This window comes from Symsagittifera roscoffensis, chromosome 8 (genome assembly GCF_963678635.1).
Source record: "Symsagittifera roscoffensis chromosome 8, txSymRosc1.1, whole genome shotgun sequence".
Taxonomy (NCBI): Eukaryota; Metazoa; Xenacoelomorpha; order Acoela; family Convolutidae; genus Symsagittifera; species Symsagittifera roscoffensis.
In genome coordinates this window covers 3,628,923-3,701,011 of record NC_087069.1, presented here as the reverse complement: position 1 = coordinate 3,701,011, position 72,089 = coordinate 3,628,923, and the positions used below count along the sequence as shown (strand labels likewise).

At 35.1% G+C, this 72,089-nt stretch overlaps 1 protein-coding gene across 1 annotated transcript; it reads left to right on the top strand.

The window, feature by feature from the left end:
* Positions 1-34,626: 34,626 nt before the first annotated feature.
* Positions 34,627-59,060, top strand: LOC134852904 (uncharacterized). The gene is made up of 4 exons (XM_063868761.1): positions 34,627-34,852; positions 35,221-35,497; positions 56,475-56,829; positions 57,610-59,060. The coding sequence occupies exons 3-4, from the start codon at positions 56,664-56,666 to the stop codon at positions 58,806-58,808; spliced, it is 1,365 nt and encodes a 454-aa protein (XP_063724831.1). The 5' UTR covers positions 34,627-34,852; positions 35,221-35,497; positions 56,475-56,663; the 3' UTR covers positions 58,809-59,060.
* The last annotated feature ends 13,029 nt before the right edge of the window (positions 59,061-72,089 follow it).

The following is a 72,089-nucleotide window of genomic DNA, read 5'->3' as shown; positions in this document are numbered from 1 at the left end:
AACTCAATCAAATAAACTGTGGATCATCAGATTCAGAAAGCGACACAGAAAACACTCTCTCCATCAATATGATAAAAGTCGAAAATGACTATGAATCTGTTATATATGAACAACCTTTTTCATCACACATATATGAAAATCAATCAGAATTTCTTCACAATTATTATACTAAACCCATACATTCCACACCAACGACGCAAGAAACTAATAGAATTAACACTACAAATCAACCCACTGATAATGATAAAACAAAATGCTTGAACACAAATCACATTTATCAAAATATACAAAAAGAACAACCCAAAGAAAAAATTTGGACAATACCATTTCTCTTAGAAAGTCCAAGAAACAAAGAATTTCAACCACCAGATCTTGAAATTGATTTTTTAATTGATTCAGGAGCAGAATCAAATATAATAAACATCCCCACATGGAATGAAATAAAAACTTTACACCCAAAACTAACACCTCTTGAAACCTCCAGTAAGTTAGCAACAGCACAGGGATCAACATTAATAAACTACGGAAAAATCCAATTATTTCTTCTCCCCACAAGAACAATAGAGCAAAACAAAATTTTAAATAAGCCATTTAAACAAATATTCCATATCACTGATTTAAACATAATATCATTGGAATACCATTTATCTCTAAATATATACCAACAATCAACATCTTGAATAGTAAAATATTAATCAAAGATAAATATACAAAAACAAAAGACACATCCCTAACATTTTTTCAAAGATTAAATAAACAACCACCATTCTTTTCAAAATTTTACCCAATATATAATCAACAAAAAAACACTTGAAACCACTATCAGGAAACATCTATAATTTTTCAATCAAACAAGTTCACGAATATGATAAAGAACAAAACAAACAAAAATTTTATATGTCAGATTTTGAATTCAAACCTATTCATAAATTTTTCAAAATCACAATCTCATCAATAAAATATTTGAAAAACTCGAATTCAGATATTATTTCCTTACATGTATACAACAATACACCTTACCAAGTAACATTACCTTTAGGACTTTTAAGCTATTGCGAAACCAACGCTACAATATCACCAATACACAAAAAGCCTATCGCGTAAATAATATCGCTATGCTAGATACCTCAACTCACTCATAGATGAATCAAAGTGTAATTGGCCCATTGAACCCACTGATAATGATAAAACAAAATGCTTGAACACAAATCACATTTATCAAAATATACAAAAAGAACAACCCAAAGAAAAAATTTGGACAATACCATTTCTCTTAGAAAGTCCAAGAAACAAAGAATTTCAACCACCAGATCTTGAAATTGATTTTTTAATTGATTCAGGAGCAGAATCAAATATAATAAACATCCCCACATGGAATGAAATAAAAACTTTACACCCAAAACTAACACCTCTTGAAACCTCCAGTAAGTTAGCAACAGCACAGGGATCAACATTAATAAACTACGGAAAAATCCAATTATTTCTTCTCCCCACAAGAACAATAGAGCAAAATAAAATTTTAAATAAGCCATTTAAACAAATATTCCATATCACTGATTTAAACATAATATCATTGGAATACCATTTATCTCGAAATATATACCAACAATCAACATCTTGAATAGTAAAATATTAATCAAAGATAAATATACAAAATCAAAAGACACATCCCTAACATTTTTTCAAAGATTAAATCAACAACCACCATTCTTTTCAAAATTTTACCCAATATATAATCAACAAAGAAAACACTTGAAACCACTATCAGGAAACATCTATAATTTTTCAATCAAACAAGTTCACCAATATGATAAAGAACAAAACAAACAAAAATTTTATATGTCAGATTTTGAATTCAAACCTATTCATAAATTTTTCAAAATCACAATCTCATCAATAAAATATTTGAAAAACTCGAATTCAGATATTATTTCCTTACATGTATACAACAATACACCTTACCAAGTAACCTTACCTTTAGGACTTTTAAGCTATTGCGAAACCAACGCTACAATATCACCAATACACAAAAAGCCTTTCGCGTAAATAATATCGCTATGCTAGATACCTCAACTCACTCATAGATGAATCAAAGTGTAATTGGCCCATTGAACCAATACAAGTTATTTTAACAAAAATAAACGGAAAATACTTTACAACCGCCGATATGAATAGTGCATATAATCAAATGCCATTAGATGAACAATCAAGACGTTTAACACAATTTGTTATTGGAAACCAACAATATGAATTCAACCGCTTATTCTATGGAATATCCATAGGACCAGCAGCATTTTCAGCCTTAATGAGCAAAATCTTTAGACCACTAATACTCAAGAAAAACGCAATCACCTATTTAGACGATGTTTTTATGCAATCACAAACAAAAGAAGAAATGTTCAATGTTTTAGAAAAATATCACCAAATACTTCAGAACGAAAATCTGAAGGCCGCCCCCGATAAATCAAACTTCTTTTTGACAAGAGTTAAATTCTTAGGACATAATATAGAAAGAAAAACAATCACTCCATTGAAATCACGCATTGACGCTATTCAAAAACTCCAACCACCAACAAATAAAAAGAAAATCCAAGAATTTCTTGGAATGTTAAACTTTTTAAGCAAATATGTTTATAAAATGCAATTATATCTACGTCCTATCTATAATATCCTTAGACAACAAAATAATTTTGAATGGAATACAGAACATCAAGCACGATTTGAAGAAATAAAGAAACTTTTAACTGAACAAATTTCAAACACAATTCCAGATCCCGATCAACCATTTTATGCAATGTGCGATGCTTCGAACTTTGGCATCGGTGCAGCATTATTACAATCACACAACGGTACAAATAAAATGAACCTCATATCAGCAATTTCTCGATTATTCACTCAAGCAGAGCTACGACTCTCAACTTTAATGAGAGACTGTACAGCCATAATATATACACTAACAGAATACGAATTTCTGATACTTGGATCAAAACATCCCACAGTTCTATTCACAGACCATAAACCAATCATCTTTCTTTTTACACAAAAGTCTAATCCAAACCACCGAGTTTATAGATTTCAACTAGTTTTAATGAAATTCCCAAACTTACATATAGTTTGGACCGCAGGAAAAAATCTTGCATTACCAGACACCTTAAGTCGAAATACGCCACCTGAATTACTTACACGAAAAACAACAGTTGAAATACCCAAAAATATAAAATTCTACCTTGCAGAAAATGAAACATCACCCCGATTGGAATGCAAATATGCAGTAAAAACTGACGTTGAACAATCACAAATAAATAGTTTACAACATTTCCCACTTTATTTAGATTGTCAAAATAATCACTATGAAGTTGATCTACTTGGAACATCAACTTTTAAACCAATCCCATATTCACAATGGATAACAAATAACACCCAACAAAAAAGAATCAAACAACACCCGCCTAAAAAAGACCATTTTCCACTAATTGAAAAAGAAAATTTAACTGATAAAATAAACTTATCAGGACCACAAACAAACGATTCAAATTACACAATAAATCAAGTTTTTGACCTCCATGACCCACTTGATACAATACCCTTATCTAAATTCGAAATTGAAAACATTTTTCTCCCTCCAACAGAAACAATTACAATTTCAACACTGAAACAATATCAAAATCTTGACCCGATAATTAGACAACTAAAATCATGGCACAAATATAAAACTAACCTATCAAGGCAGATTCAACCATTCTAGGAAACAAAACACTCCTCCGATACTTTCGCAAATTTAATAACACAACAATTAACGAAAATACAGACCTTTTAGAATATAACTTAAATGAATCTACAGTTCCCTGTCTCCTTTTAAGTATGATTCTCATAGCTTTTAATATTTCACATACACAAAATATTAAAGGACACTCTGGATCAGAAAAAACATATTCAAATTTCATACAAAACTTTTATTTCCCAAATGCACCAATTTGGATAAAAGTACTATGCAATGACTGTATAGTATGTCAACTAAATAAACCTTACCCAAATCAAAAACAAATAGCACAAAAACAGGATTTTAAAGGACAAAGTTTGTACTTTAATCATCGTATCTCATTTGATACTAAAGGACCAATTTCACCCTCATCAGAAGGAAACTCCTACATTATGGTAATTGTTGACGCATTTACACATTATGTAGCACTTAACCCAGTACCACATTGTAACGCTTATTATGCGTACACAACGCTTTATGAACACTGGATAGCAAAATTTGGACTACCAGAAATTTTAGTTACAGACAACGGTACAGAATTCATAAATAATGAAATCATCACACTATGTCATTTATATAACATTAAACACAAACCACGTACATCTCACGCACCTTGGACAAACGGCTTAGTCGAAGGTATGAACCGTTCATTACAAGAATATCTTAGATGTATCATCAACGGAAATAATACAAGATATACCGAATGGTCAGCAGATGTAAAATTATTTCCCTTAGCATATAATTCACAAATCACGACAACTCTAGGAATGTCACCATATGAAATGGTTTTTAACCAAAAGCCACGCAAACCAATAATGTTTACAGCAAATTCTCATAAAAACGCACAAGGTTATTGCCAACCAAATAAAGACTCAATTTGTTATAACCTACCTTTACATACACACGATGAAGATCATTTTCATCACCCACAAATTCTTAAATTAGCATCCGGTACACACACCGAATGGATTTTAAACAGAGATAAAAAACATAATGATATTTATCAAAAAATAACAAAAAAGTTATTACAAAGGCAAAACATTAATGAACAAATAAATTCACGTTTTACACCAGCCTCCGATTTAAAAATTGGAACATTTGTTTTAATACCTAATTTCACTACTCACAAAGGAATTTCTAAAAAATTACAACCCCTTCGTAAAGGACCATACCAAATAATTTCAAAACCCACTGATGTCACATATAAGATTACCGACTCAGACAAAAAAGAAATCGTTCAGCACCGAAACAACCTATTACCTTATTATCCAAAAGAATACGCACTCCGCGAATTAACTCAATTATATTCTTTTACAGGTTTAAAAGTTATTCAAAATGACCCACATCCGGAAAACACAACAGAGGAACAAAATGATATTCCCATCGGAAATAAAAATACAAAATCAACCACCACCAAAAACAATACAAAAAACCTAGACCAAAAAACACCTCAAAAAGAAAGAAAAAATAGAAAAATGACCGAACAAATAATACCCCAAGAGCAAATCGACAAATCAGAACATGGAAAATCAACACGACTTAGAAATCAACCACGTAAAAATTATAAAATATTCATCCCCCAATCTAAAATATTAAAGAAAGTGGAATTTCAAAAGCAATTATAGCTCTATAATTTACAGTCTTGAAACCTCTGAAACATTTTCAATTTTCATTTTTCAAAATAACATGCTGACAAACACGCAATGATTCTAGTTCAAATTTAGACCAATAGGATTCATCCAATCCGTCACCTTCTCTAACTTAAACTCAGATCAATTAGACGAATCATATAAAACTCCAGGCATATCTCTAACTATAACTTTACGACCTCCAGGTCAAAAATAAGCAAACCACTCCAACTTGACAACTAAAATAAATATCACCATAATCCCATATATCTCCCTTATCTAATAACCCAAAGATCAACAATATTTCCCCAACTCAGACCACAAATACCCCCCAAACTAATCTGTTAACTTAGCCTAAATAAACAAAACGAACATTTTAATTAGCCTAAAGTACAAAAATCTCACCATACCTCGGATCATTTGACAAACAAAAATAAAGAAAAAGACGACCCCCCGATCACCATAAAAATTGCCCCCAACAATTTTTTACAAAACTCAACCCACTTGTCAAAAAACTAATAAATAATCCGACCACACTTGAAAATCGCCCCAAACAACAAAAAATATTCGATCAAGAAGTCATTTCTTAAATGCTCTTCTATCAAACAGTCACTAATATTATCACAAACCTCAAACTATTTTTTACGATACTTGAAACTTTTATAATATTTCTTTTTCATATCCTTGAATCTTTTCTAATAATCTTAATCATTTTTTGTAACATTTTTTTAATTTTCTACACTATATTCGAACTATTTCTCCAACTTTCAAAAACCCTTGATTATATCCACAGGTACGATTCATACAACTTGTCTAAATGATACGAACTATTTCCAGTAGAACTGATATTTTTTTATTGTTTGTAATTTTCATAACAATTTTATCATCCCTCATTTTGACCATATACAAATGTATAAAGAAAGCAATCCTCACATTTGCCCTAGCAACAATCCTTCTAATTCTTTTTTTGGAAGAATATTATAATAAACATAAACCTTTTCACTAAAATAATAAATCAAAAACCTATCAAAAATTGCTACCCAACAGTCACAAAGTCAGTCTTCACCGACATCATCCCAAGATAACCCAACAACACCTTCAACTACTCAAAACCCTCAAACATCTACACAAATTTCCTTTCAAGATAACCCATACACTTTTGAAGAACGACACGCTCGTTTATCTGAACCACTAGAACCAGTTCAACGACAAGCATCCCTAAATGAACCAACATATAACCTATACCCAACACTACCACAAGAACTAAGTAGAATACGAAATCTTAGTCAGAACCAAAACACAACAGAAATAAATAGACAAATTATACATCCCCGACGAAATAGAAATTTTCAAACTCCCCGAGTTCACTTTGAAATACCTCAATCACCATCACAAAGCACGCCAGAAAATCCCACTGGTATCTTACCAGAAACCCCTACACTTCTTTCACAACGAAGTACTTCAAGCCTACCCTCAGATTACTTAGGTTCAACACCAACATCTGAACAAATACGTGAGAATCCCTTTAACCCCCCAAACCAAACATCACGACTACCATATTGGACAACACATTCATTCACACAAGGTGAACCAAATTTAATCAATGACCCCATAGACATTTCTACAGATACAACATCTTCATCACTACCAGAAACATTATCACTACCATCAACACCAACAATTAGTCAAGTTTCCCCGACGCCTTTTAACTTAAATTTTCCAAATAACCTCGACGCAAGATATCGAGAACAATCATCAACAAATATCCCTTTAAGACTAGATTGGAATACATTTACAGCACCTCCACCATTATTTGGTCAACATCTAGAAAGTAATCGCCTTCATAACTGGGCACTTAATAGATTACAATATCGACAAGATATTCACGACGATATCCGTGATCACAATATCCAAATACTCCAACAAAACAGTTTACAATTAAAGTTTGAAATCACAGTTAAGTTGAACAACATTACTCAACATCCCTACCCATTAAACCCACCAAACATAACAGCTCAATCACTACCACCACCATTTATAACCACTGAAGTAATATATAAATACGACAGATATACCAAAAAGACAATTGGTTACATTACATTTTATAACCCATACTCAGGATTATCATACACATGTATATTCTAAAAATATTAATTTTTCTCCAACTCCTTTTTCTAGTAACCTCAAATCAAAACATAAACCCTTCTCCCCGTACAGGACCCCAAGATTTATTAGTAACACATTACGATTGTGAAGAAAACGAACAAAAAACACTCCACAAGTATGCAATAAATCAAGTATCACAATGCGAAACAGAACCCCAAGCAATAGAAACTACAAATGTAATAGCAACACTTTATTCAAAAGCCCGAGCAACAACAGTTACAGGATATAAATTCACAGCAACATTTTCCGAAAAGAAAGTACATTGTTCACAAGTCTCGAACGGAAATAAAAACCGACTTGACCATGAATCATTTTACCAGAGTAATATCGAACGACTTTTACATCTCAATCCCGAAGATTGTAAAAATGAGTTACTTAGACTAAATATAACACGAAATAAAAACTCAGAATGAAAGTTAGTATACTTTCAAGTTTTTTCAGACACTGTACATCAATCACAACTTGAAAGATACCAAGGACATATAAAACTAGATGACAAATATCCATATAACGGCGCACACGGACGATTAACCTATGACATACACGATAAACATTGGATACCACACATTGGTATAAATAACCCATCAAACTGCAAAGCAGACACAAAAAATAAAGGATACCAAGAAATAATGTTTTTCGATTGGAAAATACAACTCGAAAAAATACAACTCACACGAGATTTATCAGACAACACAATGATCTTTCAAGGAATCAGATTACCTTGTAAAAATGATCAAGGTTATTGCGACCCTACAACACGAACACAAGCAACAATTGTTTGGTTCCCTGAAGACACATGTACAACATTTCAAGTAGCAAAAATACACGCTCGAATGATAAAATTTCACGAAAAATCAATACCATATGAAAAAGTAAATCCATTACGAAAAATAAGTTCTGATTTTCGAAACATTCAAAATATAGAAAATAAATTAACACGTTTTCAAGTATATCAAGAAACAGAACTTGCATGTAAATATAAAAACCCACTTTACAAAACACAATACTCTGAAATACTAGTTGAATACGAAAATGGATTCGACATGACCACTGGAAAGATAAAAGTCGACCCATACGCCACAAGTAAACCCCTAAATGAAGGAACATCATATATACCAGTTAATTTTCAAAGGAATAAAGGTCAACCTGGTGGACATCTAAAACCCCAAGACGCTCAAAGCACACGTTTACAAGAACTATCACTAATGAATAGTACATATTTCGGTAATATCCACTATGATATTCACTTACATATGAAACTAGATTATACGATTAGCCGAATTTTTCAAGAAATGTCACTCTCCGAATTAGAAACACTACACCAACTATGCGAATTAGAAAGAACACAAATATTACAATCACTTGCACTAGCAGTATTAAAAATACCCTACGCAGGATATTTACTATCAGGAAATAGATCAAATTTTTCAGATTACGAAGGAAACATATTATGGTTTTATACTTGCACTAAAAAAGTATCACCACTATACGTTTTTGAAGATAAACGATGCTATAAAAGAATCCCTATCTTTTATAAGAATAAAGTACATTTCGTTGACACCCCTTCACGAAGAACCTATTTCTGGGATACCGCAGTCCCATGTGGATCAGAAAATAGCCACAATGTAGTACAACTAAACCCTGATGAAGACAAATATTACCTTCTCACCCCATACCCCACATTAATGCAATCACACAAAAAAATTTTCACCAGAAAGCATTCGCGCTATTGCTCGAAACCCAAATATAGACTTACAATCGATAGGAATATATTCAAAATCAGATATTCAACATCACATTAGAACACAACAATTCCAAGAATTATTAACACAAATGGACATTATACAAAGACAATCAATTGACCAAAACTTACGCAAACTTGCAGAAACCGCAGGATTTGCCGACATCTATACACAAGACTATAGCGGATATTTTAAAGACATTAAAGATTATATATATCTAAACGGTGAAAAATACCGTCCCCAAGATATATCACCCATCAACATTTTTAGCTTTGTAACACTCAAAAATGAAATTCTTGATTTTCTAGGATGGCCCTATTACATCTTAGAAAAATTGACTATTTTATACGCAATGCTTAACTTTATACTTTTCTCACTTTTAAAAGGAATCTACAACACATGTGCTATACACACACAAGTAAATAGACAAGCAAGCGTAGCACGCATACTCTTTGCAGGATTTTTTGGAATCTTTTCTACATCTATAAACAAAATCCTTTTAGACGCACAAATAAAAGAATACAACACAAAAATAGCAACACGGCAGAACACATACGACGAAGAACATAACAACGTAGACACAACGCCAACAGCACCACAGTTACCACCCCTACCACATAACCATCCACTATCCCTAGTCCCGCGAAATTTTCGAAATTTAGCAATAACACATAATCCAAATTTTCGACCAACCATATCACAAAGTCCCATCCAACATATAATGACACACCAGTCACAAGATGATAATACTTATGAACAAATTATTGAACAACCCCATACCACCGCTTTTCAGTCTCAAAATAATAATTTTTTTAGCCCACGATGAGCCGACAACTTGGATCCCTACACCGATCAAATTCCCACCCAACCAACCTCACCACTCCAATCCCAATAATACCACTTTTTGCTTTTCCGCCACCCGATTTCCCATCTAGTAATGTAACATCAGGCATGAATTCCGATACTAATTCACACATCTCAATTTTATACTCCACCTCACAACTTAATAACCCGAATATTGAAACCCCCGATGAATTCGCCGACTCTGAACCATCTCCGTCCAACAATTTTCACACCAATTCTTCAAATTTTTCCCAACCCCCTTTTCAACCCATACTACCAAATAACCCTGACCCAATCAATTCTACACCCTCTTATGCTTCCCAAGTCACCCCAACCTACTCCTCACTTCATTCAGACCAATCCTCTCATTCTCCAGACACCCCCCGAATCTCCCCAGAACTAGATAATTTTATTACCCTACAACAACAACCCTACCACCTTAACACCCCCACCATAAACCAAATCTCATCCACAATAGATTCATCCAACCCCCCTACCCCTACACCCTCTTCAATTTATACTGAATCATTAGCACCATCATCCACATCTACTGAATCTTCACTCAACACTAATAGAGCTTACCGCACTTTTATAAGAAAGTTCCCCAACCATCCTTTCCCAGCAAAACCAGGAACAGCCCGTGAATATATCAACCATCCAAAACACACTAACACAAAAGAATTTTTAGCTATCACCTTACCCTCATTTCCACAATACACCTTAAACACCCCTCATGACACTAACGAAACACGCAGCTTTGTAGACGAATATGTTTTAATGCCCACTCTTTCTTGGACCTCATATTATCATTTTACTAATCCCCTTTGCTTACCTTTATCTAGCACTCACATCGATATAGAACGAAATAAGGACATGCTATATCGACTCACTACACCACTAACAACTAGACAATTTACTTACGTTGGATACAAAAAATCGCTAAAAACACACACTGCACCTAGAGCTAATGAATATACACTAGAATATTACGATCATAACATCATCAGAGCTAACCAAGATCAATTCTTAGACGACGATCGCTTCGCTAACCCACAAATCACCGAGAAATTTTTCATTAAAACATCATATGTATTTACACTAAATATCTTCGATCGCAAGTTTGACCACATTATTTCAGAAGCACTAACAGACACGCAAGCCTACGAAAGCTTTAAAGAACGCTTCCAAATATTTTCACTAACCTTTCATTTCCTTGCACCACATGAAAGAGATTTGCACTGCTCACACGATATTATGTTGCGCACTAAACAAACTCACACATATACCTATTATCGTTTCATCCAAAATCACTTTGACCTACACACTCCCTCCAGACAACCACACCATCGTTTTCAATTCATCAATTCCAAATACACTTCACCATTCTTTCTTAACTTCACATATTGCATTAAAGATACTAACCTTCATGGTATTCTTCGAAATTATGATCCCATAACCCAAATGTATATCTTTTGCCCCATCACCAAGACCTTCAACGCCAAAGAATCCCGACCCTTCCTTATCCCACACGAGTTTGTACAACCTATAGAAATCCCCATTTTAGAATTCATCCACAACACTAAATTCAATCACAAATTATATAATCTAATCCAAAACACACCTTATGAGTTTGCAGTTGGCACTGAAGAACTAACCACAATTAAAGCACTTCAATTGCTTTGGCCACTGCTTCAAACTAAAAATATCATCCGCATCTTAGCTAAACTACTAACAACTTCCGATCTCATCCACGACATCTTCCCCCACGGTTTTTTCCCCGACGACTAACAGGTAAGTATGAATTATACATATTACTAACTAATTAAAATATTAGAAACTCACCATTCTTCATCCATGTTTTCTTTAGAATTTTAGCCTTCATCCGACAATCATCTAGACAATTCACAAAAGAAAAATAAAAAATCGAAAACTTCTTCAAACAATTTAAAATTCTATTAATCTTTTGCACCAACAAATTAAATAAATTTAATACCAATGCAGTAAATTAATTTATAAAATTTTTTCCCACAAGCAGTAAATCTAATTATGATGAAAATTTGTAACTTAATTTTTCCAATAACTAGCAGTAAATTTCAAAATTCTATGTAGTAAATTGATAAAACGAAAATGCAGTACTAACCTTTTGATATTTCCATTCATTCGCACAGAAATTCTATCCACACTCGCACAGCTCGCCCACGAAGAATTGTTTAAAATAATGAATTTCAGTTTCAAGCTTTCACACTCAACAACTCTAACACAAGATAACACGTTTCAAACTTTCCTTTAACCCGGTTGGAAAGGAATCATACACTAAACAACACTAACCAACGCAGCTTACTAAATACTACAAATCATAGAATAACAGCATGACTAAGAAAAGGAAACCAACGGTACCCAAACCGGATTAACCCAGTTTAAAACTGGATAATTTATTCTTTTGAAGACTATTATAAAGTCTAAGAAAGAAATCATAAAACACAAAAAAGTCGAAAGACAAACCCATACTACAAACAATTTGATTTTTGAAAAAAGGACACAACCAACAAGACATAAGAAAAACCACAACAAACCCAACATAAAACGTTGTCACATAACAGGACCCCTCACAAAAACCGCATGCAATCATACTCCCACTCCTGGCCTAACCCACCAGGAAGGACGTCCTGAGCATGCTCTATAGCCGGCCTAACCCACCGCGCTACATCCACGCTTTGTGACACACACCACTATTTTTAATAAGAGCTACTCAAGGGTGAGTAACTCATCAAAATAACCGAACTAAAACAAAAAGCTTTTGTGGAAACAACTAACTAAAATCATAATTAAAAAATATTAAACTAATAAAATTTTTATAAAATGTAAATTACATTATGCAATACTTAGATCAGAATACAACACCAAGGACGAACATCCAAAGACAAAACGACCTCACTACACTCGAGAAAGAATGGCCAACTACAATCGATATGCCGCTCACAATCACAACTCAAAGGATTTAGAGTACGACTTGACTTCGCAGAAAAGGACTTCATTGAACTAGACCAATGACCACCTCGATGTTCAAGTATACGTACAGATCCGAGTAACCAGGCATCCCCTCCACGCACAATCTCCACGCCATTCCCAAACAAGATCAGACACAAAAGAAGTTCTCCACGAGGAACAGAAAAACCTGACATAGCCAACCATTCTGAAATCAGATTTGAGTTTGTTGCGGAGACACAGTTGTTGTCACAAGAAGACACAACGTTTGATGTCCCTAATTCCAGCTTCCTGGAACTTCTCTAACAAGAGAAAACGGAAGAGAAATATGATGTTCGCCAAATACTAACGTCCATCATCCATCCTTCGAATTGCAGAAGAACTATTCTAAAAAAACTCTGTAAAACCCGGATGGGTGGAACCTGATCTAAACTACATTTTATGATTGGATAAATTAGATATTTTACCAATGTAAAGTATTTAATATTAACCAATCATGATCCATCTAACTAACAATCCACTTATTTGTAAGTGCTGAAATTACTTGTAATTTCAGCACCAGAGAGATTTGAATTTAACTTAGAAATTAGTTGAACTCTCCCGAGTACTTCAGCAGCCGCAATAAACCAGTATACCCTAGATCTATTGAGCCTAGCAGAGACTAGTTAAACAACCTGAGACTAGATAGTATAAGAGTAAGATTAGGATCGGTATTAGACTAAGAAGTTGCACGAATCTATCCGGCCGAAAATAAGATAGCGTGACGAGCAGACGGTGTACCCTATCCGAAATTACTCTATGAGTTATACACTTCGGTCCTAACTCAGAACGGAAGAAATTGAAATTAAGGGCGCAGAAAAAATCGATGTTTGGGCGAGAAAATATGAATGATTTCGTTATTCGCTTTCCCTGCGCAATTAGTATTAGGACGCATAAGTCAACCTCTTTTTCTGTGATTGGAAAACAAATAACCATGATAGAGCTGTCCGTCCCGACCAGTTAACTCAAAATAAGACCAGTTTTACTAAGAGGTTTTTTGGTGTTATTTCTAAGGAAATCCTTTAGATGTAAAGCGATGTTGTTCAAGAAATTTATTGTTATTCTAGTTCCAAACTCTATTTTTTTTCTCTGCTAAGGCATATCTGTAGCAATATGCCGACTGATTCATACAGTTGCGAAATAGTTGGGGCGTCAATTGCATTGGTATAAAATATATTAGGTGTTCAGTATTAGCATAATATTACACATCAAGGTTACAGGTAGCGTAGTGTCACATTTCACGCCGTGGCAAAAAGTATTTAGTAGAAGTTATTATAATAACAGAAACAGTTTTTGTACTCAGTTTTAAGTTTGATAGCAAATTTTTTTATGCTACATGTCTCGTTTTCTATAGTTTTCTTCCAACTTTTAAACCCCCACCTTGAGTGCCATGAATTTTCCTAGTCAAGCAATGCGTAGAAATTTTTTAAAGAAAAGATGTCGTTCTAGGAGTCAAAAAAATATTTCCAATTCACCTTTTCAATTGAGCTGCAGTTAGGGCAGACTTCGCCAAGTTTTCATTGACCGAATTGATCCGAATTTCATAAAAACTATCCCTGATAATCTTGAACTTATTCCTTGCTAATCTTCCGAAGCGCGCTTAGAACGTTGAAATATGTTTTGTTTTTTGTTCATTCCATTGCAAAACCATAATATAACTGTGCTGAGATAAAGCATATTTGATTTGCTGTTCTTATTTATAGTTTTAATTGATTCATTGCTTAACTTAAAACCTCAGTTGTCTGTCACTGGACATAGTTTTTTTCGATGTTGTATTCAGCACAAGTGTGTTTCATTGTCACCTCTTAGAATCAGAAACGGGTTCTTTTTGACTCTGAAAATCCACGTACATCCTCCTTTGTTCTCAAGAATTTAACTGTTGCCCTACTGCTGGTTGATTTAATTACTTTCACTAAGGTAACGTTAAGAGTTTGAAATTATTGAAAGTATTTTGTGAAATTATGGGTTTCCATGGGCCAGGCGCAGTCTAATTGGACTCCTGTTCTGGCTGCGGACTTCCTGATGTTTTTTAAACAAAAAAATTTCACCATTTCGTGTGCAGCTGCGGTACTCTTCTGCGAGGTTCACAGTTTCTTTTTACATGTGTGGTCATCACAAGTACTTTGATACTCGAGTATTTCTTCTTGGCCAAGAAGTCCCATGTGTGTTTTTAATGACCGATGATAGTAACTGCACTGGAACAGCCAAGCGATTGTCTATCAAGACGCAATAGTCCATTACTGCCAATCAGTTCAACAGCATGGTGGTTTATGGTTGTCTTGTCTAAAACCCCCTGTTTATTCCCTCTTTCTACAACGCATCAGCGGCGCTCCAACAAGGTGTTCCCGCATATCAGTTCCGTCATCAAGATCTTATCCAAAAATCTTGTTGAACTTGACAAACCTTCTTCCTCTTCATTTTCTTCCGTGATCAGGTTCTCGATTATTTTGATTTTTCCTGATTCCGAATTTCAGCTGGTTCGCTTCCTTTTTTCCGAGAAGCTGCAAAAAAAACAATAGTATTTTGTCTGCTACTTTGTAGTATTTGCTGGACAAGGCTCAATTTACTCGAGGCTGTTCTTGTCTGGACTCGTTTTCTGAATTGTCTCGATATTTCTGGCTCCGCGTTACTTTTTATCTTTCATGTCCTCCTCCTATAGGATAATGGTCAATTCATTTTTTACTGGTTCCATTTCATGTCAGGAGTGTTTCCCAGTTTTTTTTCTTTCTTCCGTTCTTCTGAAAAATTTTCGCTCCAACTGCTGAACATTTTTTGAAACATGTTCATCACCGCTCGTTCCTTGCCCCATCCGTTTATAGCAACAGATTCATTCAATATATAAAAACGACAGATACACAAAAAAGACTATAGGCTTTATAACTTATTATAACACTTTTTCAGAACTGTCGTACACGTGTATCTTTTAATAATTTTATCAATCAAATCACTTTCACCTTGAACCAATAAATCATAAAAATCGTTCTCCCCGAACAGGATTAGAAGATCTCCTTGTTACACATTGTGATTGGGAAGATCACCACATAAAATGACACTTCATAAATATTCAAATAACCAGGTCACACAAGGTGAACTTGAACCACAAGACCATGAATCAACGACTGCTATCGCTACACTTTACTCCAAAGCCCGAGCTTTAACTCTAACAGGTTATCAGTTCACAGGAAAAAATCTCTGAAAAGAAAGTACAATGTTCACAAATTTCACATGGAAACAATAATAGACTCAATCAGGAACCCCTCTACCAAACTAATTTAGAAAGATTAGAAAATCTTGACCCAAAAAATTTATAAAACGAACTAAATTGCTTAAAAGTAGTTACAAATAAAGACGAATATCAAAAATTAGTAATTTTTCAAACTTTTCCAGACTCAACACACCAAGCAGAACTTGAACAACAGCAAAGTCATATCCAACTAGAGCCACAATGTAGCACAGTTCAACCCTAATTATTATCTTTTCACTCCATATCCTACTTTAAAGCCACCTTCAAGGAGACTTTCTACCGAATGCATCCTTGAAATCGCTCGAAACCCTAAAAATCACAATCGATCGGAGTCTAGTCAAACTCAGATATACAACAACACATTTGAACATAAAAATTTCAAATACTTCTCAAAAAATGGATACAATCCAAAGACGGTCAATTGATCAAAAACCTCCGCAAACTCGCTCAAACAGCAGGATTTTATGTATCTATCGACAAGATTACAGTGGACGTTTTAAAGACAATAGATAATATATTTATCTGAGTGAGAAAACTACCGCCCACAAAATATATAAACAAATAATATTTTTAGTTTTTGAAATATCAAAAATGAACTTTTAGCATTTCTAGGATGGCCCTATTAAATCTTAGAAAAATTGAATTAATTTTACGCTATGCTTAACTTAACAGGATTTCTCTTCTCGCTGCTTAAGGGAATCTAAAACTCATGCGCAAAACACACACAAGTCAATAGACAACCTAGCATAGCAAAAACTTTATGTGCATAGTTTTTGAGATTTTTTCCACCTCCATTAACAAAAATTTTCTGGTTGCACAAATTAGCAATTACAATTAAAAAATATCTACAAAACCAAACGGAAACGATGCTGTACGAGACAATACGAATACTACAACTACATCACTATCACATTTTTACAGTTTACACAATAACCACCCTCTATCAATAAACCCACAAAATTATAAAAATACACATTCTACCGCCGAACGAATGTTACATGATGTTTACCTACAACGTAACTCTATATCTGATAGTGCACTTCAACAACCCACCATCGATGATACATACAAAAAAATGTAAAATAAATGCACACTTTAAATTTTTGTTCTCCAAACAATCATCTGTTCAGCCCAAGATGAGCCGCCAAGTTGGATCCCCCAAACGTTCCCTTTGCTACCCATCTAATCTGCCACGTAAGGATTCTCTCATTACCTCTTCTACCCTACCCAGTTTTTCTACTAACTCACCACACATGGGCTCTGACTACTCAACCCAAACTGTTTATAATACTAACTCTGATTTCAATAAATCCACTGTAGATACACCCGATGAATTCTTAGATTCCAAGTCCAGTCCACCAATTTTACCAAACATCTTTTCAGCCTATAACAACCCCAGCCCCTGTTTAAAATTCTACCTCCGCATCCTCGCACATTGACGTTACCCCTATACTCTCTCTTTTTCAAGTAATGCAACCGATGTACCTAGTCCCATCACAGATGATCAAATTGATCATGAACTAGACGATTTTAATACTCACCAGTAACAAGTTCATAATTTTTTTACTTTTCAAGATCATAAACTCACTTTGCCTCAACATGCGAATCAACCATCCCCTCTGTCCATGTCACCCCAACTTGTGCGCAAAAAAATTTATGAAACGCAAACATCGCCATAGTATAGCACATTTTCTAATTAACGGCCCTTCATCATCCCGACTCCTAGACCATCGTGCACGCCACACTACTTCATCCGCAATTTTACTAGAAAAGCTTCCCTTCATCCCTCAGTACACCTATTACAACGGAGAAAATCAAGCCCAACCAGCGCAATATGTTGATAAATATTCTCTACTACCAACCTTTCCATAGATATCATATAAAAATTTCAATAATCCACTAAAAAACACCCAAAAAAACAGACGACGACGAGCTTCGCGGTTCAATTATTGATCAATTAAACAACGCACTCCACCTAAGTCATTTCACAAACATAGGCTTAAATCAAACACTTAACCAAGTCGTTGCACAAAAACTAACCGATAATCTATTAATCAATATGATTATACAGTCGTCCGATATATGGAAGACTCACCATATGACAATGACCTTAATGTGAATGCGCAATTAACCGAAAAATTTTTCACAAAATCTGAATACAAATTTGACCTCGATAGCACTAAAAACTAATTTGATTACATCATCGATCAAGCACTAACGAATAAAAGAGCTTACGAACAATTTTACAGTAAATTTAATCATTGTACACTACCAATTAGTATTCTAACACCAAAAGAACGAGATATTTACTGTTCACATGAAGTTACGTTTAAAACTAACCTTACACACATTTCAACTTACTATAGGTTTTTCTAATGACACTATCTTCACAGTTCACTATCCCTTAATCTCCATTCCGCTTCTTGTTTATTATTTTTAAATATACATCACCCTGATTTTTAATTTTCACATAATGCATCAAATCCCTAACCTTCACGGCATTTTCCGTACGTATGGTACTGTGAGACAAATCTACAACTTTGCTCCTCACGAACAACTTTCCGCTTGAAGTCTCCCGCCCCAATATCATCCCGCTTGAGTTTTTCCAACTCGTCGAAATTGCATTTGTAGAGAGTATTCAATTTTTAAAGTAAATCTAATCTGTACAGCCTCATCAAAAACTCTGAACACGAAATTTTTGCAGTCACCGAAGAAGTCAATATCATCCGCCCGCTTGAATTGCTTTGTCCACTCTTACGCACTAAAAACATAATCTGCATGCTTGGCAAGCTTTTGGTAACCTCACACGCCATCAAAACTAACTTCCCCCATGGAATTTTTCCGGAACAGGACCCTTTGTAAGTATCAATTTAATATATCCTTCTTACTAATAATTGAAACACTCACCATTTTTACACGTGTTTTTCACCTTTTTTTTAAAAATTTTACCAATCATTCTTCTAAAATCATAAAATTTAAATTTTAAAAAATCTTGAATTTTTTTTATCTAACTATGTGTCATAAGTTATAGCAGCGAAGTAGTCTCAATAATTAACAATAAAATGATAATAATGTTCTAAATTCACAATACGAACTAGTAAAATGATAATAAAAAAAAAATTTGTGTTGCTATTTTTTTATGTGTGCTCCCATGTCACTCGCCCTCATTTTACGCACTCTTTTCAACCATAAAGAGTAACTTGCCGAAATGTTTTGTAAATCATGAGTTTTTAATTTCACAGACTAAAGGATCACAAAATTAAGTTGCTTTCACGCGTTTTCAAAACTTTCCCTTTATCCGGTCGGAAGGAATTAAGATAACCAACGCAGCTTACTAACGCCACAAAACCAACAGCATGAATAAGAACGTCCCACGATAACCAAATTGGATTAAACTCAGATCAAAACTGGATAAATTACTCTTTTGAAACTCACTTTAAAACTTTTTTAAAACCGCTTGAAAACGAAAAACAACTAAAACAAACTACACAAACCACAACAATCTGTTTTCGAAAAAGAGACACAATCATAGAGTAAAAGATAAAAATACCTGACTACGAAGAAAAAATTGATCACGAGAAGAGATTCTGCTCAACGAGGCGGTAAAAAATACTCACACAGCCAACCAGGAAAGGACATCTTGAGAATGCTCTATAGCCGGCTCCATCCATCGCGCTTAAACACGCTTCAAATTTTTGACACACTCCTCATTTTTGACGTCAGTAGCTCTAGTGGGAGCAACTCTTTAAAATAACCGAAACTAATAAAAACACTTTTGCGAAAACAATTATTAACAATCACAACTAAAACTGATTTCACTATTAAGGTGCAGATATAAACATATAGGATAAAACAATTTCCTAGAGCAAAAGGAAGGAGCAGCAAAGAGAGATGAAACCCGCTGATATTCCTGTTGCCTCTGGAAAGGCAAATCTATTGGTTTGTTGCCGTATTCACAACCCTCACAGGACCTAAAGTATGGAACCAACATCGCAGCGACGGTAACCATTGAACAAGAACAACGGCTGACTCGATGTTGAACTCATTACGAATCCAGGTCACTTGGCGCTTCACTCAAAGAACTCAAACCCTATCTCACTATTCGATGAAGAGTTGAGATTGCACGTCGTCTCTCTCTACTCAATGAAATCGACACGTCACTGTATAATCCTGCAACCTTGACACGATCCCTCAACTCGACCATGTTATACGAAACCCACTTCTGAAATACAAGCTACTGTACTCCTTGTCTCTCTATGAAGACAATTACTCCACAACACGAGCAACTGTTTCTTTCTCTTCCTTCACGCAACCACTGCTCCGAAAGAATCTGCTCTAATTAAACAAGAAACCTCTCCGTCCATCCTTAACAAGATTCAACTTAAAACTTTAAAACTCTCTAAGCCGCGGATGGGTGGAACCATTTAATAACAAGTTTTTATTTTATCATATTATACTCTGGATAAAATATTTCTGCAAAATACTAATAACTAACCAAATATGATCCATAACTAACACTTACAAAAATTTGTAAAGCTAAAACTTTTTTTTAGGTTCAGCCAGAACAGAAATTAACTTTATTTAAATTAATTAAAATTAACTTATCAAAACCAGCTGCTCTTCCTCAGAATAGTTCTTGATATCAAGCATCGCGAATACCAGTATACACTAGATCCATTGAGACGAGGAGATATACGAGTAAGATTAAGATTGGTATTAGAACAAGAAGTTGCACGAATCTATCCGGTCGAAAATAAGATAACGTGACGAACAGACGGCGTACGCTATCCGAAATTACTCTAGGAGAAAGCCATCCCGGAAATAAACTCATATTGGCAAACTTTTCGGTCTGGGTTTCGTTTTTTTACTGCACTTCGAAGTTTTGAAACCAAAACTGAGTTCAAGGCGGGTGTGTCTTCCTCTTTCATTGTTCAGTATTTTTCATCACGTAGAAAAAACAACCTAGAGCTGGGTATGGATTCAAAAATTTTATCAGTTCCGTATTTCTGACCATATATGACTGCTTTACACTTGTAGAGATTCATAAGTCAAAATAAATATAATGTATACTTACCGAATTGATGATTTAATCTTGCGATATGAGTTATACAGCTGGCAAAAGAAATTGAAGATAATTGTGCGAGAAATACTGAACCATTTTCTGGATTTTTAAAGCTTAAAAATGAAGCTTAAGTCTTGAATAGCTAAACAAATTAAAGAATTACGAATGTTTCCTTAGTGTCATTAAAGATTCCTACGAAGCTTAGGGGCTGTGGTTATGATCAAGGGGAAAGGTCCGTTACGATATACGGCTCGCAACAGCAAACTGAAGGGTTGAGCTCTGTGATCTTACCCTCAAATCAACAAAGTCACAGTAATTGTCCAAGTGATCAGCTTCTTATATTCACTTCCTACCAATCATCAACAACAAGTTGGTAGTTTGGGTTTGGAGAACCAATTAGGCCATCGTTTTTCACTTAGTAACTGAAATACTTATGGAACCCAGGTCATCAAAAGCTTTAGATGCCAAGCTGCTAAATTGGCCATTGAATTCCGATCTCAGGTTGTCATCTTTATACTGAACCTTGATTGTCGGTTTTACTGGAGTCTCCATTCGACTGATAGTCTTCGGAAAATGTTTGCATTTTTTTACTCAAGAAGATTCTGGGCAAACAAAAACATTTGTATCACAGAAGTGGATCTAAGTTGGGTATATTACATTAGGTAGTAGGTTCAGTTTCAATAGCTGCCCGGGTTGACCAAAAGTGCTTATCATACAATTCTCATAAACGGGAAATTTCTTTTTATACAATTTCGTACAAATCCATACGTACAGAACATTGTATGAAAACTCTGTAATAAACATTTTGCCATAAATGGAAATTGTATGATAGGTGTTTTCTCCATACACCAAAAAAATGTTTTTTGTTTCTAAATTTATTTCCTGAAAAATTTTGGGTTGTGTTTGCAACCGAACACAAGTGACAAAGACCTTGGTTACTCAAAGCACCAAAGGTTGGACGCCTTACATTTATATTTACATTTACCAATATTATTGTATCCAGGACTACATTATGCACACAGAAAATTAAATTTTGCATGCAAAAAAAAATTTCGGAAATTGTTTGTTTGCGTACAAATTTCGATTTGAGGTTGAAAAAAAAAAAAGATTTGGCGGCAATTTTTCAAAAATACCTTTGTGTCGTCATCAAGAAATGCCATTCATACAGTTTTCATATATGGAAATTGTTTGGAAAGCATTTTTTTCAAAAAAAAATATTTTACATCACCCGGGTTGACCAAAACTTCTAATCATACAATTTCCATTTATGAAAAACTTCTTGTCATACAATTCCATACAATGCCATACGTACAGAACATTGTATGAAATCTCTATGATAAACATTTTTCCATATATGAAAATTGTATGATAGGCGATTTTCCATAAACCAGAAAATTTTGATTTTTTCTTTCTAAATTTAGTTTCTGAAGAAAAACTTTCGGTTGTGTTTGCAACCGAACACAAGTGACAAAGACCTTGGTTACTCAAAACACCAAAGGTTGGACGGTCTTGCATTTACAATGCATAGCAAACGACCTGAAACTGGCTGTTTTTCACAATTCATATAACAAAAGTAACGAACTTTTATTTTTTGGCAAAATATTTTAATGATGATTTTTTTAAATTTTTGAATTTTCAAGTTATCAGACATTGATCAAGGCTTACATTGACACCCCATACAAAAGAAATAGGAATTTTCAGCGTTTTTGAAAAAAAAATTTAAGTGAAAAGAAAATAAAAGCCAATTTTATCGTATCCAGGACTACGTTATGCACACAAAATAATAAATTTTGCATGCAAACAAAAATTTGAAAAATGTTTGTTTGCGTACGAAATTCGATTTGCAATACGAACTAGTAAAATGATAAACAAAAAAATTTATGTTGCTATTTTTTTATGTGTGCTCCCAATTCACTCGCCCTCATTTTACGCACTCTTTTCAACCATAAAGAGTAACTCGCCGAAATGTTTTGTAAATCATGAATTTTTAATTTCACAGACTAAATGATCACAAAATTAAGTTGCTTTCACGCGTTTTCAAAACTTTCCCTTTATCCGGTTGGAAGGAATTAGGATAACCAACGCAGCTTACTAACGCCACAAAACTAACAGCATGAATAAGAACGTCCCACGGTACCCAAACTGGATTAAACCCAGATCAAAACTGGATAAATTATTCTATTGAAACTCACTTTAAAACTTTTTTAAAACCGCTTGAAAACGAAAAACAACTAAAACAAACTACACAAACCACGACAATCTGTTTTCGAAAAATAGACACAATCATAGAGTAAAAGATAAAAATACCTTACTAAGAAGAAAAAATTGATCACGAGAAGAGATTCTGCTCAACGAGGCGGTAAAAAATACTCACACAGCCAACCAGGAAAGGACATCTTGAGAATGCTCTATAGCCGGCTCCATCCATCGCGCTTAAGCACGCTTCAAATTTTTGACACACTCCACATTTTTGACGTCAGTAGCTCTAGGGGGAGCAACTCTTTAAAATAACCGAAACTAATAAAAACACTTTTGCGAAAACAATTATTAACAATCACAACTAAAACTGATTTCACTATTAAGGTGCAGATATAAACATATAGGATAAAACGATTTCCTAGAGCAAAAGGAAGGAGCAGCAAAGAGAGATGAAACCCGCTGATATTCCTGTAGCCTCTGGAAAGGCAAATCTATTGGTTTGTTGCCGTATTCACAACCCTCACAGGACCTAAAGTATGGAACCAACATCGCAGCGACGGTAACCATTGAACAAGAACAACGGCTGACTCGATGTTGAACTCATTACGAATCCAGGTCACTTGGCGCTTCACTCAAAGAACTCAAACCCTATCTCACTATTCGATGAAGAGTTGAGATTGCACGTCGTCTCTCTCTACTCAATGAAATCGACACGTCACTGTATAATCCTGCAACCTTGACACGATCCCTCAACTCGACCATGTTATACGAAACCCACTTCTGAAATACAAGCTACTGTACTCCTTGTCTCTCTATGAAGACAATTACTCCACAACACGAGCAACTGTTTCTTTCTCTTCCTTCACGCAACCACTGCTCCGAAAGAATCTGCTCTAATTAAACCAGAAACCTCTCCGTCCATCCTTAACAAGATTCAACTTAAAACTTTAAAACTCTCTAAGCCGCGGATGGGTGGAACCATTTAATAACAAGTTTTTATTTTATCATATTATACTCTGGATAAAATATTTCTGCAAAATACTAATAACTAACCAAATATGATCCATAACTAACACTTACAAAAATTTGTAAAGCTAAAACTTTTTTTAGGTTCAGCCAGAACAGAAATTAACTTTATTTAAATTAATTAAAATTAACTTATCAAAAACAGCTGCTCTTCCTCAGAATTTTTAATTAATTAAAACAAGTTTTTAAATAACAAGTTTTTAAATAAATAAAATTAACTTATCAAAACCAGCTGCTCTTCCTCAGAATAGTTCTTGATATCAAGCATCGCGAATACCAGTATACACTAGATCCATTGAGACGAGGAGATATACGAGTAAGATTAAGATTGGTATTAGACCAAGAAGTTGCACGAATCTATCCGGTCGAAAATAAGATAGCGTGACGAACAGACGGTGTACGCTATCCGAAATTACTCTAGGAGAAAGCCATCCCGGACATAAACTCATATTGGCAAACTTTTTGGTCTGGGTTTCGTTTTTTTACTGCACTTCGAAGTTTTGAAACCAAAACTGAGTTCAAGGCGGGTGTGTCTTCCTCTTTCATTGTTCAGTATTTTTCATCACGTAGAAAAAACAACCTAGAGCTGGGTATGGATTCAAAAACTTTATCAGTTCCGTATTTCTGACCATATATGACTGCTTTACACTTGTACAGATTCATAAGTCAAGGCGGGTGTGTCTTCCTCTTTCATTGTTCAGTATTTTTCATCACGTAAAAAAAACAACCTAGAGCTGGGTATGGATTCAAAAATTTTATCAGTTCCGTATTTCTGACCATATATGACTGCTTTACACTTGTACAGATTCATAAGTCAAAATAAAAATAATGTATAGTTACCGAATTGATGATTTAATCTTGCGATATGAGTTATTCAGCTGGCAAAAGAAATTGAAGATAATTGTGCGAGAAATACTGAACCATTTTCTGGATTTTTAAAGCTTAAAAATGAAGCTTAAGTCTTGAATAGCTAAACAAATTAAAGGATTACGAATGTTTCCTTAGTGTCATTAAAGATTCATACGAAGCTTAGGGGGCTGTGGTTAAGATCAAGGGGAAAGGTCCGTTACGATATACGGCTCGCAACAGCAAACTGAAGGGTTGAGCTCTGTGATCTTACCCTCAAATCAACAAAGTCACAGTAATTGTCCAAGTGATCAGCTTCTTATATTCACCTCCTAACAATCATCAACAACAGGTTGGTAGCTTGGGTTTGGAGAACCAATTAGGCCATCGTTTTTCACTTAGTAACTGAAATATTTGTGGAACCCAGATCATCAAAAGCTTTAGATGCCAAGCTGCTAAATTGGCCATTGAATTCCGATCTCAGGTTGTCATCTTTATACTGAACCTTGATTGTCGGTTTTGCTGGGGTCTCCATTCGACTGATAGTCTTCGGAAAATTTTTGCACATTTTTACTCAAGAAGATTCCGGGCAAACAAAAACATTTGCATCACAGAAGTGGATCTAAGTTGGGTGTGTGGTACCGCAACTGCTACTGCAATTGCAGTAACCATGCAGTAATCACATAGTGGCCTTGAACGTGCTATTCATATTGTTATCTGTAAATTATAGTACATTATTATAAATAACCAAGGTCAACTCTACACGACCTTTATTGCAAAGATAGAGAGTCATTCTCTCTCCGATCTGTGAATCCGTACACAGTCAACAATCGGAAACTAACAACAGAAAAACAATATGGTTCAATGGTTAAATTAATCCTTTGAAACCAATTCAGTTTTCATTACAAAACTTTAGAGGTTTAGTTAGTTACCACATGGCGGGATCCGGTTTTACAGCCCAAGATAATAGGACTGATCTGGGAATCCCCGTATTCTGGGCATTCACAAATTCAGACCCACCCTGGAGTTTTGAAACATGGCTCGATCAGTTCCTATTAGCTGTTACGGTTAAAGAGAATGTGGATCCAGAAATAATGTTACAAGAACCTAAACCGGTATTAGAAGAACCTCTACCAACTCCTGAGCCACCAGTGCAAAACTAGGATGCGCCTGCAGTAGGAGAAAGAGAAGCACGAGACAGATTGGCTCGAGATAGAGTGGTTCAAGAAAATGAAGAACGGATGCGGAGAGGACCTAGAGTGGGACACAATGTTTTCTATCATGAAGTTGAAAAACGGCTGACATCGAGATTATTCCTCGCTTTGGAGCGGAAGGGAAGAAAAAATTCATTCAAAAGAATCCTCACACAGAAATATCTAAACTGGGGTTTCGCGATATAATTCGTTTAGCCAAGGTCTCATTTGAGAAGACGAAATGTATTACCTATGAGAGATACAAACTGTTCACACGGTCCCATGAATCAAATGAAACGCTGGAATCTTTTCATGCGGCACTGACTGCACAAGCAGCAAAGGCCGAATTGGGAGTGTTGGAAGAAGAATTGGTAAGAGACTTATTTATCTCCAGAATGAAAAATGTTGTCCTTCAAGACACATTTACTTTCGAAACGTTTTCTCCCGAAGAAGTTCTAAAGCGTGCGATAAAGTTTGAACATAGCAAACAAACCACCCAAGCATTTCAAAAATCTTCATCAAGCGTAAACAACTCTGGATTATTTCCAAATACACAGATGAAGATCAAACAAGAACCGATTATGGCAATAGGAAACAAAGGGTATAACTCTAAACGTCAAAATCAAAATAGAAGAAAACAGTACGAAAATACTCAGAAAGCTAAAGGAGACCACAAACAATGCACGAGATGCGGTAGAGCGTTTGGGGAAAAATCATTTGAAAAATTGCCCGGCAATGGGTAAAACATGTAAAAACTGTAACAAACCCAACCACTTCGCTAAAATGTGTAAGTCTCAGCAGGTTAACGAGATCGCACATGAAGATTCGAGTGCAGAGGAGGAGTGCAATTTCATACAAACGTTTGATTCATGTGACGAGTTTGAAATATTGACCGTAGAGGAGGATTTCACCTCCATTTCAAACATAGAAAAATACATCAACAAACGGGTGTTAGAGAACAATGATGAAAAGAGTCAGAAGGAAAAGTTGACGGAAAAACCGGACAATGTAGAAAAAATCTAAATTCGCCGGAATTCAAAATCTCATCAAATTAAAGCACTGAAAGCTCTAGTTAAAATTGATAGTTATATTTTGAATATGACTATAGATATTGGTAGCCCAGTATCACTTCTGAATTGGGCGACTACGAAACAAATTTTGGAAGGACCTTCAAATTCTAAATTTATTCCAGCAGAAAAGTTGAACCTGTCCGCGCAGTTTGTGGATTATAATAAACGACCTATTTTGATATTAGGAGCGTTAAGAGCTAATCTGCGCTCTGCGGGCTGGGAGGTGTTGGGAGCAATGCTACTTGTTACTGAAAGACGTATGCGATGCATACTAGGTCTAGACCTTCAAAGCAAACTGGGAATTCAGACCACCCAAAAATCAGCTCCAACACGAAGATCCAGATTTGATGTACTAATGTGCGAACAGTTGGAAAGTTGGAAGAATCTCTTCTATAGTAAGTTCAAAGATCTATTTGATAGACAAGGGGAATCAAAAAATCACACGGTGAGTGCAAAATTCAAATATCCTTTGTGCCCGATTCAAAAGAAAGGTAGGAGAATTCCTATACACATCCAGGATAAAGTACAAACAGAACTAGACAAACTGCTAAAAGAGGGACACATTGAAAAATTAGATAAATGTACGAGCGATTGCTTTATTGCCCCAATTGTTATCACAGTCAAAAAAGATAACTCTATCAAATTAGCCCTGGACGCCAAACCCATTAATAGGCAGCTGTACAAAAATAAATATCAGATGCCCAATGTGGACGAACTGATCGATGGGGTTAGCCAGATTATCACATCAGCATCAGAAGGCTCTCTTTATTTCACTGTGTTGGACTTAAAATATGCCTACAGTCAAATAAGACTAACTGCGGAAACAGCAAAACTATGCAATTTTAATATTGTAGGAGGTAATGCAACGGGAACTTACAGATTTCTGACAGGTTTTTACGGGCTGGCAGACATGCCGGCTGAGTTCCAAAAAGCGAGCGACAGAACACTCAACTACTCGAAAAATACATTTTGCTTCTTGGATGATATTCTAATTGTTTCTAAGGGGGAAGCTAAAGATCATGAGAAATTGGTTCGCAACGTACTGCAAAAGTTGGATGATCAAAATCTCGCACTAAAAATTTCGAAATGTGAATTTTTTCAGCCTGCAGTGAACTGGTTAGGACATAATTTGTCGATACACGGTATAATACCAAAAATTACGAAAACCGAAGCTAATGCAAATCTCAAACCCCCCAAGTCTTTAAAACAACTCAGATCGTTCATGGGTAGCATCAATCATTTGTCGAAATTCATCCCCAATGCAGCTAGTTTAACTGAAAAACTTAGACCACTACTGAAAGAAGAAAACGAAAAAAAGAAAATGAAAAATGTTCGTTTACCGGTGAAAAAATTTGAGTGGAACGACCAACACTCAGTAGCTTTTGAGGATATCAAAAAGGCAGTTGCTAATATCGCTTTATTAAATTATTACGATCCATTAAAGCAAACTAGAATAAAGTGCGATGCAAGTCATAGCGGTCTAGGGGCTACTCTGAAACAATGATCTCATCAAAACGAGTGGATACCGATTGCATTTGCATCCCGGTATCTAAATTCCCAAGAACAAAAATATTCGACCAATGAACTCGAACTGTTAGCAGTCGTTTGGGCGGTAGATCGTTTCAAACACTACTTACTGGGGAAAGAATTTGTGATAGCAACTGATCATAAGGCGTTAACATCTGCCTTGGGGGAACATAGATCTAATAAAACGTATCAATCTCGACTAACCAGGTGGGTTCACCGATTACTACCTTATCAATTTACAATTACTCATATTCCAGGAAGGGATATGGTATTGTTGATTATTTGTCAAGGGAACCTAATGGGGAACCGTGGCCGGAATCGGAACTGGATGAGAGATTTGTAGTAACGTCTATTGAAAGTTTCCATAAAGCACTCGACTGTTTAAGCAGTCGGTTTAGTGAAATAAATCAAAATAGTGCTATCAACATTCTAGAACGTTCTAGAATAACAAGAGAAACTAACTACTGTAAGAACAGCTCATCACGCGGTTGCTATGACAGCCAATTTTTTCAAAACTGGACAAAGCTCGACCGGAACGAAAACGGTCAAAACTCAAGTTTTCAAACAGATCAGAACCAGAAAAACACGAAAAACACATTGGACAAATTAGCTCGTGAGAAACAGTTGGTCGATAAATCAAAATTTAATACAATTTCTATCAAACAAAAAGATATCTCGAATTCAAAACAATCAGCAGATTTCACAAAGGCGGCGTTGGAAGACAAAATGGAGAAAAGCAATTCAGGAAAATTAAAGAAAACGTCAAACAGACAGAATGAGAATCGGAAGGAGGACGAACTAACAGAACAAGTGACGGAAACCACCTTCTCCCGAACAAGATTGGTGAAGAGAGGTGCTGCGTGCAGTAGGCAAGAGTCAGACGATTCCGAGTCAGATGTACCCCAGGTTGAGTGGAGGACAGTAAGAAAACCAGTCAAGTCTAAAGAATGCAAGGAAATCACATCCGGAAACACAGCAGGAAATAGTGAAACAACTCTGATGTCATTTTGGGATCTCATGGGGGCAGAAAAGCCAAACAACCCAAAAAGCTTACTAGAATTAGAAGCACGGACAGTCCTGGACGATCTCAACAGAAGTGATCATTCATTGGAATTCAATACCCAGAGAGGAAATCCCCAAATCATCGAAGTGGACCTTACAGCTGAAAGCCATCCGGGAACTCCAGAAGTCAGCATCGTTAAGAAAGACAAAACAGGTCACGATTCCAGAAGAAGCAGATCGCATCAAAGAGATACGAGTACAGAAATCTGCTTGGACAACCTCACTAAGCTGTTTGATCGAAGCCTCTTAGCGGAACTGATATCAGAGGACGTTTGGATGGATAGATTGCGGCGGGTGATTGAGAGGAATGACCGATACAGCTTCGAGTTGATGGGCCCGTATACTAACCCTCTCTGGCATCAACTTTCAGTCGTGGACGACTGTATACTGGTTGACAACCGACTGGCTGTTCCGGAACAATTGCGCTTGGCGGTGCTGAAGCGGATCCACTGCGGTCACCCAGGCCAGGAAGCGATGCTGGATGTGTCGAAATACCTGTGGTGGCCGCACATGCATAAGGATATCGTCAATCTTGCAGAGGAATGCAGAAGCTGCACCCGCTACGGTAAAAATGCAAAATACATCATACCAAAAAATGCTACAAAGCCCCTTCCACTGCTGACGCAGCCAGGTCAAGAAGTTCAGTTAGACTACGCGGGTCCACTTGAAGATTACCAAGGAAAAAAAATTTATCTGTTGGTAGCAATAGATAGGTATTCAAAGTTTCCGTCAGTGAAAATCACTAAATCAACAGGGGGAAAGTCATCAATAAAATTTCTTCGCTCATATATTGATATACATGGGATACCCGAATCAGTTAGAACAGATCAGTTTTCCGGATTTAAGGGCAAATCAATGAGAAAACTTTGTTCCGATAATAACATTGAACAAAAATTTTGTCCAGTGGGAGACCATCGCGGATGCGGTTTAGTGGAACGCACTATACAAACTATCAAAAGAAGGTTGGGAGTAATGTTACTTGATGAAAACGTAACATCAATAAAATAATGCCTTAGTACGATACTTCGTGACCTCCGCTGGAGTAAGCAGAAAACAATTAAAATGTCGCCATTTGAGGCTCACTTTGAGAGATTGCCAAAAACAGAATTTAAAATTCTCAGTGATAGGTTTTTACGAAACTCTGATCGTTTAGATAAGGAACACCTGGAACGTTCAGCTCTGACGGCCTCCCAACTTAAAAAGCGAATCGACCAGTCTCGCGATAATCTAAAAATTGTTCGAAAAGGACAAAATAGCCGCGACGTGAGTCCACTATTCAAGCAACAAGAAGACATGGCAAAGGATCGGGCAAGAGCGCGGGCCCTGAAAGAGCTTCTAGAAGCCAATGCCAGATGGAATCAAACACGCCGCGATACATCTGCTAATGACCTAAGGCGTACGGTGGACGAGACGAGTACCATTAACCCCGAATTGCGCAAGGAGATGCTGTATTCGTGGAAACGTGGGTTTATTGAAGACAAGCCAGAAACCATCTTCAATCAACGCCAGTCGTCACCAATTCTGATTAGAAAGGACGAGGGGAGGAAAAGTGGTAAAGCCCTTATGAAGCCATTGAAAGGAAGAGTCGTGACCGAAACGCCCTCCACTGTCAAGACAGCAGCAGGGTCCATCTACCGCAAGAGTGACGTCGCTAAAGTTAAGGTTGCTGTTCCAGATAAAGAGAAAAGCAACAACAGGCGTTCTCCAACAGGAGAAGAGCCTAAGAATAAGCAGCAGAGGCAATCGAAGCGACAGGCCAACGAACAGGACGAGGCCGAAATTAGTCAGTCGGACGAGGAATTACTGCTAGAGCAGCAAAGCATAGATCCATCTAATGCAAAGCTGAAATTTCAGGACAGCCCGTCGGTGGTCACGTCAAAGGACATTCTGCAAGGCGGTGGACTAAATCTAGCAGTCCGACGAGCAAAGCCAAACCTGGCTGGCCCGTTCGTCTCAAAACCCAAGGCAAAGGTGGGCACAAACCCAAAAGATGCTCAACAAAGCACTTTTCAACCTAAAAATGCTGCGTCGGCACCAGAAGTGCAGGAACCTCAAGCGGAAGATCAGGCGTGCTCGTCCAACACAAGAGACGTACCAAATTCAACATCCAATACACACGGCAATACGAGAAACAAGAAAGAAATCTCGCGAAATACATCTCCCGAAACAATCCTCGACACATTCAATAGTAAAGATTTATCGGCAAATGACTGGAATCGGTTAGCTGACCAAGTACTCGAACGCGGAGTACAACGCACGGCGGCAGAGATTTTACAGTCTAAAGAGGACGTGGACGTCGAAGATGAATCTATGAATCCTCCGGGGTTCTCGGATGAATCCGAAGTTGAGGACACTTCGGTTCGTAAAAGCGGAAGAGCCAAGAAGGGGCCAACAAGATACGGAAATCCGATTAAGCATTCGGTGAAGGCAATCGAAGATCAAAACGATCTTTTAAACCTAAATCGAGCCGCGCTTGAAGCGTACCGAATTAAGTTAGCAAACTTCAGACCCGGGGCGTCGAATTCGGTGGAAACCAAATTTGATCTGCTTGAGAAGCACCTTTTCCGAAGAAAGTTTGGCAGCGAGGCTCTCAACATAAACCGATCATGGAACGCAGAGTGGCGAGTCCCACTAAATTTCGAAGAAGAACACGAGGAAAGAGAGGGAAAGTGATTATAAATAAATGCGAAAAAGAATAAAACTCCTTAAACTGAGTATTAAAACTCCTATTCATTATTATTATTAAAATTTGATAACATATTATAAAATTTTTCTCGGCCGAGGGGGTATGTGGTACCGCAACTGCTACTGCAATTGCAGTAACCATGCAGTAATCACATAGTGGCCTTGAACGTGCTATTCATATTGTTATCTGTAAATTATAGTATATTATTATAAATAACCAAGGTCAACTCTACACGACCTTTATTGCAAAGATAGAGAGTCATTCTCTCTCCGATCTGTGAATCCGTACACAGTCAACAATCGGAAACTAACAAAAGAAAAACAATATGGTTCAACGGTTAAATTAATCCTTTGAAACCAATTCAGTTTTCATTACAAAACCTTAGAGGTTTAGTTAGTTACCACAGGGTGATATATTACAACATGTGGTAGGTTCAGTTTCAAAAGCTGCCCGGGTTGACCAAAAGTGCTTATCATACAATTCTCATAAATAGGAAATTTTTTTTCATACAATTTCGTACAATTCCATACGTACAGAACATTGTACGGATACTCTCTATATATATAATATTAAAAAATTAAAGTGAAAATAATCGTGAAAAAAAAAAGTTTTTGAAAAAATGTCATCGAAATTACTTCTGACTTTTTGTTTTTCATTCTTTTTCGTGAATAAATGATGTCAATAATGTCTATTTCACTAGCTTTCTACATTTCTACACGTTAATAAAATTTTTCTATCATATTGCGTACTAACAACGACTTAAATTTGAAAAAAAAAGTAAAAGCTTTTTTGTAGTTGTCATGAAGATGGTCGGAACATTATGTGCTACTTGCACAGCAGCCGGCTATCCTTGTTTTAGTCTGGCCATGGTTTTGAAATGTATGTTGACATCTTTTTAATTCTTCCATTTCGAAATTTTTACCTCTGCTAAAAACTTACAATGAAAACAATCAGAAAGCTAACAAAACTAATGCTAATTTTATCGAAGCATAATCTTTTTGGGCGCTTTGTTCATTGTTTTGTTTTCAGTCGCATACTTAGCGTTAAAATTGGCAATGATAGTGCAGCTCCTCTTACCTCTTTAGTAATCTACAACTGCTGTCGAATTAATCAAATTTTCATCATCATTTGACCTTCGGGAAAAATAGGAAACGAGTTAGCCGCTTATAGTTTTTGAGCTTAATCATCGTATTAATTTTCTGCACTCTAAAAGAGCATCATGATGCTTTTAGTAGAGTGCAGAAATGGGATCTGTTTATCGGCACACTTCCTCCCCCCTAAAGTTTAGTATAAATTGGTACCAAAGGCGCTTTTAAGAAAAAATTAGTATCGATTAGTCAAAAAAGATGTAAATTAGTACCAAAAAGTGATCCTTTGGGTATTCATGGGGTCAAAATTTCAAAGAGAATTCCACCCTGCCCAAAAAATAGGTAGTTTTTCAATGTTTTTTTTTTCATAACTTAGATTCAATTGGTATTTATTTAAACGTCAGACATGTTGAGACGTCATTTTTGAGCTAAAAAATACCAAAAGAATAAACAAAGCGCATTCTACTCACTCGCTTTATATTTATACCAAAAAAATTGTTCTGTGTTTTCCAATTTGAAGCCATATGCGCAGTATATTGTGTGGTGTATTCACAATTGAGAGCATTACGTATAAAAACTCAGTGGCATTAAAATATGTACATTTGAACATATCTAAATTATTGTGTAAAAAAACATGTTTAAACGGCGGCTTAACGCAGATTCAACCTCAAAGATCCAGGCCGGCAGTAAGTTATTAACTTTTTTTATGATACTATCTGATTAAGCCCAAAAATACTCTTCTGACCCAAAAATTTCCTCAAAAATTTCTTTTTATCTGAAACAAAATAATTTTTGTCAGAAACTGAAGTGACTTGTAGATTTAATATTCTAGATATGTGTAGTTATCCAAAGCAAAAAACGTTCAATCGTTTTTTACGCTTTTTTGAATCTCTGAACTACCCGCTTTTTGGTACGAATCTCCTCCCTTTAAAAAATGACTTAAATGTTTAGTCGTATCAAATTTTTTGTTGCCAGTAACAATTTACCCCCCCCCCCCTCTCCCCTTCTCCCGTGCGAAAATTGTTAAATAGATCCAATTTTTCACTTGTTTCAGAGATACAGCGCCTTCTATGTACAATTTTTGTGATCAGCTCCAATTTGCAACTTTCGAGTGCCCAAGACTGCAACAACCCCACCCAAGTGTCTAACCCCTCACCCTCAGACATCTGCAGTGGGCGACGACAGGGAGTCAGTATCCCTACTGTTGTCCCGACTACAAGTGTTGTTCGCTGCAGGAGATCCAGAGTCTGGCACAGGATGAATGTCCGGCAGGGGGTTGTCCGGGTAGATTTGAGTGCTGCGATGGGTTCAAATGTTGCTCCCCTGCGGAGGTAAAAAAAATAACGTTGAATTTTTGGCTCTTTTCCAGTTCCCCCCTTTGATTTTTTCTGAAATAAAATATATGGAAAACAAATTAAAATGATTTTTCACAATATAAAATGCATTAAAAAGTGTTAGCTTGAACAAAAGTGAACAAATTTTTACAACATTTTTTACATGCATAATGCCGTGTGAGCAATTTTTAAACAGCTCTTTTTGTAATTTTCCGAGGGGGTGGGAAACTGGAAAAGAGCCAACTTTTTTTATTGCCTCCGACAAGTTTTAATCCAAAACTGCGTGTTTTGTCCTTTTTTGAGTATAAAAAATCTAACCATAGTGCTATCATGAATTTTGTTTGACTGCAATGTGCTGATGAAAAACTTAAAATGTTTTTCGAATGAAAGGATAACTTAATCTGTGGGGCGATGTTGCTGAGCAAATAGTAAATTAAGAATAAGTTTGAACTCAACGTTCGGCCAATAATCGAAACCCCCCCCCCCCAACCAACACCCTTTTTGTTTATTTAGTAAAATTTAACAATTTAGTTCATAAAACGGCCTTGGCTAGCCTAGAGTGACAGGTTTTCGAAATAAATAAAGCCGTGTTTTGCCAAAAGATTGAAGGAATTCACACGCATAAAATCGGTGCTGTTTAAAATTGTCAAATTACTTCAAAAAGTTTTTGCCATTTATTGCCTTTTTGAGCCGATTCAAACCCGCACCGGAGTTCATGAATAATAATCGATTATAACGGAAAAATGTTGTCTTATAATCCATTATTGTGGCAAATTTAGACCACGTAATCGATTATATTGTCATTATAATCGATTTTTTTTCGTAAAAACACAATCCATTAAAATCCATTATAATGGATAATAATCCATTTAAAATCCATTATAATGGATTATAATCCATTCAAAATCCATTATTATTGATTATAACGGATTATGATCTATTCACTTTTTGTAAAATCACTTGCAAAACTTGCAACATTTCTGCGTTACTCACGGCCTACTTGTAACCCCCCCCCCCCCCACTTTGCCCCCCATCAGTTCGCATTTGCCCAAACCCCCTCCCCAAGTAAACGGGGGGGGGGGTTAAACTAAGATGAGGGGGATAAATGAAGAGGGGTAAACTGTGGGCGGGGCTGGTAAACTGGGGGGGGAGTAAAGTGGGGGGGGGGGGGGGGTGTACCTCAGAAACCTCCGTCCCCCAAAGTCTACCAAAAAATAACCCCCCATAAACGGGGCGAACGCGAATGACGGTTGTCGTAAACTGGCAGGGGGTAAACGGAAGGTGTAAACAGAGAGAAAAACGGGGTAGGGGGTGTAAACATGGAGGAAAACGGGGGGTGTAAACGGAGGAAAACGGGGGGGGGGGGGTGTGTAAACAGGGAAGGGGTAAACGGGGTATATAAGACCAAATTATAAAGATTGAAAACTGGAAGGCAACATTTTATGAAGCCTAAAAACCTAACACGTAGCAACTGCACTAAAAAGGAAATGCGATAACTATAATTATTATCGAAATTTATTGAGAGAGACCACGAAAATTCAACATAATCGATTATTATTCATGGAACTTCGGTGCGGGAAAGGCCCGAGAGTTCGTCGATTGGTTGCATAAGTTTATACCCAAAATACAATTTTGGACGACAGCTTCTATCCAGCACAGGCGTCAAATCGTACAGGGAGACAATTTGTAACCAGCGACAATTCGTAACAAAGGCATTGGCAAGTAGAATACGCTTGCCCTGCTGCGCTTACATCCGGCGCGAGAGGAATACTGCGCGTGAATTAGTGTTCCCTGCTCAACTTATTGTTACGAGTTGTTGCCTGTTACGAACTGTCGCCTGTTACGAATTATCGCCTGTTACGAATTGGAACCTGATCTAAACTATATTTTATGATTGGATAAATTAAATGTTTTACCAATGTAAAGTATTTAATATTAACCAATCATGATCCATCTAACTAACAACCCACTTATTTGTAAGTGCTGAAGTTACTTGTAATTTCAGCACCAGAGAGATTTGAATTTAACTTAGAAATTAGTTGGACTCTCCCGAGCACTTCAGCAGCCGCAATAAACCAGTATACCCTAGATCTATTGAGCCTAGCAGAGACTAGTTAAACAACCTGAGACTAGATAGTATAAGAGTAAGATTAGGATCGGTATTAGACTAAGAAGTTGCACGAATCTATCCGGCCGAAAATAAGATAGCGTGACGAGCAGACGGTGTACCCTATCCGAAATTACTCTATGAGTTATACCTCCAGTTCTAACTCATCTGGTGCGACCATAAGTCTCGAACAAGACCTTACTAGATTAGAATTAACCAAAAATAGATTAGAAATTAGACAAAAACATTTACAAAATGTTATACGACAATAATTTAATTGAAATGTCTCTCCGACTCAATAGATCAGAGCCAATATTCCGAACCATAATAGAACTACCCGGAATTGGAAGAAGACCTCGAACCAAAGACGACATACGACAAAGTAGAAACTTGCCGTATAGTTATATGATAGTTCGGCAAAAGCCAGAACAAACTTTTATATTTCGAATACTACTTGCAATGAATTTAGATTTCCATTTGCAAACATAAAACCTTGAAGTTACTCTTCAAAATCATTTCAGGCGCTAAACAAAATTAATATTATACAATAACGATTGATAAAAAGATCTAAGATCGTTTCCCTAAAACTCTGCAGTATTATACAAAACATGTTTGAAAAATATTTATTGGAAAATAAAAATAAAAATTAGTAGCATGACAATAAATGGTTAGTAATCATAAATCATCCTGTTGTTCCAGCTTCATCATCTAAAACATAACAGCAATCATCAACTCACTAACATCATAAAACACTAAATCTTTCCTTTACACACATTTAAAAATTTATCAAAACTTAAATTCACTTAATTTTAAAACCGGATCATCAAGGCTTATCCTTGGATCTTAAATCATTTTCTACTTAATTAAAATCTCAAATTTGATCATCAAGGCTTATCCTTGGATCAAACAGAACAACTTTGTTCTACCCCACCCACTTAATTAGTGTCTAACGACCTCAAACGTCGATTCACTACCCAACCCTTTCTAAAGACCCAAGACTAATAGAAATTTTTAAACAAAACTAATCATTCAAATTAGGATAAACAGTGAAGAACTTCGGTTATTCATCCTTCACTTGACCCCCCCTCTTACCAGACCCAGGATAAATCTTAGACTTAGTAAGTTTAAAATAGTATCTAACGAACTACTCGCGTTCTAATTATACCTGAACCTTGTGGATCGATTTACTATTCTCCAACCCTTGAACACAATCACTACCCCTAAGTAAGATTAAGTAAGTTAACACCTTAGCTTATACTAGTCACGAGAAAGTAAAAATCATTCTTCGGAATCGATATACTTTTCTCTCCAACCCTGAACAAATAGACCCAGGTTAAGCTAACCAAAAAATCGTAAGAACTAACAGTTTAGGAAAATAGAAATCATTTAACAACCTTTTGCATCCGTCATCCTAAACCTTATGTCATTTAAAAACCTAGGAAATAAACAAACAATCATTTTACACAATTGTGAAATAGATAACAAAAAATACGACCTTGTAATCACACCTCATACACAAACAGTTGGATACATTCGAACAAAACGACAAACACTAAAAAGAAAAATAATAACTAAACAAAGACAAATAACACGAAAAAGATTTTCAAAAAATCGAAACGCATTTTCAGAATCAGAAACCAACAGTTTAGACGAACTTTACAAACTAAAAGAATCAATAGATAAAAATTACCCACTTCACGATCAATTATATTTTTCTGACTCAGAAACAACTTCAAATTCATCACAAAGAGGAAAAAGAAGAATAAAAAAGCAGTACAAACACAAACCAGTACATCTATACAATTGGAATCAACCAATTCGACACATTAATAATTACATATTAACAGTCATCGAACGAAAAAATGAGCTCAACGCACACTCCAGGTGACGAAACTCCAGATGATGATGAAATCTTTCCTTTTATAGTAGATGCAGATACTGATAGAGGACAACACATATTTTGTCAAAATTTACTCGTAAATTTATTTGAACCCGGAATCAGTCCATGTAAAACAGAGTTCCCCGATGTAAAAATCAAAAGACAAATCATAGATCACTATCTAAAAGATATATGCAACATAACACAACAGTATGGAATCTACTCCATAGAATTCACTTCCCCAAACCATAATAATAGAACATATACTATTCAAACAGACGATCTTGATTTAGAATTTTCAAAAGTTTTTTCAGAATATATAAAAAGCATCCAATATCATAACTCACAAAGAGCAAACTCCATATTCACCAATGAAGTTTTTGCAATAATATATAGTTATATTTCGATATTAGAAAACGAAATCCCAATAACAAATGTCTCACCGACAGAAACATCTAAACATTTGAAAGTACGACATGAAATCACACTACTCTCTAGTTATTTAAACATCATTAAAGAAAATTTCACGAAAGACGACGTCTCACAACATACCAAACACGATTTACAAAAAATTTTAGCATGGTTCATAATAGATTATTTCACACACAATATTGATTTAATTGCACAAGCAAGAAAAAATTTTAGACCCCAAAATTCGAACGATGATACCGCTATCACAGAACAATCAGATTATGTTTGGGACCCCGAATGGTCTCATCCCGCATTTATAAGCTTTCCACAATCAATTTCAAGTCAAGCAATAGGTACAATATCTTACATAAGAGATTATGTAAGAGTAATACCATTAACAATTGATGCAACACCATTAAACTATAATACATTTTTACCCGATACACAAAATAATAGTTTAAACTCGACAGTCATACACAACGAAAACCTCAATGGAACTAGGAATCTTACTCAACAAGATATCCAGACACCATCACACTTCATAAATGAAGAAATTGTACACACAACAACTACACAACAAAGTATTTCACCAATACGCCCAAATTTAACAACACCAAGAAATACAAATCCTTCACAAACACAGGTAACCTTACAATCAACCGTTAAACCTTCGGTTGCTCCAAAATATTCCCATATGGATTACCAAACATACAGACCCATGACAATACCATCAAAAACACGCAAAACATTCACTAAAAACAACTTTGCAGACCATAATTATAATTATACACATCCATCAAAAACAAATTATCAACCACAAAGGAATTTTAATCAATATACAAAACCTCGAAACTGGGATAACCCAACGGCCCAATATAATTCCAAAAATTTTCAACCAAATCCTCCACAGGATCACAGTGAAAATTACCCATTTTTTCAACAAAATAAAAATAAAAAACAAACATCTTATCAAATGGATTATTTATCCTCAGATGATGATTTCTTACAACCAGATATATTTGCACCAAATACTCAAGAATATCGTAGACAAGGAATACAGAAAACACGTACAAATCATAGAAATTTTTCTCCACAATCAATAGATGCACAACATCAACAACCAATTCAACAACAAAATCCAATTAATACACAATCTTTTCAACCAATTCAACAACAAAATCCAATGACTGCACACTCGTATCAAGCATCACAAATGCAAAATGAAATACCACTCCCATATTATCTCCAACAACATGAAATAACAAGAAACCAACTTTCAAATTTTTCTCAAATGCCAAATGCAGCAGAATCATTACAAATGACAATGAATCCATACCTTATGGGTGGATCATCAATAACATCAAACAAACCTTTAATGGTTTTCACAGGAACAGACCCTGAATACTCTGTAGAAGATTATTTAAATGCAGTAACAGCAAACCTGATTTTAAATATAGGACCTGAACCAATTAATACGCCACTACATCAAAACTGGATACATCGACGCACAGCGTTGATACAAACAACCTTAGATGGCGCAGCCCAAAAATGGTTTTCAGTACTACCTCTAGAAATAAAATCAAACTGGAAAAGATTTACACAAGAATTTTCAAAAATGTTTGACTCCGAAAGAAACAAACAACAACAAAGAGTTTTATGTAATGAAATTCGCAGATTACCAAACGAAACCATCAAGCAAATAGCAGTACGAATCGAAACACTAGTTCGAAAAGCATACTCACTAAATACACATGACTATAAAAACACAAAGATGACAGAAATCTTAATGATGACCTTAACACCACAATTAAGGAAAATAGCAATAAAAAAGAGAGCATCCCATCCTTCTTCAATTCGAGAACCCGATTTAGATTTTCGAAAACTAGTAGACAAATTAGAACAAGCAGAAATCACGATGAAACTAGAAGAAACGGAAAATCTGAAATTACAATACGTTAACAAAATTGAAACGACTCCCACTAATATTAATAATATACAGGAATCAGAAACAGACCTCGTTGAAAAAATCACTGAAATACTCAATATTTACGAAAAGAACCCGAACTTTAAAGGCAAACCATCTTTCAAAAAATGGTGTAATTATTGCCGCCGATACGGACATAGTATTTCCGAATGTAGACAAAAACAGCAAGATAGTCAAAATAAACCTCAAAAATACAAAGAACCAAATAAATCATTCTATCAATACATGAAAAAAGATCAAAATCTACCAAACAAAAATGTATACAGCAACAACAGTTCAGGAAAACCACTTCCGAACAATACAAGTTATACAAGAAATCAATCCCCATATAACTCAAGTTATAGAGGAAGATCACCAGAACGAAGAAATACACAAAACTCATCACAAAATCACTACAATAGACCAAATAGTAGAAATAACTACTCCAGATCAAATTCAAATACACAACGATTTGTTTCTAGATCTAATTCCCAATCAAGAAATAACTACTATCCAAACAACCAATCACGAAATTCATCATACAATAGGAATAGAAGTTATTCAAACAACCGAAACCAGAATTACCCGAACAATCGATCAAGGAATAACTCATATAATAGATCGAACTATAACAGACCAAACAATAATTACCAAAACAGATCGCGAAATAATTCACAAAATCGACACCCAAGTTATAATAATCGTTATAGAAATTATTCCCAATCACCACACCGGAATAATAATCACTATAATAACTCTAATAATCGTCATAGAAGCAGTACACCTAAACATCAAAGACAAATCAATCAAGTACAAGCTAACCCAGAAACAACATCAGACCCCCCAGGTATTGATGACACAGTAACTGATACGTTACAACTCAATCAAATAAACTGTACATCATCAGATTCAGAAAGTGATACTGAAAACACTCTTGCTATCAATATGATAAAAGTCGAAAATGACTATGAATCTGTCATATATGAACAACCCTTTCCATCACATATATATGAAAATCAATCAGAATTTCTTCAAAATTATTACACTACACCCATAAATTCCACACCAACAACGCAAGAAACAAATACAAAAAATACTACAGAACAACCCAATCAAAATGTCAAAACAAAATGCTTGAATACAAACCACATCTACCAAAATATACAAAAAGAACAACCCAAAAAAAAATCTGGACAATACCATTTCTCTTAGAAAGCCCAAGAAATAAAGAATTTCAACCACCAGACCTTGAAATAGATTTTTTAATTGATTCAGGAGCAGAATCAAACATAATAAACATCCCCACATGGAATGAAATAAAAACTTTACATCCAAAGCTAACACCTCTTGAAACCTCCAGCAAACTAGCAACAGCACAAGGATCAACATTGATAAACTACGGAAAAATCCAATTATTTCTCCTCCCTACCAGAACAATGGAGCAAAGTAAAATTCTAAACAAGCCATTTAAACAAATATTCCATATCACTGATATTAAATATAATATCATTGGAATACCATTTATTTCGAAGTATATACCAACAATTAACATCCTAAATAGTAAAATATTAATCAAAGATAAATATACAAAAACAAAAGAAACATCCCTAACATTTTTTCAAAGATTAAACAAACAACCACCATTCTTTTCAAAATTTTATCCAATATATAACCAACAAAGAAAACACCTGAAACCACTATCAGGAAACATATATAATTTTTCAATCAAACAAGTTCACCAATATGATAAAGAACAAAACAAACAAAAATTTTATATGTCAGATTTTGAATTCAAACCTATTCATAAATTTTTCAAAATCACAATCTCATCAATAAAATATTTGAAAAATTCGAATTCAGATATTATTTCCTTACATGTCTATAACAACACACCTTACCAAGTAACATTACCTTTAGGACTTTTAGGATATTGTGAAACCAACGCTACAATATCACCAATACACGAAAAAGCCTATCGCGTAAATAATATACTCCAATTACTAGATATTTGCCAATCTACAATTCTTAATGAAGAATTATCTATAAATAATATAATAAGTAACGAAAACAGAAATACGGATTATTTCACAAAAACTCCATATTTCAAACCTACATTCAACATAAGTAACTACACAGAGGACCAACAAAAATTTTTAACAATGTTTAATTTCCAACATTCACAAATAACACAAGACGAATTCGAAAAATTAGCCAAACAGCTAATTAAATATTCATCAGTCTATGCAACATCAAAATTCGATGTTGGAAAAATCAGTTCATCACTACATCTCCCGTTAAAACCAGACGCAGTTTTCAAAAAACAGAGAGCAAGTAAAGTACCAATTCACTTACATGATAAAGTAAACAGATTACTCGATATTTTAGAACAGTACAATATTATATCACCGGTTAATAAAGAAGAACAACCAAAAGGCAACACATTCATCAACCCCGTTATCATTCTAGCTAAAGGAGAATCATTAAAAATCGTTCTCGATGCTAGATACCTCAATTCACTTATAGATGAATCAAAATGTAATTGGCCCATTGAACCAATACAAGTTATTTTAACAAAAACAAACGGCAAATACTTTACAACCGCCGATATGAATAGTGCATACAATCAAATGCCACTAGATGAACAATCACGACGTTTAACACAATTTGTTATCGGAAACCAACAATATGAATTCAACCGCTTATTCTATGGAATATCCATAGGACCAGCAGCATTTTCAGCTTTTATGAGCAAAATTTTTAGACCACTAATACTCAAGAAAAACGCAATCACCTATCTAGACGATGTTTTTATGCAATCACAAACAAAAGACGAAATGTTCAAAGTTTTAGAAAAATATCATCAAATACTTCAGAACGAAAATCTGAAGGCCGCCCCCGATAAATCACACTTCTTTTTGACAAGAGTTAAATTCTTAGGACATAACATAGAAAGAAAAACAATAACTCCACTGAAATCACGCATTGACGCTATTCAAAAACTTCAACCACCAACAAATAAAAAGAAAATCCAAGAATTCCTTGGAATGTTAAACTTTTTAAGTAAATATGTTTATAAAATGCAATTATATCTACGACCATTTTACAACATCCTTAGACAACAAAATAATTTTGAATGGAATACAGAACATCAAGCACGATTCGAAGAAATAAAGAAACTTTTAACCGAACAAATTTCAAATACAATCCCAGACCCTGATCAACCATTTTATGCAATGTGCGATGCTTCGAACTTTGGCATCGGCGCAGCACTATTACAATCACATAATGGTACAAATAAAATGAACCTGATATCAGCAAATTCCCGATTATTCACTCAAGCAGAGCTACGACTCTCAACTCTAATGAGAGAATGTACAGCCATAATATATACACTGACAGAATATGAATTTCTGATACTTGGATCAAAACATCCCACAGTTTTATTTACAGACCACAAACCAATCATTTTTCTTTTCACACAGAAATCTAACCCAAACCACCGAGTTTACAGATTTCAACTAATTCTAATGAAATTTCCAAACTTACATATAGTTTGGACTGCAGGAAAAAATCTTGCATTACCAGACACCTTAAGTCGAAATACACCACCTGAATTACTTACACGAAAAACAACAGTTGAAATACCCAAAAATATAAAATTCTACCTTGCAGAAAACGAAACATCACCTCGATTAGAATGCAAATATGCAGTTAAAACTGATATTGAACAATCACAAATAAATAATTTACAACATTTCCCACTTTATTTAGATTGTCAAAATAATCATTATGAAGTTGATTTACTTGGAACATCAACTTTCAAACCAATCCCATATTCTCAATGGATAAAAAATAACACCCAACAAAAACGAACAAAACAACACCCGCCTAAAAAAGACCATTTTCCACTAATTGAAAAAGAAGATTTAACTGATAAAATAAATTTATCAGGACCACAAACAAATTATTCAAAATACACAATAAATCAAGTTTTTGACCTTCACGACCCACTTGATACAATACCCTTATCTAAATTCGAAATTGAAAACATTTTTCTCCCCCCAACAGATACGATTACAATTTCAACACTGAAACAATATCAAAATCTTGACCCGATAATTAGACAACTGAAATCATGGCACAAATATAAAACTAAACCTATCAAAGCAGATTCAACCATTCTAGGAAACAAAACACTCCTCCGATACTTTCGCAAATTTAACAACACAACAATTAACGAAAACACAGACCTTTTAGAGTATAACATGAATGAATCTACAGTTCCATGTCTTCCTATAAGTATGATTCTTATAGCTTTTAATATTTCACATACACAAAATATTAAAGGACACTCTGGATCAGAAAAAACATATTCAAATTTTATACAAAATTTTTACTTCCCAAATGCACCAATTTGGATAAAAGTACTATGCAATGATTGTATAGTATGTCAACTGAATAAACCTTACCCAAATCAAAAACAAATAGCACAAAAACAAGATTTTAAAGGACAAAGTTTGTACTTTAATCACCGTATCTCATTTGATACTAAAGGACCAATTTCACCCTCATCAGAAGGAAACTCCTACATTATGGTAATTGTTGACGCATTTACACATTATGTAGCACTTAACCCAGTACCACATTGTAACGCTTATTACGCTTACACAACACTCTATGAACACTGGATAGCAAAATTCGGACTACCAGAAATTTTAGTTACAGACAATGGTACAGAATTCATAAATAATGAAATAATAACACTATGTCATTTATACAACATTAAACACAAACCACGTACATCTCATGCACCTTGGACAAACGGCTTAGTCGAAGGTATGAACCGTTCACTACAAGAATATCTTAGATGTATCATCAACGGAAATGATACAAAATATACCGAATGGTCAGCAGATGTAAAATTATTTCCCTTAGCATATAATTCACAAATTACGACAACTCTAGGAATGTCACCATACGAAATGGTTTTTAACCAAAAGCCACGCAAACCAATAATGTTTACAGCAAATTCTCATAAAAACGCACAAGGTTATTGTCAACCAAATAAAGACTCAATTTGTTATAACCTCCCATTACATACGCACGATGAAGATCATTTTCATCACCCACAAATTCTTAAATTAGCCTCCGGTACACACACCGAATGGATTCTAAATAGAGATAAAAAACACAATGAAATTTATCAAAAAATAACAAAAAAGTTATTACAAAGACAAAACATCAATGAACAAATCAATTCACGTTTTACACCAGCCTCCGATTTAAAAATTGGAACATTTGTTTTAATACCTAATTTTAATACTCAAAAAGGAATTTCTAAAAAATTACAACCCCTCCGAAAAGGACCCTACCAAATAATTGCAAAACCCACTGATGTCACATATAAAATTACCGACTCAGACAAAAAAGAAATCGTTCAACATCGAAACAACCTATTACCTTATTACCCAAAAGAATACGCACTCCGCGAATTAACTCAATTATATTCTTTCACAGGATTAAAAATCATTCAAAACGAACCACATCTGAAAAACACAGAACAAAATGATAACCCCACCGAAAATCAAAACACAAAACCAACCGCCACCAAAAACAATACACAAAACCATAAAGAATCTCCAAAACCAAGAAAAAATAGAAAAATGACAGAACAAATAATACCCCAAGAAGAAATAGACAAATCAGAACATAGAAAAACAACAAGACTCCGAAATCAACCACGTAAAAACTACAAAATGTTCATCCCCCAATCTAAAATATTAAAGAAAGTAGAATTTAAAAAGTAATTTTAAGATTTTATACTTCACAATCTTGAAACCTCCGTAACATTTTTCATTTCAATTTTTCAAAATAACATGCTCACAAGTACGCAATAATTCTAGTTCACAATAGACCAATAGGATTCATCCAATCCGCCACTTTCTCTAACTCAAACTAAGATCAATTAGACGAATAATCTAGAACTCCAGGCACATCTCTAACTATAACTTTACAACCTCCAGGTCAAAAATAAGCAAACCACTCCAACTTGACAACTAAAATAAATATCACCATAATACCGTACCCCTCCCTTATCTAATAACCCAAAGATCAACAATATTTCCCCAACTCAGACCACGAATACCCCCAAAACAAATTTGATAACTTAGCCTAAAGTAACAAAATGAAGATTTTAATTAGCCTAAAGTATAAAAATCTCACCATACCCCGGATCATTTGACAAACAAAAATAAAGAAAAAGACGACCTCCCAGTCACCATGAAAATTGCCCCCAACAATTTTTTACAAAACTCAACCCACTTGTCAAAAAACTAATAAATAATTCGACCACACTAGAAAATCGCCTCAAACAGCAAAAAATATTCGACCAAGAGATCATTTCTTAAATGCTCTTCTCTCAAACAGTTGCTCAAATACTTATAAATTTTAAACATTTTTTTTCAATACTTGAAGCCTTTATAATATTTCTTTTTGATATACTTGAATATTTTCTAATAATCCTAATCATTTTTTGTAACATTTTTTTAATTTTCTACACAATACTCGAACTATTCCTCCAACTTTCCAAAACCCTTGAATATATCCACAGGTACGATTTTAACAACTTGTCTAAATGATACGAACAATTTTCAGTAGAACTGATATTTTTTTATTGTTTGTAATTTTCATAACATTTTTATCATCCCTCATTTTGACAATATGTAAATGTATAAAGAAAGCAATCATCACATTTGCCCTAGCAACAATTTTTCTAATTATTTTTTTGGAAGAATATTATAATAAACATAAACCTTCCCACTAAAGTAAAAATTCAAAAATCCATCAAAAATTGCTACCCAACAGTCACAGAATCAGTCTTCACCGACATCATCCCAAGATAATCCAACACCACCTTCCACTACTCAAAATCCTCAAACATCTACACGAATTTCTTTTCAAGACAATCCATACACTTTTGAAGAACGGCACGCTCGTTTATCTGAACCACTAGAACCAGTTCAACGACAAGCATCCCTAAGTGAACCAACATACAATCTTTACCCAACACTACCACAAGAACTAAGTAGAATACGAAACCTTAGTCAAAACCAAAACACAACAGAAATAAATAGACAAATTATACATCCTCGACGAAATAGAAATTTTCAAACTCCCCGAGTTCATTTTGATATACCTCAATCCCCATCACAAACCACTCCAGAAAACACCACTGGTATCACACCAGAAACTCCTACACTTTTTTCACAACGAAGCACTTCAAGTCTACCTTCAGACTACTTAGGTTCAACACCAACATCTGAACAAGCACGAGAAAATCCTTTTAACCCCCCAAACCTAACATCACGACTGCCATATTGGACTACACATTCATTTACACAAGGTGAACCAAATTTAGTCAATGACCCCATAGATATTTCTACGGATACAACAACATCCTCATCACTACCAGAAACATTATCACTACCATCAACACCATCAATAAGCCAATTTTCACCACCACCCTTTAACTTAAATTTTCCAAATAATCTCGACGCCAGATATCGAGAACAATCATCAATAAATATTCCTTTAAGACTAGATTGGAATACATTCACAGCACCTCCACCATTATTTGGACAACATCAAGAAAGTAACCGCCTTCATAACTGGGCACTTAATAGATTACAATATCGCCAAGATATTCACAACGATATCCGTGATCACAATATTCAAATACTCCAACAAAACAGTTTACAATTAAAGTTTGAAATCACAGTTAAATTAAACAATATTACACAACATCCCTACCCATTAAATCCACCTAACATAACAGCTCAATCACTACCACCACCGTTTATAACTACTGAAGTAATATATAAATACGACAGATACACCAAAAACACAATTGGTTACATTACATTTTATAACCCATACTCAGGATTATCATACACATGTATATTCTAAAATTATTAATTTTTCTCCAACTCCCTTTTCTAGTAACCTCAAATCAAAACATAAACCCTTCCCCTCGCACAGGACCACAAGATTTATTAGTAACACATTACGATTGCGAAGAAAATGAACAAAAAACACTACACAAATATGCAATAAATCAAGTATCACAATGTGAAACAGAACCACAAGCTATAGAAACCACAGATATAATAGCAACACTCTATTCCAAAGCCCGAGCAACAACAGTTACAGGTTATAAATTCACAGCGACATTTTCCGAAAAGAAAGTACATTGTTCACAAGTCTCAAACGGCAACAAAAACCGACTTGACCATGAATCATTCTATCAAAGTAATATAGAACGCCTCTTACATCTCAATCCCGACGATTGTAAAAATGAATTACTTAGACTAAACATCACACAGAATAAAAACTCCCAAAGAAAATTAGTTAATTTTCAAGTTTTTTCAGACTCTGTACATCAATCACAACTTGAAAGACACCAAGGACATATAAAACTAGACGAAAAATACCCGTATAACGGCGCACACGGACGATTAACCTATGACCTACATGATAAACATTGGATACCACACATTGGTATAAATAACCCATCAAACTGCAAAGCAGACACGAAAAATAAAGGATACCAAGAAATAATGTTTTTCGATTGGAAAATACAACTCGAAAAAATACAACTCACACGAGATTTATCTGATAATACAATGATCTATCAAGGAATCCGACTACCTTGTAAAAATGATCAAGGATATTGCGACCCTACAACAAGAACACAAGCAACAATTGTTTGGTTCCCCGAAGATACATGTACAACATTTCAAGTAGCAAAAATACACGCTCGTATGATAAAATTTCACGAAAAATATTTCATACAATCAATTCCTTATGAACAAGTCCATCCATCACGCAAACTAAGTTCCGATTTTAGAAACATAGACAATATAGAAAATAAATTGACACGATTTCAAATATATCAAGAAACAGAACTTGCATGTAAATACAGGAATCCACTTCACAGAACACAATACACTGAAATATTAGTTGAATACGAAAAAGGATTCGACATGACCACTGGAAAAGTAAAAATCGACCCATATGCCACAGGTCATCCTCTAAACGAAGGAACATCCTATATACCAGTTAATTTTGAAAAAAGCAACGAACAACCTGGTGGACATCTAAAACCTTATGACACCAGAAGCACACGCTTACAAGAATTATCACTAATGAATACTACATATTTCGGTAATATCCACTATGATATTCATTTGGATATGAAACTAGACTATACAATTAGCCGCATTTTTCAAGAAATGTCACTCTCCGAATTAGAAACACTACACCAACTATGCGAATTAGAACGAACACAAATATTACAATCACTTGCACTAGCAGTATTAAAAATACCCTACGCAGGATACTTATTATCAGGAAATAGATCAAATTTTTTAGACTATGAAGGAAACATCTTATGGTTTTATACTTGTACCAAAAAAGTATCACCACTATACGTTTTTGAAGATAAACGATGTTATAAAAGAATCCCTATCTTTTATAAGAATAAAGTACATTTCGTGGATACACTTTCACGAAGAACCTATTTCTGGGATACCGCAGTCCCATGTGGATCAGAAAATAGCCACAATGTAGTACAACTAAACCCTGATGAAAATAAATATTATCTTCTCACTCCATATCCCACATTAATGCAATCACTCAAAAAATTTTCACCAGAAAGCATTCGCGCTATCGCTCGAAACCCAAATATAGACTTACAATCAATAGGAATCTATTCAAAATCAGATATTCAACATCACATTAGAACACAACAATTCCAAGAATTATTAACACAAATGGACACTATACAAAGACAATCAATAGACCAAAATTTACGCAAACTTGCAGAAACCGCAGGATTTGCCGACATCTACACCCAAGACTATAGCGGATATTTTAAAGACATTAAAGATTATATATATCTAAACGGCGAAAAATACCGTCCCCAAGATATATCACCAATTAACATTTTTAGCTTTGTTACACTCAAAAATGAGATCCTAGATTTTCTAGGATGGCCCTACTACATCTTAGAAAAATTGACTATTTTATACGCAATGTTTAACTTTATTGGATTTCTTTTCTCACTCTTAAAAGGAATCTACAACACATGTGCTATACACACACAAGTAAACAGACAAGCAAGCGTAGCACGCATACTCTTTGCAGGATTTTTTGGAATCTTTTCTACATCTATAAACAAAATTCTTTTAGACGCACAAATAAAAGAATATAACACAAAAATAACAACACGACAAAATACATACGACGAAGAACATAACAATGTCGACACACAGCCAACGGCACCACAATTACCACCCCTACCAAATAACCATCCACTATCCCTAGTCCCACGAAATTTTCGAAATTTAGCAATCACACATAATCCAAATTTTCGACTCAATACATCACAAAGTCCCGTCCAACATATAATGACACACCAGTCACAAGATGATAATACTTATGAACAAATTATTGAACAACCCCATACCACCGCTTTTCAGTCTCAAAATAATCATTTTTTTAGCCCACGATGAGCCGCCAACTTGGATCACTACACCGATCAAATTCCCATCCAACCAACCTTACCTCTCCAATCCCAATCATACCACTTTTTGCTTTTCCGCCACCCGATTTTCCATCTAGCAATGTAACATCAGGCATGAATTCCGACACTAACTCACATATTTCAGTTTTATACTCCATCTCACAGCTAAATAACCCGAATATTGAAACCCCCGATGAATTTGCCGACTCAGAACCATCCCCATCCAATAATTTTCATAACCCTTCTAATTTTTCTCAACCTCCTTTTCAACCCATATTGTCCAATAACCCTGACCCAATCACTCCGACACCCTCTTATGCTTCCCAAGTTACCCCAACCTACTCCTCATACCATTCTGACCAATCATCTCATTCTCCAGACACCCCCCGAATCTCCCCAGAGCTAGATAATTTTATTACCCTCCAACAGCAACCCTACCACCTTAACACCCCGACCATAAACCAAATCTCCTCCACTACAAATTCATCCAATCCCCCTACACCCTCTTCAAATTATACTGAATCATTAACACCATCATCCACATCCACTATATCTTCACTAAACACTAATAGAGCTTACCGCACTTTTAAAAGAAAATTCCCCAACCATCCTTTCCCAGCAAAACCAGGAACAGCCCGTGAATACATCAACCACCCCCAGCATACTAACACTAAAGAATTTTTAGCTATCACCTTACCCTCGTTTCCACAATACACTTTAAACACCCCTCACGACGCTAACGAAACACGCAACTTTGTAGATGAATACGTTTTAATGCCCACTCTCTCTTGGACCTCATACTATCATTTCACTAACCCTCTTTGCTTACCTTTATCCAGCACTTCCATCGATATAGAACGAAACAAGGACATGCTATATCAACTCACTACACCACTAACCGCTAGACAATTTACTTACGTTGGATATAAAAAATCACTAAAAATACACACTGCACCTAGAGCTAATGAATATACACTAGAATATTACGATCACAACATCATTAGAGCTAACCAAGATCAATTCTTAGACGACGATCGCTTCGCTAATCCACAAATCACCGAGAAATTTTTCATCAAGACACCATATATATTTACACTAAATATCTTCGACCGAAAGTTTGATCACATTATTTCAGAAGCACTAACAAACACACAAGCATACGAAAGTTTTAAAGAACGCTTCCAAATATTTTCACTAACCTTTCATTTCCTTGCACCACACGAAAGAGATTTACACTGCTCACACGATATTATGTTGCGCACTAAACAAACACATACATACAGTTACTATCGTTTCATCCAAAATCACTTTGACCTCCACACACCCTCTAGACAACCACACCATCGTTTCCAATTCATCAATTCAAAATACACTTCACCATATTTCCTAAATTTCACATATTGTATTAAAGAAACTAACCTCCATGGTATTCTTCGTAATTATGACCCCATAACCCAAATGTACATTTTCTGCCCCATCACCAAGACCTTCAACGCCGAAGAATCCCGACCCTTCCTTATCCCGCACGAGTTCCTGCAACCTATAGAAATCCCAATTTTAGAATTCATCCACAACACTAAATTTAACCACAAATTATATAACTTAATCCAAAACACACCTTATGAGTTTGCAGTAGGCACTGAAGAACTAACCACTATTAAGGCACTTCAATTGCTTTGGCCACTACTCCAGACTAAAAATATCATCCGCATTCTAGCTAAACTACTCACAACTTCAGAACTAATTCACGACATCTTCCCCCACGGTTTTTTCCCCGACGACTAACAGGTAAGTATGAATTAAGTAAATATTACTAATTAATTACAGTATTAAAAACTCACCATTCTTTATTCATGTTTTCTTTAGATTTTTAGCCTTCATCCTAGATCATCTGAAAAATTCACAAAAGAAAAATAAAAAATAGCAAACTTCTTCAAAACTGTTTAAGACCCTATTAAACTTTTGCACCAACAATTAAATAAATATAATACCAATGCAGTAAATTAATTTATAAAATTTTCCCCCAAAAGCAGTAAATCTACATATGATGAAAATTTGTATCTCAAAATTCCCCATAACTAGCAGTAAATTTCTAAATTCTATGTAGTAAATTAATAAAATGCAATTGCAGTACTAACCTTTTGATATTTTCATTCATTCGCACAGAAATTCTATCCACACTCGCACAGCTCGCCCACGAAGAATTGTTTAAAATAATGAATTTCAGTTTCAAGTTTTCACACTCAACAACTCTAACATACAATAACATGTTTCAAACTTTCCTTTAACCCGGTTGGAAAGGAATCATATACTAAACAAAACTAACCAACGCAGCTTACTAAATACCACAAATCATAGAATAACAGCATGACTTAGAAAAGGAAACCAACGGTACCCAAACCGGATTAACCCAGTTTAAAACTGGATAATTTATTCTTTTGAAGACTATTACAAAGTCTTAGAAAGAAATAATAAAACACAAAAAAGTCGAAAGACAAACCCATACCACAAACAATTTGCTTTTTGGAAAAAGTACATAACCAACAAGACATAAGTAAAACCACAACAAACCCAACATAAAACGTTGTCACATAACAGGACCCCTCACAAACACCGCATGAAATCATACTCCCACTCCTGGCCTAACCCACCAGGAAAGGACGTCCTGAGCATGCTCTATAGCCGGCCTAACCCACCGCGCTACATCCACGCTTTGTGACCACACCTTTATTTTTAATAAGAGCTACTCAAGGGTGAGTAACTCTTCAAAATAACCGAACTAAAACAAAAAGCTTTTGTGAAAACAACTAACTAAAGTCATTATTAAAAAATATTAAACTAATAAAAGTTTTATAAAATGTAAAATCACATGATGCAATATATAGATCAGAATACAACACCAAGGACGAACATCAAAAGACAAAACGACCCCACTACACTCGAGAGAGAATGACCAACTACAATCGATATGCCGCTCACAATCACAACTCAAAGGATTTAGAGTACGACTTGACTTCGCAGAAAAGGACTTCATTGAACTAGACCAATGACCACCTCGATGTTCAAGTATACGTACAGATCCGAGTAACCAGGCATCCCCTCCACGCACAATCTCCACGCCATTCCCAAACTAGATCATACACAAAAGAAGTTCTCCACGCAGAACAGAAAAACCTGACATAGCCAACCATTCTGGAATCAGAATTGACTTTGTTGCAGAGACTCAGTCGTTGTCACAAGAAGAAGCGAAAGAAAATTATGATGTTCGCCAAATACCAACGTCCATCATCCACCCTTGAATTACAGAAGAACTGTTCTAAAAAACTCTGTAAAACCCGGATGGGTGGAACCTGATCTAAACTATATTTTATGATTGGATAAATTAAATGTTTTACCAATGTAAAGTATTTAATATTAACCAATCATGATCCATCTAACTAACAACCCACTTATTTGTAAGTGCTGAAGTTACTTGTAATTTCAGCACCAGAGAGATTTGAATTTAACTTAGAAATTAGTTGGACTCTCCCGAGCACTTCAGCAGCCGCAATAAACCAGTATACCCTAGATCTATTGAGCCTAGCAGAGACTAGTTAAACAACCTGAGACTAGATAGTATAAGAGTAAGATTAGGATCGGTATTAGACTAAGAAGTTGCACGAATCTATCCGGCCGAAAATAAGATAGCGTGACGAGCAGACGGTGTACCCTATCCGAAATTACTCTATGAGTTATACCTCCAGTTCTAACTCAGAATTATCGCCTCACAAAATTAATCGAATAGTTTTCGACAAAGTTAGCTTTTATTTGGCTCAAAGCTGCATAATTGTACAGTTCATAATTATCAAGTATTTATACTCTCAAAGGAGATTAAATTTTTCTGTCTTTAGTTTATTACTCACACTCTTTGTACATTATATGTTTTGTCTAGGTTAATTTGAAAATCTAATTGCAACAGCAAAAAAAATATTATGAACCCAAAACATGAAAAAAAATGTAAATGATGTCTTTGACCCAACTTTGTTTTTCCAGAGCGGTGCCTTGCTGAGTAAATGTACAAATGTAGGAGGACTTTGCGACTCCTCATTGTCCAGTCGTCTGGAGTGCTGTCCAAATTCAGGGTCCCTGGGGGATGGAGTCTGCTGCACTGAGGAACAGCGTAAGTTTGTGGGGGAGTCTTGTACCGGAAACTCCCCCAGTACTGACTGCTCAGTGACTAGGATGGAATGTAACGGGAATTCGTGTGGGTTCGAAGAGCATTTCAGTGAGGACTCCGTGGCCCTGTTTATCGTGTTGCTCATCGCGTTTCTCGCCACTGTCGTAGTCGTTGCAGCCCAAATCGCATGTTGTGTCTTTTGGTGGATGAGGAAGAAACGAAAAGCCAAAGGTTACAATGTAGTTTCAGTTATTTCTGCCAAAAACAATCACAAGACGGATTCGCCTTTTAAATAAAACACAGTATTAAATGAAAACTAACACACTGCGTCTAGTAACCCTCACTGTGCAAATACACACCTTAGTCGCGATCAAAGAGGAATATCTTGCAAGGTTCTTGCAAGGCTCTTGCACTTGAGTTATCTTGCAAAATCTTGCAAGATGGATGTTATCTTTCAAAAATATTGAAAAAAAGAGAATAGCTAGCAAGTAGTTCTTGCAAAATCTTGTGAGATAACACGCAACAAAAGTTTTCATGAAAAATTTCTGACCGCAAGACACAGACGATGGATTTCCTAATTAAGGACTTAACCAGAAGCACATCTGAGCTTAAAATTAGTACTCGTACCTTAAGTCGGGTTGACCAATTTATAATATATACTTTTCATGAAAGAGATACAATGTTTTGAAACGGCGGTTTTCGGTTTCGCCAGGCATTGTGTTCATTTTTCCACCGTCATATCACTAACTAACATTTTTCAGGAGTTGCAGAAAAGAAAAGAAAACAATAAATAAAAATTTCTAAAAACAAAATAGGTTGGTTGCGAGCATGGTTGTTAATTCCAGTGATTGTGTTAAAACTGGTTTTTTTTCTGCAACTCACGAAAAAGCACAAAAACCCAAAAAATCAATGGAACTAACGGAACCAATTTGAAAGTAAAATCACGTGTTAAATATTAAAAATGTTATTTAAACTATCCGAGTGAAAGTAATTTTTTTGCTGCGTCTTTAGAAAATGAAGAAGGCAAGGGTTACAAAGACCCCGAAGTTCGTCCCTCCAGTAGCAGAGGAGAACCTGCCGGGGAGTCACGTTTCAGAGTACAGCTTCCCACTCTCACAAGACCGCGAGCAAGTGAACCCCCATCCAGAGATGGTAGATACAACCCAGGATTTGAAGCATCGCCGGAACCAATTCCGATGGTGGAATTCCGAGATCGAGAGGCAAGAGCGAGACGTGACGACAACTTCTCGCCCGCAGACGAAAGGTCCTCACGAGACCAGGTACGGGATCCGAGAAGTGACTTGGTCGCTAATCGTCGATCACGCAGTCAGGATCCGAGAACGCAGACAGATTCGATGCAACGGGAAACACTCAACGAAGAACCGAGACGTCGGTTTCCTTCGCAAGATTCCCAGCGGCCGATTGACTCGGTTTCACCAAACGCACAAAGAAGAGATGCGAGGATCCCACGCGACAACCGAATTTCGGGCAACGATTTCGACCCGAGACTAGGACAAGAAAACAGAGGATTTATCAATTCGAACCCAAATTTCAACCAAGGTTCAGCTCAACGAAATGACATGAGTCCAGGATTCAATTCAGGACTTCAGCAAGCACGAAGTTTTGACCAAGATTTCCCTTCTCCCCCGCCTAGAAACGAAAACCGGAACAGCTCATCATTATTACGCAACTCACAGCCTTCATTGCATAATGGTCAGTTCGCGTTAAGCAACAATCAGCCACGATCACAAAGGTTTGACCCCTCCTTTCGTAATTCTCAGCCAGTGTTGAATAATTCGCGTGAGAACTTGTCGCCAGAACAATGGAACTCAGATGCCGAATTACGTTACTCGCCTCAAGCTTTAAACCATTACAAACAAAGTGGTAATCCCCAATCACGTAACGCTCAGCCTGTATTACGTCATGCAAATCAGAACACGCCAGGTTTACGTAATAATGAAGGTCACCGCACGTCACTACAGAACTATCAGAGTAAGTATGTAGTCGAAGAGGATGAAAACGATACTTTGGTAATTGGGGGTACCCCAACTCATCGAAGCTGGGATAGAAATGGGAGAGCTGGGAACTACCAACGTGGGAGAGGGGGTTCTGAAGGCAACTTGTACATGGGGGAGGAGCGGAATTTGGATGATCCTGAAAATGGGTGGCGTCTACCGAGTAAAGTTACAATGGAAACTGAAATCAATTGAAGCTAGAAGTTTCATTCAAACAAATTATACTGTAGAGCGGGACAGTTCTTGATAATTCTCATCTTTTGTAAAATTATTTCATTTTTATAATTCGACAAAAATATCCAGGAAAGTTTGAGCTTTTGTCTAGAAAACTTGAGTGGTGTTGCTCCATGTAAAAACCATAATGTTTCGCAATAAACAATACCAAAGCATCGTTTTAGCATTTTGAAACATTTTAGCATTGTAGTTAACATTTGAGGGCATTAAGAGAATGAACAGGATAGCACAGTCTTTCTCAGACAATACCGAGCTTCGAAACATATACAATTTAAATAGTTTATAAAATGATGAAAACACAAAACGAGACCACACAGATTGAGGTTTTTGGCAATTTTTTCCAAGAATTTTTCGAATAATTGGAATACTTTTTACAGTTATTTTTGAGGATTATCGTTGCAAAAAAAACGCAAATTATTAAATACGCAGTGGGTGATATGCAACAATAGGTGGTAATTTTGAGTATAGTGCATGTAATAGATTTCAAAACTAGTCTTTTCATTTTCAGTCAATTGTTCCCTTACTTAAATATTGTTTGTAAATACATTACTCTGCCGAAAAATTTGGTTTTTGAATTAAACTATAAAGAATGATCTAAGTATAACAAAAAGCTATCCAGCTAATGTTAGTGAACCTTTCACCTATTGCAATATATCACTACGAATTGTTTTACAAATTATCTAAATTGTATGTTCATCATTCATAGACTAACATGCATTTTAATTCTTACTTTTGACAGTTTGTAAATTTGTTAACTTGACCCAGGAATTATATAATACATGCTTTTTAGTTTACGTTAGCAAATCAACAAATAAGATTGAGTCAATCCATGGTAGCTTCAGAACAATATAAGAATAAACAATTATAAATAAACTTTTTATGAAAACTATAAATACAGAGATTATGCCCCAATTTTTTTGTTAAGTGGTACTTTTTCATGAGAACTTGTCAGTTATTAGATTTTTACTTTTTCAAGTTTCTGAAGTTTTAAGTAAAAAACTTCAATTTTTGGCACACAGTCTAGCAATCAAATATCCTAATGAGAAGGCCTTTTTACCTGTCGGCTGCTATTTTTTACATCTATTGCTTAACGTAACATTTTTTGATTTTTTTTTTGTTTGCTTTCTGCAGCACAAAAAAAATTGTTGCGATTTAAATTTTTCAGCTAAAATAATTGTTATGAATGGTTCGGCAGAAAGAGTTTTTTTTTCGAACTTTACGACATTTTTGCAAACTTTACGAGGTCAAACTGTGCTTTTTTCATATTTTGAGCGAGTTCCGCAACAAACCAAAATCGGATTTGACGCATTATCCGCGAAGTTGCGATTTTTCTTTGATCTTCTTGGCTGTTTTGGATTCTAAGGACCAATAAATAAAAAAAAACTACTGCTCAAAATCGCTCCCTAAACAAACAACTTTGCGGAATCTGCAACAAACTTTGTGGAATCCTCAATAAGATTTGAGGAATCCGGAAAAGTTTGTGGCATCCACAAACAAATCATATTTTTTGTGTTTAGTGACTTTAGGCTATCGTGGTATCCGCAATTGGAAGCTGAATCCGCAAATAGGAAGCGGAATCCGTAAATTGTCAGTGGATTCCGCAAATTGTAAGTGGAGTCCGCAAAAAGTTGTGGAATCTACTTATAGTTGCAGAATCGGCTCACATTTCCGGAATCCGGAACAACACATGTATGCTCGTTAAGAAGACCGCAAAAAAAAACTGATGTTCCGACTTAGTTTATGTTACAGTCTTTTGTAAAAAAATAGAATCCACGGACAAATTGTAGGCGGAATCCATTCACAATTTGGAACTCATATACAGACTTGACTCTGGTATCCCGGAACATATTGACAAAAAATTGTGCGCCTATCCACTGCATAGTTTGGCCTCGTAAGGACAGTCGATCGCAATTCTTTAAAACTTTGTTTGTTTGACTTTTCGTCCAGGATTGTTGTCGGCCATAGAAAAGATTTGGGAAATTGTTATCAATTTGTCTCTTGTGAGAAAACGCTTCGAGAAATAAAAGTATCAACAAAAGCGAAAGACGTTTGCAATAAATTTTCCTGCCATGTAGATTGTCGGCAGAATCTTCAGTAGCCAAATGATTGCAAAAAGTAGGAAGCTAGTCAACAAAATAGTCCCAAAAACAGAACAGTTTTTGTTTTTACATGTTTTTACCGTATTTTGAATTTTCTCTGATGGTGTGTTTTAGATTCAAACTTTTAAAAAACTCCTGCAACTTGGAAACTAAGAAAAAAACTCCAAACACACTCCAAAATTCCATTTTTTGTAAAATTCAACCGAGTTTGAGAAAACAGGTTAGCAAATTTTGATAGAATCATTTTCTCCATTCACCCTATTCCAGTGATATTGAAGCTTGTTCGGATCAATTGCAGCGATAAACGAATAAGCAGGGAAAACATTCAAGAAAAAAAACAAATATTTTAAAGGAATTATATCAGCAAATTTAGCAAGTTTTTGCTTTTTGCTGCCGACTGCAAAGAAAATTTTCGAAAACCCCAGTAATTAAAAAAATTACAAAGAAAACTTGAAAACTGTTTCGAAAACGCACTGTAGGGTGTTATCAATCTGATAGACTTGTTTAGCAACCACATTAAGCTTGATTGCAACAAAAACTTACCAATTAGTGTGAAAAAACTCATAAGAGTGCGAAACATAATGACTATATGTAATTTTGAGCATATAAATTAGAATTCAAGGTTCACCATTTAAATTAATTTCAACAGCAACAAGTAAACAATTTTCCTTTTGATAAGTAGTTTATTCATTTTTTCTGTTTTTCATTTCTTTTTCTTGTACGTCACTTCAGCAAAGTTGACTTCCTTTTTGTTTGTGAAAATTTTAGTAATTTCATCTCTAGTAGTGGAATCAAAAACTAAATAACTTGTGGGCTCAGTTTTTTCTTACTAATAACTCAAATATCTTGTGTATTTCCATTTTGAAAATTGAGTAACTTTTTGTTTTAACTGTTTTTTTTCTTGATAAATTTAATGTTCTTATTGATGATGCGCAGCCAAAAACAAGATGTTTTTCTTGCTTCAAAGCTTCAAAAAAAAAGATGTTTTTCTTTGCTATTCTATAAATACGAACGGCTTAGCATTGAAAGTTTCAAGTATCCCCATTGAAAACAAAACTTTTAAATTCTTTGTTTTTACTGCCTCCGAAACATTGTTCATAGAGTCTTGTTTTGTCAAATATGACGCCTCGATTTGTGGCAATGTTTATGGGGCTAGAGTTGTGTTATCCTGAAGTTTAAATTTTGAACAATTGGTGGTCATGAACGTAAGCGATGGTCGTCATCAACTTTTTTTTTGTGTTTAGAGCATCAACTTACAAATACTCGCATCAGTTTTTGAAATCAACCAGGCTCTTTTTAACTACAATTTGTTGTCGATTATGCAGATATTTCTTATTGTTCCGACTATCGATACGAAAGTAACGGAATATTTGTGCTCGGGGTGGGTTTTTTTTTTCTTCAGACAAATTTCGACTTTTTAACTAACCTTTTTTGACGGAATTTTTATATCATTCAAAAGCTACTTTTGCCCTGAGCTTCAATTTGAAAAAAAAAAATTCATTTCAACTTTTATCGTTTTCGTAAAGTTATGGGGATTTAAAAATTGCCATTTTTGCCAATTGGGGACAATTAACGCGCCATATATTTTGCGCTATTAACTGGTAAGCGGAGACTTAATACGTCTAAGAAATCGTTCCAAATTGGTTGCAAGAAGCTAATTTACCATATTTCATTTGTTAAAAAGGAACGAAATATAACCTTTTGTAGTTTATATGGCGTGTGGTGGGATGTTTTTCCTAGAATGTTACATTCCTAGGGATGTTTTTTATTACATTCAATTTGTTAATGATATTTATGTTATTAATGCTCTATAAACCCTAAAAGGCAGTCGAAACATTCAGGGCTTCGCCTTGATACGAGCAGTTTTGTTAAGTTTTTGCAAAATTATAGCCTGATCGACTGTGGCTAACGCTTCTGGTTATTGTAGGAAGGTAGTGAGAACCGGTTCCTGGCTGGCCAAGCAATTTAACGGTTTGCAATTCTTTCCACTTTTGCAACAATCGTAGATAGTTTGCTTATCGAAACTGCTTATCCAAAAGCAATTGATGTGATTTGTTTAAAAAAATGGTAATTTTTGAACATTTGATCACCTTAAAGAAGTGATAACTTTAAGTGAATAATATTTTGTTTAAAATGATGACCTTTTTAAAAAAGTTTTTGACAAACTTGCCCAAAGTAAATTGATCAATTTTTTTGGTGACTGCTTTTTGAATTAAGACAATTTTTGAACACTTAGAGTGATTGGATTATTTTAAATTGAAAAAATTTTGTCAAGAATGTTACATACATGATACATGTTGACATATAACCGAATTGAGATTCTCATTTTGAAACTTAGCCATTCCTGATACATCTTACTGTTTAAAAGTTTAATTTTAAGGCCGCAATTGTCACTCAATGCATCAATAAGATTTGAAAATAAAATTACTTTTCAGTACATAACTTTCACCCGAAGTGATGTTTAAAAAAAACTTTTTACTAGGGTGCATTGTTTTTTGGACAAAATTTCAAAGTGAATTTTTTGAAAATCTGTCAAACTATTCATTTTTGAACACACCGTTAGATTTCCAATGTTTTCATCTGGTTCAATCATCAGTTTTTTTTTCAAAAACGATAAGTTACTTATTCTCTTGATAAAATTCAAAAATTAGATGCAGTTTTTTTATTTCAAACACAAAAATGGTACAACATCAATTAACGTCAAGTGCATGTTCAAAATTTGATTGTAATAAATTTGGGTTCTTTTGACTTCCATCTTTTTGAGGAAAGCAGTCAAAAATGATTTCATATCGAGAATCAGCAGTTAGTAATGCTCGAAAAAATTTTTTTGATGTGGTGCGCTACTGCTATTATCGCTGTTAAATGTTTTTTTTTTCGATTTTTCTATTGTTTTTTGTTTTCAATCAGATGAGTCGTTAGGATGTCAAAAATTTCAGGCAAAAATTTCTGCCGAATTTTTATTTTATACTCTTAGTGCTTGTTTTTGTTTGAATTAATATAGCTCCTTCCAATTCTTTTTTGGAGCAGCTTGCATGTTTTCATACTCACACTGACAATAAGTGGCAGATTTTGAAACAATGTCAAAGATAACATCAATAATTTTGTTTCGAACTTTCAAAAAATATAGTTCATTATTATTATCTCCCAGTGACCGTTTTCGTAACCAGGTGAGGTCAGAGATTTCTAAACTCATGAAAGAATTCAAACAAACTTGAGCTAAAAAAATCGGATTATATCGTGTTGCAGTGTGACTAATTTTCAACTAAACCAAGATATAATTGATAACGAAATGGCCAAACAAATTATTGAAGAATACACGTACCGGTTCTAGAAATGAATTCTGACTGGAGTAATTTTGTTTTAAAATCATATATGATTGCGAGTTAAGAAAATAAGTGCTGCTAAACTGCAGTTCAAGAATTATCTAAATTTTGAAGCATTGACTAAAACCTGGAGAATACATGCACCAATAGCCGAAAACATATTTGGAGTAAATTGTTACTCAGTCAAAATATTTAGGTTTTTAAAAGGGTTGATATGTAATAAATTTTAACAAGGGTCTCAATTCCATGTTTAAAAACTTTCAGTAACATTGGTTAAACGGGGGCTTACTGGGAAAAAAAAACAAAATAACTACAAAATTTACCTCCTTATTTTGAAACATCTAATAGAGTGAAAAAAAGTAAACGTAGAAGTCACTGAATTCCACTTTTCACCTCAAAAACCAAGAATCTCAGAATACTCGTATACATAATTAGGATGGTAGAGCAATTATTAGCCAAGGAGGAATTTGATCGCACGCACGCACGCTCTCAAGCACACACACAACAGCACACACACACGCATACACACAAAAACTTCTTTATTTAATTATATGTGCAGAGTAGAAAACAAAACACAGTACCAGTAATTGATATGAAAAACATGGAAACTTTCCAGTTTTCATGGTAGTTTTAACTTAAAACACCTGCAGCTGATTTGTAATTTTCATTTAAAATTAAAACGATTAAATCTTCAATTATAGAGAAAAATGGACAAAATTTGGAAACCATTTTTTTTCTGAAGTTACTTCTAGATGATTCACGCAATTTTCAAACAAACAGAGACTGTACAAAAATCATTGGAGGTACAACATCCTTTTATACTTGAACTCAGAAAATTGATATCTTCGAATGAGTGTAAAAGTTTCGGCCAAAAACTCTCATTTTGATTGACGAAAATTGTCTCAATAAAAAAACCACACCAAGCATAACTATTCCGTTTTGTTCAAAGTCAATAACAAAAAAAAAACAAAAGAAAAACAAAGGGAGCGTCTTTATTGCAGAATCGCTTGAAATGCACAAAATGCACAGTTTGGCCTCGTAATGATAGTTACTACCCCATCTGAACAAATACGGCCTTATTTGCTAGTCAATTTTGCTTATCAATTTTTGCTAGTTTTTTTGCTAGTCAATTTTTGAACGTGTGTGTTCTGCAATTTGCCAAGATTGATGTGCTTAATGCATTTGGCTGGCAATATCCTTTTTGGTCATAGCAAATCTGGACAAAATCCTGTCACAGTCAATACAAGCACCAGGCGAATAAATAAATGTGTTGAATTGAGTCAAAAATTCTTTTCTTTGAGACTTCTAACCTCACTTAGATCTCGTTACAGAAATAGTCAGCAGTGCGGGTGCTTAGCAACCGCCTGGCGAACAATTTGCTGAAGTTTGAAGTTACTTCATGATGAAGTTGCGTTAAGCTGACCAATTTATTTTCAGTTTTCCGGCTTAACTTTTTTTGATGTTGTACTTGCTAAATCGCTGGGTTAGTGATATCATTCTGAAACTCTGCCTCGCAGACTTGGTTTGAACCCGGAGCTAATAAGAAAACCAGGCAATATGTGAGAATTTAGCACACCTGAAACTGTGAGTAGTTACCGAACTATAAATTATGCTATAAACTTTTGTCTAGGGGTCCAACTAAAATAAAACTACAATATTTGAAATCGCAATTTTTTCACTCCTTGAATTGGATGAAATTTGTGACCTAAAACTTACATATCTTAGAAACCGCTTTAAAAGACTGTATAAGGCGAAGGTGTTCAATGCTACCAGCAATTTGTCTTTGACTAAAAAACTTTTACATCAAAACTGGTATCAAAAATTGATCATTCGTGAAGGGAATGGCTTGCAAGCAAATGAGCAAAAGATCACTTTTCAAACCTTTTAGTAACACGGTAGCAAACGGTTTGTTTTAGATGTAAGAAAACAAAATGCAGTACAAAAGCATAACTAATTTAAAATAAATTGAAACAGTTCAACTGAGTTTCACTAGCGTTCGTGGATGGCGTGCAATTCCTGGGCAATGTCGGCTTTGTTATTGTCATTAGAGTTGGCATACTCCCTTCTGAGTCGTTGCTGGATCCTGTTGTCCAGGCTGAGTTGTCCAGTTCGGTGGAAATACACCATCAGGGCCATAATCAACGCAAAGATAAACACCCCACTACAAATACCAATTAAAAATGCAAGGTTGTAATGGTCGTGTAAAAAGTTATTGTCACCCATAGCAGATGAAATTTTTTAAATATTAAATTATTTATAACTGTTGAAAATAAGGAAAAGAAAGTTTTCGATCTTTATTTTAATGTTTGAAATCACGATTAGAAAAACGAAATGGGCCATATTATAGACTACGATAGTGGTTAAAAGTAGCTTCTGGTAATTAAACTTGAAAAAATATTGTCAACTACTATTGAATAAGAAGAATACGGATCAATTTTATGTTTCTGCAGATCCGCCAAATGCGAAAAGAATCGATGGAACTTTTCTTTCGCTAAAAATAAAAGTCTGGCTTAGATAAAGCAATAACAACACTCAAAGAGAGACCAACTTTAGATGAATTCATGAAGCGTGCGTAGCACTTTCCTTCTAAAGGGGGTTGTCGAGTTTTTTTCTGAGGGACTTTTGTTTTTTCATTTTTCGTATCGTTTTACGACAAAATATGTTAACAAGTTCTTGCAAAATCTTATGTAGCATACTAAATTTTATTTTTTTTTTGGAAATTCGATTCCCTTCACCAGCAAAAGGGTCCTTCTAATGGCACTTTTTCACGATGTCAAATTCGCGCTTGCGGGCCTTAAATATTTCTAAAGGCACAATTAATATATGAATAAATTGTGACGGTGAAGCGCACGCCAAAAAAAACGTAACTTTATCGGTCAAAATATGCCAAAACAGTCCTGTTTTTTTTTTTAAATTATGCCTGCGGCGAACAAAAAGTTTTGCAGAAAGTTTTTTTTTGGTGTTTTGAGCGGCTTCGAAATCAATTTGGTCGACTTAAGAAATATTTTTTAAAAAAATCCGCGGCGTACCTCGAGAAAATCCTATCCGGCTCTGATTTTTGGTTTTGAGTTGTTACTATCCATTGAGCAAAAACATTACTCTAAAAATTTAGAGAACTGAGCAAACAAACTAATTCAAGTCATGACAAAAATTGTTTATTAAGCTGAACGGTTGCAAAATATCAAATAATATTTTCTCTTTTTGAGAAGGACAAAGTAAATAAGCTTGGTCAACAAAGCATAAAATTTCGCGGAGTCATATCTAGACGAAAACTTGAACGGTCGAAAAGTAACTAATCAGAAACAGGATACTTTAGTCAGCTAGTTCGGCAAAAACTACAGAATAAAAGTGCAAACCAAAACTATACATTCAAATCTCGATACAGAAGGAGGTTGTTGTGTTTTGAGCAATTTTTAAAGACTTCATTTCATGACATTTTTGTTCATTCTGTTCATTTTGATTTGCCTAGTTCTCAAATTATTTATTTCCTGAACTGTCTCTGCCGTACGCTGTTATTTTGAGAATTAGTCTCTTGCAAATTTCAGAAAGCACTTTTGAAAAGTTAGTTTTTGCAGGCACATCTTCAACAAAACTGATAACTTCATCCTGAGCTGACTCTTGGCAGAAAACAAATGCAATCTCAACATGGTTTCCTTGACCACAAAAAAGATCAAGGGTTTAAATTTTCCACAGAAAATTGGCTATCGAAGCAGGGGCGGATCTAGGATTTTCTCGAGGGGGGCGGATTTTCAAAAAAAAAATTCGAAAATTTTGACCTTTTTTTAGGTCGACCAATTTTTTTTCGAGCTCTCCCATAGCACTGTTTTGCCCCTATTTTGGCTAGTTTTTCATTTTTTAGAAAATTTTCGAAATTTTTAGTATATATTGGCACCGAAGGCGCCTTTAGAAAAATTTTAGGTTCGTTCGGTCAAAAATGGATTTCTGAAAAAGTATCAAAGGGGGGACCCTTTGGGTTGGCAGGGGTTCGAATTCCGGAGGGCGAGGCGTCCGCCCCCCCCCCCCTAAATCCGCCCCTGTATCGAAGGATGCAGATTCCTCAAGGTATAAAATTGGAAAGGGGATGCTCATTGAAGTAAGAGAAACTAAACCGACAAGGTACCGAGAATCAAGAGATAGAATATGGAACTCAATTCTCAGACATTTTGTTTCTAACTCAGTTTCTGTTTTGATTTAGTTCCATTTTAATCTCAGTTTCAATCCTCGAAAATTTTTTTTAAAAAGCCACTTTTGTTGTAATTTTTTAAACAGCGAGCCGGAAAACTGTTCAAATAACTCTAAAAAGTTAAGTTTATTAATAGATTTTCCTAAGCTTTGTGAAAATGAACGCGTCGCCAAACTAAAACATTTAACCCGAAAAAACATCCTTAATAGCATGCCAAAAATGAGATTTTGGTTTGACGCTTCATTATGTTGACAGCAGTATCATAAATACTTTCAATCATAAAAAAAACACTGACAGAAGGAAAGACTTTTATTTACCTTAGCAAACTATCACCCACACTGATTCAGATAATTAAAAAAAAATACAATTTTCCTCAAAAATTCTGGAACAGTTCATGTAATGTCAGGCCAATATCTGACCAAAAACTTTATAAAGTGTAGTTTTTTTTCAGTCAAGCAACCCGGAGACTTAACCCGAAAGTTAAATTTTTAGATTGACAAAAGCGCATATAACCAGCGCCCATTAAGCTACGACTTACTTGCTTGAGCTCACCTTGCCAAGTGCAGCGAACGTGAAATTAGAACCAGTCGCCATATGATTATTGGGCAACTACCGGAGCGCCACAATTCCACGCCAAGACAAACTGGCATTGCTTGTATCAAATTATTTTTTGTCAGAAACAACTTCAATAAACTATAAAATTTTTATTTTCGTACCTTTTCACTACCCCGGGTTGACCACCATACACCGAAAATGCTTATCATACAATTCCATACATCAAGTGTGTGGGAAAATGCTTGTCATACAATTTTCATACAATTTCTAAAAATGGTTGAAAACTGGTATTAACTCATTTCTGTGGCTGTTTGATTCTAATAAAACAATCTGGTGATAAAAACTGAGGTTTTCGTTTTTTGAAAAAAATGCTTATCATACAATTCCCATATATGGAAATTGTATGACTGGCATTTTTTTGGTGGCGACACAAAAAATTTTTCAAGTAGTTTTGAAAATTTAGCCCAAAAATTTTTTGTTTTTTTTTTCAACCGCAAATCGATTTTCGTACGCAAACAAACATTTTTCGAAAAAAAAAATTTGCATGCAAAATTTAATATTTTGTGTGCATAACGTAGTCCTGGATACGATAAAATTGGCTTAATTTTTTCTTTTCACTTAATATTTTTTTCAAAAACGCTGAAAATTCCCCTTTCTTTTGTATGGGGTGTTAATGTACGCCTTGATCAATGTCTGATAATTTGAAAATTCAAAAATTTAATAGAATCATCATTAAAAAATTTTGCCAAAAAATAAAAGTTTGTTACTTTTGTTATATCAATTGTGAAAGACAGCCCAATTCAGGTCGTTTTCTATGCATTGTAAATGCAAGACCGTCCAACCTTTGGTGTTTTGAGTAACCAAGGTCTTTGTCACTTGTGTTCGGTTGCAACTACAACCAAAAATTTTTCAGAAACTAAATTTAGAAAGAAAAATTCCAAATTTTTTGTTTATGGGAAAACATCTATCATACAATTTTCATATATGGAAAAATGCTTATCATAGAGTTTCATACAATTTTCTGTACGTATGGAATTGTATGAAATTGTATGACAAGAAATTTCTCATATATGGAAATTGTATGACAAGTTTTGGTCAACCCGGGACCTGAACAGCCAGAATAGATTCGCAACTGTTATATTATGACCGTATTTGGAATCAAGATGACCAATTAGCTCGCCTCTAATTTAAGCGCGCTTTTAAGAATTGATGTATGACGCTGCAAGCTTCAAACCGACGGAATTTGGCGAGACAAAATCTCCTTAGATTGAATTTGAGGCGAGCTAATTGGTCATCCTGATTCAAAACAAGCTTCAAAAAAAGAAAAAGACTCCCAAAATCAAAAGAAATTGTTAAAAACAATTTTTGCAGAAGAAACATTTCCAAAAGAAACCGCTTAGCCAAAAAAATTTAAGTCAAACTATCAAAGAACAAGGAAATGAAAGGGAAGAAAAAACAAACAAAAATCAAAATTGGTAAATTTACAAATAAACGCGAAAAAAAAATTGAGTAGAACGGGCGCAGAAGTTGCAGACATGCTTCAATTCTTTCTAATAACTAACGGAAATACAGATGAAGACGACCACAAATTCCAGTCATTCTGTAAACACAGTTAGGTACAGGGGAAAAATCTTGCACCCGGCTGCGATCGAAAGCGTAAAGATACACTTATTTTGTCTTGGTTTGTAATGAGAGAACATTTCAGCTTTTTCTCTGGGCCGGCTAAAAAATGAAATATTCCATCAAGGATAAAACTTTTGGAACGTTAATCCAAACGGTACTGCTTCGTTTAACTCGTTTTGGCTTAACTCTGGTAACAACCTTTCAATTTTTATCGATAACAATTTTCGAACAAGTCTAAATTTTAGATCTAATGTCGATCAAATAAATTCAATTATTCGCTAATCATAGCCAAAACAGAAAAACGAGAATAAATCAAAATGGAAACAAAAACAAACAAACAACTTGATTGTTTACTTTCTATGAGGGTTACAATGGCAAGTAAAAAATTACAATAACAGCCGCTCTCAACTGCATCTCAAGTTAAGGAGTTACCACAATGGAATCAATTTTGCCAACCCGACCATCCATTCACTGGACGAAATACCAACTGTTCGCTTTTGGTCGCCAATTTGTACTTTCTTGCCTAATTTTTTCTTACAATTGTAAGAATAACTGATGAAACGCCAAGACAAAAGAACCCTTCTCGAAAGATTTGATGAAAACTTGCCATAAAGTTCAATGCTAAAAAAACCTTCAGCTAATCGCAAAAAAAAAATGTTAAAGTGAGCTCAAAAAACAAACTATCTTCAGAACTCGCTGTCTTTTTATAGAGAAAACTGTAACGTTTTGGCTTCTGTAAAAATATTGGCAGTGTGGAAATTCTATTTTTATCGTAGACACTTTTATTGGAAACCTTTACATTTTCGGCACAATTTAAAAAAAAAATTGAACGAATATGAAACGATATACAAGAACGTTAGAAAAACCATTCTCCAACGTTTAATCCATTCAACTTTATTTTAGAAAATCATGACTATCCCGCACCGGAGTTCCATGGATAAAAATCGATTATATTGAATTTTTGTAGTCTGTCTCAATAAATTTCGATAATAATTGATTATAATTGAATAAAAATGGATTAGAATGTAACTATTTTTCTAATCAAAAAATCCGAATGAAATCACAAAATAATCTATTATAATCCATTAAAAATGGATTGTAATCCTAAGACTTTTATGCCAATATAATCCATTATAATCGATTATATTGGATTTTTGGCAAGGTTATTTGTGAAATTACAATTTTTGTCAAATTTATCTCATTACCTGTTTAGTGCAGTTGCTACGTAATACGTTTCACAAAATATTACATTTCACGTTAAATTTTTTTTTTGAATATAAAATATATTGTGGTTTGAACGGTGTTCCCTCCGTTTACTTTAACCCCCCTCCCACGTTCCACCCTCCTCAGTTAAGTCCCCCCCCCCAGTAGATTTTGGCTTTGGGGGAGTGGGTTTATGAATGACACCCCCCTCTCCTTAATTGCGGGGAGTTAGAAATTACTTGAGGGGGTGACGTTA

What these genes read in the sequence shown, in the direction of transcription:
- LOC134852904 (XM_063868761.1), top strand. Translation starts at nt 56,664, where the DNA reads ATGGAATGTAACGGGAATTCGTGTGGGTTCGAAGAGCATTTCAGTGAG. An exon ending in GAAGAAACGAAAAGCCAAAG is followed by an intron (nt 56,830 to 57,609) that starts GTTACAATGTAG and finishes CTGCGTCTTTAG; the next exon opens with AAAATGAAGAAGGCAAGGGT.